Source organism: Anabas testudineus, chromosome 3 (genome assembly GCF_900324465.2).
Source record: "Anabas testudineus chromosome 3, fAnaTes1.2, whole genome shotgun sequence".
In the NCBI taxonomy this organism is placed as follows: Eukaryota; Metazoa; Chordata; class Actinopteri; order Anabantiformes; family Anabantidae; genus Anabas; species Anabas testudineus.
Window position 1 is genome coordinate 22,633,005 of NC_046612.1, and position 61,079 is coordinate 22,694,083.

Consider the following 61,079-nt stretch of genomic DNA (forward strand, 5'->3'; position numbering starts at 1 on the left):
ATTTAGTGTAGTTCAGATTTGTAGGCTTGGTTATATAACCGCACCAGCTGCATAGCCCGTCAGAGGCATCAAATACCTAACTTTATTAGATATTACTGTGTTTGGCATGTCTAAGCATTTCACAGTCCGTCTTACTGGTGCTGGATGAATGTGCTTTAGCTGTGTGTGATGGATTTTCACCGTAGCGTGATCATTAAATATAAAGAAGGCAAAAGTTCTGTAGGTCGTCAGTACTTTCGCGGTGTCCTTTATTTTGAAAGTGGGCACCGGAAGCTGTAGTTAAACTTCCCTCTCTGTCAGACTAGTCGGGGACTAGCTAAGGAATCACTAGCAAAAATGGGCGATAAAGGTTTATCGGACGAGGCAGTGGTCGCAGCTTGTAAAGATGGAGATCCAGTAACTAAGGTAAGAAGACTGGAGTCTCTCTTAAAGGTGAACTAAACTTCTACAGACACTGTCAGCCAACACACATAACTACTAAATGCACCTAACCAGCTATGTTCATTGCGCCCATTATCGGACAGCGGCTTCCCCCCGGTGACTTATGGTGATTATTAAACTAGATTACAGAGGTTTAGGAGCAGTGTACACACTTCTAGTAACACAAATAAGTGTGTTTATTACAGAGAGTTGTAAGCTAGCTCATAGCCTTAATTTTAGAAACCCATTTCCAAGGAAAGCGTGGACCTACTTTACCAGTGTCTGTGACAAGTCTGCGCCCTCAGGACCAACACGGTCGGTGTCTGGTTATCGAGGCGCGGCCCAAAGCAGCAGGTCTGCAAAAAGCTAAAGTGAGCAGTTTCACGAACACGTTTAATTGGAGCTAATTTGCATAATAGCTTAAAAAGGTGACATATAAATAACTTGCATCGTTTTTTCCTTTTTTACTATACATTCTGTTGAGTTCACTTCAGATCTGTTATTAAAAGCACAGTACCAGCAACATCCCTCCAGCTGGGCTGCCTGTAATTTACACATGGGTATAAACAACACATAACTACTGAAGCACAGGCCAGCATCACCACATCTCTCAGTGTGTCCGCACACTGGAGATCCTGCAGGCCATTGTTTAAAACTGATTGAAGTAGCTTCAGTGGATATTTGCAAGTCCAGGTTTAAAATAGTGAAGTGTTTCCACATGTTGAGCTTTAAACTTGAACTTGCAGCATGACCTACTGTACAACTCCTGTTTGCTTGCAGTGGTCAGCATAATCATAGATTTGGTAAATATATACTTTTATAAGTAGTGAATTTAGCCATGAGTTGTCAAAGCTGACTTTGATTGCTGTGTTAATAAGTGAAAACCTGATATTGCTTGTGCCAAGTTTTTGGAGGAGGAGCATGGGAAAGGGAACAGTAGCTAGAGAAAAAACTCAGCTGTGAAATACACTCACACAATAAGAGTGTGATCTTCTTACAAAACTACAAAAAGTAAGGGTGAAGGTGAAAACCAAGGCATCCTTCCACTAAATTTGTGATGTGTTAGCGGTGGCACATTTTACTAATCAAACCATTAGTGAAATCCAACATGGGTCACCATCAGACTCTTCTGACCCTTGCATGTGCAAGGAAGATCAGGAAGCTAATCTCACAAATGTATCTGCAAATTACATGCAAGACGTATTTGTGAAATATGATGCACCTTCTTGTAAGTAGTACTTTATGAAAATGGTCCCTCTCTACTGGCATGCCATGTAAATATAGACAAGGAAGTTAATGTAACGTGCAAACCTGATTTGTTCAGTATGGTAATGCTCACTGATATGTAGTTCAAACAAATACTGTGACAATTAGCACTCATTTGCACAAAAGTGCAGTTTGACTGAAATACAAAGTGCAACAGTAAAAGTAATAGAATAGTAATAGAATTCAGAAGCATTCAGTCGAGCTCAGGAGAGGTCTCTACCCTGCACACAGATGTGCTCTGGAGGCTTCTTTAAGCCTTCTCACTTAAGAATGATCTTATTTTGATCTTAATGACTCAACATCTTGACCTTTTATCTCCATTATTAGTGAATAAATTGAACATGTCACGACATGCTAATTTCAGTTTTGGTAGCAGTCAGGATTTACCATGCATACCTGCAGTAGGTAGTAGGACAAGTTGAATTTATTTTCCCCGCTCCATATTAAAGAAACACGAACATATCATCCTGTAAATGTTCGGAATGTAGCTAGCAAGTGTATTGTGTACCTAAAGCTCTGTTATTGTGTTTCTGTGTTTTCTCGGTGCTGCTTTAGGATTTCATGATGCAGCAGACTATGCTGCGTGTCAAAGATCCAGTTAAATCCTTGGATTTCTACACCAGAATCCTCGGCATGACGTAAGTATTAATGTGGGCTTGCACACTAGTGTCAGCAAATCAGCCAAATCCTAAATATTTAACAACAGATTTGGCTCTGTGTGTGTGTGTGTTATCATAGACACTTAGACATAACCTATACATAAACTAGACCTGGTAAATAAATGTTTTTTCTCTGTTGCGTGACATTTCACAGCCTCCTGCAAAAGTTTGACTTCCCCTCCATGCGTTTCTCACTCTTCTTCTTGGGCTACGAGGACAAGAAAGAGATTCCTGCAGATGTGAAGGAGAAGACAGCGTGGACCTTTTCCAGAAGAGCCACCATCGAGTTGACACAGTAAGAGTCTACATCCACAGCTGCATCATTTGGAAATCAGCTTACTATTCACTATTTTCAGTAACAGTTAGTGTTGTAATTAAGTAATGATGTAAGGCCTCATCACCTGTACAGTTAGTAACTAACATCTTGTCTTTATTTCCTCTGTTACATCACTGCTCTTGTTCCATTTGTCTGTCAGCAACTGGGGATCTGAGACAGATGAAAGTCAGTCGTATCACAATGGAAACTCTGATCCACGTGGATTTGGTAAGATTGTTTTTTTGTTGCACAAATACGCTGGTAAAGTGTCACGAAAAAAAAGATCTATCTAAGTCCTGACAGATGCTACATTGCTACATTTATGTTTCTTCTCCCAACTAAAAAAGTATTCTTGCATAAAGACATGCTGTACGTAAAACAGCATGGCCATGAACAGTGACACCGTTTTCATCATTTTGGCTTGCTAATCACTACGATGGATTTGAGATGTGACTAAAGTGAAGACTGTCAGCTTTTATTTACCATTTACATTTAGTCATTTGTCAGATGATTTTATCCAAAGCAATTGACAAGTGGTACAAAGGTCTGCTGTCTCCATTTATAAACAGTTTGTTTAACTGTGGATCAATGAATATGATGAATTTAGTGACATCAGTCATCACTTACTTTTTCTGCCATCACTTTTTACATCTAATTGGTTTGTTCAATAAAGACCTGTTTTATCATCTTGGAAATATTGAGTTTGTTGATTTTGGTGACTTTGGTGAGGATCAGATCACATGTTATGACAGAAAACCAGCACCTTCTCTTGCCACTGTAGCTTTAAACACTTTAGAAGTAAACCGTCACATCATCAGTAAATACACAATGATTTCCTGTTTCTCTGATGGATTTGTTTTGCTCTTTGAGCTTAATGAAAGAGGTTATGACATTTTCTGAACTGTTTGTGTGTTTGTGTGCCCTCTATGGTCAGGTTATGTCTTTAGACCAAACCCTTAAACTAGTCTACACTACACTGACCATGCATGGGATAACTCAGGTTAAATCAAGTCTCTGTCTGGCTCTATTTGACAGGACACATTGGAATTGCAGTTCCTGATGTCTATGCTGCCTGTAAAATGTTTGAGGAGCAAGGAGTCAAATTTGTCAAAAAGCCAGATGATGGTAAGATGTGTTGGATGGATAAATCCTGACACTCCTTGTTGTTTGTTTTTAACTATTTCTACAAACCACATATATATATATATATAAAAAACTATGATATAACTAAGGTTAGGACACAGGCTAAACTTAAGAAATGTTTTCCATTTGTCCATTTTTTTCTATCCAGTATACCCTATACTCTTTATTTTCTCTCTCAGGTAAAATGAAAGGCTTGGCTTTCATTCAGGACCCTGACGGCTACTGGATTGAGATCCTGAGCCCTAACAACATGGTGTCCATTACCTCATAAAACCTGACAACATGCTACCTGCTGCAGTCCACACACCCCGACCTGCTCTGGCTTCACTCAGAGAGCAGAACATTGGAGTGTAGAGAAGAACTTAGCAATTTGCTGGCAAGCAGAGTGAAAATGAAGCAGGATCACTTGCACAATGCCAATTAGTGTCCCCTGGCATGGGCTGGACAGTTGATGAGCAAATAGATTTGAGTTATTGATTAGTTGCTATTAATAGTAACTACTTTGTATAACTGTTGAGTTTGTCTGCCGTCATCAGTTTGTATGTGTTTTAAAAAAAGGTAATGCTGAAATAAAGCAGTATTACTGTGTAATAAATGTGAATGAGAGAAAGCAAAAAGTTTCTGGTGTTTTTGCCAAAAAAAGGCCAAAGAAAAACAATTAACTACAAAACCATTAACATTATAGCTGAAACAATACAGTGACCTGGTTCACAGAATTCATCCAGCATTAATGATAGCACAGTTGGACTGTGGGGGTGCAATCCTGCTACCAAAACACACACACAAAAAGCATTTGAGGTCTTAAGGTGATGGGCAATTTTGATACAACTGGAGTGTTTTAAAGGTTTTGTCATGTGGAGTCACAGTGACAGTTTGTTGACCTGGACAGTGCAGGTGTCAAATGTTGGTGGTGTCCAGCTTTGGCAGAGGTTGTTTTTGCAAATGTACAGGTTGATCCTACAAGAGGTCAGATGAGACCATTTATTTATGTTCTTCAAACTGGTGATTTGGATTTGCCGGGTTACCAGTGTGATTCAGTTTCTACATTGTCAAAGGGATTTGTGTTTTGACTAATTATTGTTAACAACCATAAAGTTTTTGACAGTTGCAGTCAAACTGCCTCAGGGTGAGGAATTGCTACCAAATCCTGTACCTGTGGTCTTTGCACTACTTCTCAGCAGTGTTTGCCCACAGTTTTTGGAGCCATATTTGCATATGCGTTACATTACAACAAATCGTAGTATACTAACTGCACTGAGGAGCTGTAGTTATGCACAGCATTGCTTTACACTAAATGCTATAGTCAGCATTCTCACAAGCTGATACAACTCATCCTTTTGATCTTCTACAGTACTTGTGTGCAGCCACTGTGGCTTTGTGTCCATAAAGTAAACAAGAAGTTCTGGATTTTAATCCCAGCAGTGCACGCGTGTTCAATCATCATTGCAGGAACACAAAATCACATGAATCACTTATAATTATTTTTCTATATAAAATACAACATTCCATGTTTTTTTCCCCAACAGCAGGTCCAGGGGCCTGTTGGTGCTGCCTTCTCAGGAAAATGCAAATCACTTTACACAGAAGAAAAAGGCTTTAGATAAAAATTGATCAGAAACCATTTCAAAAAGATGATCAAATCATGAACTGTAAATAAATCCATATCCTGTGCTATTTCATCAAACTCATGCACTTAATGTAAATAGTAATAAACAGTGAATGTAAAAGGAGAAAACAAACTCTTTAAATTTGTCCCTATCCTTGTTCTTCTTTGCATCAGTGAATACATTTGACTTGTTAGTATAAACACCATTAATTTATCATTAGTTTGTGTTGGGTGGGTGCTGGGTGGTTGTTGTTTTTATGCACTGCTCTGATTGGTCAGTTGAGCTAGATATCAAGTGCATCAGAGCTGCAGTAGGTGATGTGGGAAGAACCTGCTTCCAGTTGTCCTGAATACACAGTCGTCTGTCATCTCTGTCTTTGAAGAAGAAGCAGCTCATCTATACACAAAAATCATTACGTGGATCATTTATGTAAGTGTTTCCATAGACATAGGCCTAGAAATGTTACCTAGAAACAGTCAGGGCAACAAGTTCGGTTTACTTTACTGAGGGTTACAGCATCAGCCCGGCTTTATCTAACACTGCTTGCTGCAGGTTGATACCAGATCTAAGTTTAATTCAAAGCAAAACAACTAAGAATACAACATTTCAAAAATTGCATTGTCATTTCTTGGTTAATTCATCTTACGTTTAATCTCTAAACTTAATCACAGGATGAATTTGATATGATGTATTGTTTTTAAGCTTGTGATGCTGTAAGTGTTAAAGAGTCGCTGCCATTTCAGGAGTAATGTTACATTTTCAACTCTTCTTTACAGCGCTTCCTAAGAAAACATGCAGAGACGCATTTCCAGTCTTGACCTCTTCTTCTTCCTCTCCCATGTCTCCTTCGTCCTCCTTTCTCCTGCGTCTTTGGCTAATACAAGCCTGAAGATTTCAAGGGTAGTCTATGTCTCAGAGCTGAAGACCTGGACAGCTGCTCGTAACTACTGCAGAGAAAACTACAGAGACCTGGTCACCTTCAGAAACAGCTGGGAATCTAGCAAGCTTGATATGTATGTAGGCTGGATTGGTATGTTTAAGGAGTTAAATGATGAATGGAAATGGATCACAGATTCTGGTAAGTATGGAAATAAGGAAAACATTTACTGTAATCAAGTCCCCCAGAGAGGTGGACAGACTTTTTTTTTGGTAGAGTATAGGTATCATATCATTTCAATGTCTCTTTCCCTGTTCTGCAGATGATCTAATTAAGGTTCAGTGGTGTACCTTAAAGAATGGATCATACTTCGAAATGGACAAGTGCACTCACAATCACCCATTCCTGTGTATTGATGATAGTTTGATTCTGGCCCAGGAGTTGAAGACATGGGAGGAGGCACTGCAGTACTGTAGAGAACTGCATGCTGTGGGGCGGACTCCAGGAAATTCCATGCTCATGTCCGACCTTGCCAGCCTGCTAGAAACCGATATCATCATGTTGAACACAGAGGAGACAGGGCTGAACACATCTACTAAGGAGGTTTGAACATTTTCTCAACTGGTTGTGTGTTTCTGTGCCTTCTGTGGTCCGGTTATGTCACAGTGTCTCCTGCAAAATAACTGTTTCACATTTGAGAAATCCATGTGTCTGTAGAGTAGATGTGAAGCTAGTCCAGTGTTTCATTCACATAATACGAGTCAAAGTTTGATGTTAAAGACATTCTGACAGCTAGAGCTATCTTAAGTGGCAAGAAACCTGGGAGAAAAAGAAAAGCACTGTCACTGGTCAAAATATAATTAAATATCATGACTAATATAACAGATTAAGCAAATTTAAAGTGTGTAAAGGTGCAAAACTAACACAACAAATTGAGGCTATTTACATTGTGTGAATCAATGTTGTCAGGGTTTCTACCACTGATACAGCACAGCGTCTTGTTCTGACACATCCATTTCTCTAGGGATCACACAAATAAAAAGATATCTATTCGTTAAGCACTGAAGGTGCTGGTGTGTTGATTTTGTCAACAGATCCAGGCAAGCTTTTCCCCCCCAATTTCAAACAAATCACATCATATTTCTTTGAATCATATGCCAGGATGCTGCATGACATTAAAACACAACACCAGTAAGTGCACAGTGTTTTGCCTATGAACCATGTGCACTATACAGTATGTTCAGTTGTGTGTGCAAAAGATGCAAAATTGTATGTTACAAATTAGTTTTTTCAACTGTGTATTATACCAATCACTCCTGTAGATGTGGGTCGGACTGCGTTTCCTTGCTTATGAGTGGATGTGGATGAGTGGAGAGGAGGTGAACAGTGTCCATCTTCCTCAATGTCCTGCCCAGGACCAACACTGCGGAGCTATAGATCCAAATAACACAAAGTGGGAGATAATGAACTGCTCGGAGAGAAGAAACTTCATCTGCACCATTAAACAGTGAAAACAGTGCTGAGAGAAAAATGCATTATTATGATTGGTAAGGGACATCTCAGAAAATAAAAATGATGGGAGTAAATATAGTAGTAGTAAATATTTTACGTGGATGAAAATAAAAGAGTAGAAATGGCCAATTCCACCTGAAGTACACCTGGACAGTTTCATTTCAAATCCACTGTAGTGGTGTAATACGTATATATCTGCTGCCTGTCCACTCACTTCTCTTGCTATGTGACGGTTTCAGGCAGATAAAAACTGAAGTCTGGTATGAATCATAGATGCTTAGTGAATCGAAATTTAAAACCTGTACTTGAGCTGGGATTGAATTCAAAATAAAAGCTGTATTTTTTCACACCATCATTATTTCAGTCCATCATTCCCCTTTATATTGCTGAGAATTAAATCCATCTCAGTGTAAAAAGCTTAAATGACGACAACTGTTTCAACTATGGGGATGTTTCTTTCTCTTTTCTTTCTGTCTGAGGTATCACTCCATATCCAAACTGAGAGAAAACAGCAGTGAGTGCACAAGCTCTGACACTGAAGTACGGCATGGCTAAGAATATATCATCTGGGTTTTAAATGAATAAACTTTAAGTCCTTCATTTGCTGCTCCATCTATGTTGGCGCTAAGTGGGATGATTTAGGTGCAGGCTTCATTTGTTTTCACATATAATAACTCTCTTTTCATCACATGAAAGTATTGTTTTCAGTACTTTTTTGCATTAGCATCTTACAGTATTATAAAAGGCCGTTGTTTTATGTTACAGTGATGAAATCCACACTTTCACTGTAAAGGAACTGATGCTTCCACCACCCGCTATCAGCTCTATAATAGACACAGTAGAATGATCCACTCATACACTGATAAACTATAACCTCGTAAAATGTTCAGAGCTGCTGTTTAACATTGCATTGGATTGTACAGGTGTAAAGTCCCCAGTGAGTATATATGTTTTCTTTTTAGCAATTTTAGCCTCACGTTCCTCCACATGTGCCCTCATTCCTGCCCCCTTATCTGCAGCATCTCTGAGTTCTTTTTTAACCTAAAGAAGGGCTGACCAATTCCTCCTGCCACTCTATATGATGTTATGCCAGCTGCTGCTCAGCCTTCTTCAGAGCAGCCACAAGGTGGTTGCTGGACTTTTTTTACTTGTCTCGTCAGATTGAGCCACGTGGAGCAGTCTGGACTTTTCAATCTCTCCTCCTGCTGCTGGAGACAATTATTCTTTAGAGTGACTTCACTTTCCTTTAGTGCAGCCGTCAGGTTGACAATTTCCATTTTTCCAGCAGCATCAAACATGTATCTCTCTATTTTCTCCCTCTCCAACATTCCCAGGAGGGAGAGCTTCTCCTCCTGCCACTAGAAATGCTCACTTGTCAGTTGATGCTTTGTCTCCGTCACTCAGTCACCAGTTTCTATTTCTCATTGTCCAGTTGAGCCAGATAGGAGGCTCTGGATTTTTCTAGCTTTTCCTTCAGGGAGCTGTTCAGTCTCCAGCTGATGTTGTGTGTTTTGGGGTGTAGCTGTGACTTTCCTGGTCTTTGCTTGGTGTTCTTGAAGCCGGGTCTTTATCTGTAGACTTCTTGTTGTTTCAGTAGAGCTTCTTCCATCTTGCTTAGCCTCTGCTGCAGCCTCTCAGTTTCAGTCCACTAACACAGAAGATCTTCCTCCTAATATTCAACCTTTGTATGGGCCTCAAGCTCTGCAGCTGCTGTTTCAGGCATTGACTTGATGTTTCAAGATTGTTTTCAGCTTCAATGTGCAGCTGCCACTTGCACAGACTTTGTCTTTCACTGTGTTTATCGTAAGCGTCCTCCAGCAGGGATTTCAGGATTGTTATGATTACAGTGTGTGCAGAATGTGATTTGATATTTTCTTGCTGAAATTAACAAGGCTTTTGTTGAAAATGGGACATCGTCTGGATCTCATCGTATGTTCCAAGACCTCTACATATGGTTTAGCAGCAGTGGGGCCTCCACAGATTGCAGGCTATCGTTGCTGCTCTGCTCCACATGAGGGCAGCATAGGACCAACACACAGATACACATACTATTTTAGCACCTGTTACATAAAATACACTAAGTTCAATTCAACTTTAATGTCACTGTTCAAATAAATTCAGCCATGATAAACTGTCTAAAGCTAAACTATTCATTCATTTGGTTTAACTGTAGGGGGAAAAGCCTGTTTAATGGGAAAGTCTACATAACAACGACATGTCACCCTGCATCATGATGGGAGGTGGCACAAAATACCAGGAATAAGCTGCTGTGCTACATCACATATTTCAGGGGACAGGTTAAACTGCCGTAAACAACGGTAGACTACAGTAAAGTGTAAAAAAGTTTTGGTTCTTTCAAAACAAAATGAGAAAAAAAGTCTAGATTGTGGCTTAATTTATTAGTGATTGTTATTAACCCATTAGATTTAAAAGGACGCTCCAGCTGACTGAAGTCTGACTTGATACTTTAGATGAATCCTCTGCCCCCCGGCCTTTGACCTCCAGAGCAGATGGAAATTATGCTAATCAGTGTGATTTTTGGTTCTACTGGATTTTTTATCTGTTAAAGGGAGTTTTTCCTCTGCACTGTCTTCTAATGCTGCTAAAGTAATGTTGTTGGGGTTTCTATATAATACTGTATACAGTTGTATTTTGTAAGGTCTAAAACCTTAAACACTGTAAAGAACCTTAAGATGACGTCTGGTGTGATTTGGCATTGTACAAATAAAATTCAATTGAATTGAATTGTCTGGATGTGTGGAGAATGAAGGCCTGTATAGATGTTAGATGGGCAGGGTTGTACTTGCAGAGATATGTGAATGAAAACACTTTTCAGACTTTGACTTTACACCTGAGATCAATTTTCAGCAATAGCAGTTCTACTTTGCCCAACAAATGCTTTCTTAAAAGTACAATACAAACCTGAAAATAAAAGCAAAATGCACAAGACTGATTAAAGGACCTGGACCTGAATTCATCTTCACATCCACAAAAAGAGGATAGGAAACTTGTCCCAGTCCTGAATGTGTCCCCTAAATGTGATGACCCTGCAGTCTAAAGTAAATCTACAGTGTTTACGCTGAGTGTGCTCTTAGTATCTCAGTACGTCAGCTTGTTTTCTAGTCAAGGTTAACTCTACTCCAGCAGAGTTGAACGTGACATTATACAGAATTCAAAAAACTCAAAAACCTCCACATGTCCCATGAAAAAGAAATGCTCGGCTTCTGACATGTTTATACATTCAACTGTTCCTATACTGTAAATTCTCATTTTGGAATTTTGTGGAATAGGCAAGTATTTTTAATTAGGTTAACCTAAATATCTAAGTTTATTTATTTTGAAGCTCATTTAAATTAAGTTTAGTAGTTTATTAAGTTCAGTGTCTTACATTATAATATATAATACATAATACATACATATCATGGTTGTTTATTTTTACACCAGTATAAAACTATATGAACCATGATAAAGGTTGGTGTGGAATTCAGTCCCTACAGTACACTCCAGTTTTAATGGAAATAGTTCATTATGTTAGCTGCAGTGGTTGTTTTACTCAGTTAGAAGTCATTTCTTTATTTTTCAGAGGCTGTGTAAATTAATAAAACAATGAGTACTGTAAATATTAGATCACTCAATATTGACATATGCACAACAGCTTCTTCAAATGAGCAGTTATTTACTATTTCTGTCTGTACAGTATGAACAGAGATCTTCTGATTTGAGACAGTCATTACAAGATTAATTCAGTGAAATAAGTTTGCATCAATATCATAATGTGTGTGTTTTTTATATATATAAAACAGTACCAATGACTCAGACAAAGATGTCAATTCACGAGTAAAGGTTTTTCAAAAGATTGCAAACAAAATCCTATATTGACTAGTACACATACATAAATGTATGAAATCACCTCAGTCAAAGAAGTGGTGATAAAGTGGCACCAAACCGGTTTCTCCTGAATTCAAAAGAAAAACAGGACACAGCTGGAGTCTGCAGTCTTTCTTTTACTATTCTTAGGACTTGTTTAAGCAACAAGTCCATTTTCTGAGTCCTGGAAATAGATAGAACAGAATAGAATCAGTCTGGTGCAGTTATATGTTTTGGTTGTGGAAATGGATCAATCACAGTAAAAAACCTCAAGACAAGCACCACAATTACTGTGGACTGACGTGAAAACGAGTCAGCTGGGAGAGTCATGGTCTGTTTGGACGGTAGCCTGGAGTCTGGCATCTGCATAAACCAATAGCCAGCTCCAATCAGCTGCTCCATCACTTTGCACACTGCTGTAGGCTGAAAAGAGTGTGCAGCTGAGGGATTAAAGCTATAAATAACCAATGATATGTCTCTTTCCTCCTCTGCATCTAAAAACCAAATCTTGGTTTAATGAGACTTTTGGAAAATTTCTCTCCTTCACGTGAGCTTATGCTCTCATGTGGTTAACAGAGACCGTCCTATTTTCATGAACACGATCACAAGAAATTCCTTGAAATATGTGTCAGTGATTTTTTCTTATCGCCAAACCTTTAGAAATAAAGTGGATATATGCAGTGTTGATAAAAATCATTCACCCTCTTTGAAGTCAGTTTGATTTACCTTTTTTCCTGACAGAAAATAAGTGATTGCATGTTCGAACACTTTAAAGTGACTCACCTAAGCTAAGAGTTATCTTTGACCAGGATATCTCCTTTACATCATACATAAAAGAAATCTTTTGAACCGCCTTCTTCCACCTGAGCAATATTGCAAAAATTAAGAGCATCCTGTCTCAAAGTGAAGCTGGAAAACTAGTCCGTGCATTTGTAACTTCCAGACTGGAACGTTGTAATTCACTATTAATAGGACGTCACAAGAACTCCCTAAAAGCCTCCATTTAATCCAAAATGCTGCAGAGTTCTGACTGGAATTAGCAAAAGAGGTCATATTTCTCTTAAATTAGCTCCTCTCAGGTTCACTTGTGGCTCAGCTTATAGTTAGAGATGGTTCAGGTGACTCTGGACCATCTCTTAGTTATGCTGCTATAGATTAGTCTGCTGGGAGACTTCTACTGATACACTGAGCTCTTCTTCTCCTCTGTTCTATCTATACAAATACCACTGTTGCATGTCATTTTCTTTGTCTTTTCTCTCTCCTGTAGTTGTGCTTCCTCCTCTCTGTCTCCCTCTCTCAGTACTTTTCTGCAGGTATACTCTGCCCAGTGTTTTTGCTGCTTGTTACTCTCTTCTCTTTCCACTCACCTCAACTGGTCGAGGCAGATGGCCGCCCTCCCTGAGCTTGGTTCTGCTGGAGGTTTCTTTCTCTAAAGGGAGTTTTTCCCCTCCACTGTGCTCCTCAAGTGGGGTTGTTTATTATGTATTTCTGTATACAGAATATATAATAATTATACTTTGTAAGTTCTTAAATATTACACTGTAAAGTGCCTGAGATTACTTTTGTTGTGATTTGTATTTAAATCTATGTAAATAAACTGAATTGAATTGAATGGAACCATCACTGGTGCAGGCAACTGGTTTTAGAAGTCACATAGTTAAATGCAGTTAACTTGAGTGCAGTAAGTATGTATGAAGTTTAGTATGAATGCAGGTACTGTATATCTGGAAGGTTCAATTACTGGTAAAATCACTGAGTGAACAAGCAAAACTCTGCATCAGGTACAGTGGCTGTATCTAGTTATGTTCACCCTCACAGCAGATGGCAAAAGCCATTTTCTGTGAAGATTCTCCATGATTTGCATGTCTGAGCTCTGCAGCTAATGCATTCAGATGTTAGACTGGAGAAAATTGTGCAGGTGTTCCTCCTACTTTAACATGGGAAAGGACAAAAGAAAAGGACACTGTGTGTCACAAGAGGAAATTATATATACCACACACACAAAGAAGTCATCAACAGCTTCCTGAATCTTGGATTGCATCCATTTATTTTGCACACGTATGCTCTATATTTAATCCACTCACTTGCAAATATCATCACAGAGACGCAATGAACGATGCCAATAGGGGCTGCGCAGCCTCATGACATTTACTGTGATACGTTCATTCAACTGACGCTCCTGAGACGGAGGGAGGAGGAGGAGGAGGAGGAGGAGGGGATACAAAATACATCTATAACCTCCGAGGGGACTGAAATAAAACTGCTGTGGAGACTTGGACACTCTTCAGTCGGACTTAGGGACCATTGAGAAGCTAATGATCAGTCCAGCAGGGAGATGGAGCTGCAGGGGAGTCATGGACAAGAGGAGCTCACTTTTTATCTTTTACCTGAGAAATACATGACTCCACAACACCACGGAAAATAAAGAGTAAGTCGTTGATGCATTTATATTTGACAGTTACTCTATTGGCTTCACTGTGTCCACAGTGAACATTCATCTGTAGCATTACTCAGGTTCTTGTGTTGTATAAAACATTTTTAGTGTTTGCTTTTTGTTTTTAGATCCCGAAACCAAAGACAATCCAAACTGATAGCATAAACTCATTTATTTCAATTCCCCATTGGCTGCAAGTCAACTATTGATTTTCATGTTTATAATATCAGGCAAATTAAAAGCCATTATATCTGTATTTATTGTAATTTACACAGAATGTGAGAGACTTTGTTTTTGTAAGATAAAACAATATTATCATTGAGTTGTCATTAACTTCATTAGTTACAGTATCAGTGTTGCTGTTGGTCCTTCACAGCAGACTGCTCTCTGCTCTCTGACAGCTGCTTTTTTACTCAGTGAACCAATATATAGTCTTCTTATGTAAGTCCATGCAGTTTAATGTTTTGCACTCACTTCATGCATGAGGCTCATTTTTTCATGCAGATGTATTTTGTCTCCCTGTTGGCACCACATGTAGTCCATGTAGCTGAACAACATGCTGACTCTTGGCCAGGGTTGATAAAATGAACACCTCCTCCTGCTGTGACCCTCCAGTCATCATGTATCAGCAGAGTTCAGGATCTGACCACAACGGCAGCTGTGACTGGCTGACTCCTCGCTGCAACTGGACATCAGCGGACAGAGCACCGGAGCTGCCTACCTTTTCTACGGCAGCCAAAGTCAGAGTGATCGTTACCTTCATCCTATGTGGCATTTCCACTTTCTGCAATTTAGCTGTGCTGTGGGCTGCCAATGGCCACAAGCGCAATTCCCACGTCAGGGTGCTGATAATCAACTTGACTGCAGCCGATCTCTTGGTTACCTTCATCGTGATGCCTGTGGACGCCGTGTGGAACATCACAGTTCAGTGGCTGGCAGGTGACCTGGCCTGCAGATTCTTTATGTTCCTCAAGCTACAAGCCATGTACTCCTGTGCCTTTGTCACAGTGGTGATTAGCCTGGACAGGCAGTCGGCGATCCTCAACCCTCTGGCCATTAACATGGCCCGGAAAAGGAACAGGGTCATGCTGATGGTCGCTTGGACCATGAGTGCCTTGTTCTCAGTCCCTCAGGTAAGGCTAGGTGACATGAGTTTGACTCTGTGTTTGGATCAGTCAAACATAAATGAAGTGAACTGACTAAAGTGATTCAGAGAGACAGGCAGGTTTATAGGATAGGCTGTGAAGTCTCTCTGTCTTTTTGGTGAAGCTTCCAACCTCTCCCTCTTACAGACTGTAGGCAACAGTTCTGGATCTGAATTTTATTATCTTTGTCTAAAAGATACAACTAAACTGCTAACTATACACGCTAGTGGAAATGATTTACTCAAAATAAATGGATTAATCATTATCTCTGTGTACATATGACTGTACGTTAATAACATATTGAAGACTTCTTGAGGCTGTTATGCAGAAAAACCTGCTGCATGATTAAGAAGGTCCACAAAGTCTCTGTGTCCAGCTCTATCACTGTCTAAGAAAGAATGACAATCCTATTCTGGGAGTACAGGTGCTGTTGTTCATACTGTGAGAAGAAGCGTGGAGATGCTGTACAGTCCAAGTGACTCAACAAACAGAACAGGGACATCAGATAACTCTGTAAAAGACTGGACTACATTATGTTAGTTTTAGCTCAAATTCTTTTACAATATCCACCCTGCAACCTTTCAAAATCAAAAAGCATTAAGTGCTTGGCTGTAGGGTTACGCAAACTGTCAATTTGTCTGAGATGGATTGTAAATGCAGGTCTCAGAAAACAAAGTGTAATGTCAAGTAATATTTAATTATCTGTCAAGCACCAGTTGCTGCACATATTTATTTTTACCATGTAACAGGAAGAGCATATAAATATGTTATTTATTTATTTACATCTGCAGATTTTCATTTTCCATAATGTCACCATCACCTATCCGGCCAACTTTACTCAATGTACCACAAGAGGAAGCTTTTCCACTCACTGGCAGGAAACGGCCTACAACATGTTTACCTTCTCCTGCCTCTTCCTCCTGCCACTGGTCATAATGATTGTCTGCTACTCCAGGATCTTCATCCAGATCTCCAAGCGCATGACAAAATCAAGCTGTAAGTCGAGTGCTGGTGTTTGGTCACTCAGAACGTAGACAAGTGGCTCAGAATAGCACCAATATCTGATGAATGTATTACAAACTAAGAGCAGAGTACTATAAGTAACTAATGACATTGCATATTTACATCTAAGCTCTTCATTACTATCTTTCTCCTTTAGTGTCCTCTGATGAGCCACATCTACGTTGCTCGAACAACAACATCCCAAAAGCGCGAATGAGGACTCTGAAGATGAGCGTCTTCATAGTGATCTGCTTTATAGTCTGCTGGACTCCATACTACCTGTTGGGTTTGTGGTACTGGTTCTTCCCAGACCACTTGGAAGGGAAAGTCTCTCACTCTCTCACCCACATCCTGTTCATCTTCGGGCTGTTCAACGCCTGCCTGGACCCCATCATCTACGGGCTGTTCACCATTCGCTTCCGCAAAGAGCTTAAGAGCAGTTACCACAAAGCTGCAGTGATGTCACACAAGGAAACCAACATTGTCTTAAGTCTTGAGACTTTGAAATATACTGCTTTGCCCTTTAATAGAGGGACCAGTGGCGAAAAGGACGGAGACTGTGAACAAGCTGAGACAAAATCTACGAACGACAGGTGTCTGACTGTGTTGATTCAAGGAGACGGATGACATATACTTGCCATTTCAGTGCTGAGAGTAACACATGATTTCAGGGTTATATAACACCCTAAGAGATGCAGTTAAACATGTTTGGAGCAGGTTTGTGTGTTGTGTAGCTGGCTCCCATTATAATGACAATTTGTGTGTCTTTCAGGTTACACAACAGTGCTGCCTGTGCTCTGTATGTGGTTACAAACTGCCTCCAGGACTACTGAGGTTACTAGGGTTGCAAAGAACTAGAGGTGTTAAAATAATGTGGGTAGCCCAGCAATTATGTGTTCTGAAATATGCGAGCCATGAAAGCGATAAGTCGCCATCTATGACACTGTTCGTGTAATTAATAAAACTGTGAATTCTTGAAGTGTGATGTACAGCATCTAACTGCATCAGCAGATACTCTGACTTGACACTGGCTCTGATCAGTTGAAGTGACAGTGAAGCAGCGTCCACAAAACCAGCTAATTATTTACACCTGTGCTTTTCATCCTGTGACAAAAAAAAACAAAACAAAAAAACAAACGCTTTCTGTGAAAAAGCTTTAAATAGTTCTACTGCCGTGCTGAGCTTCTTCAGAGCTCATTCATTATTAGAATCAACAGAGGCGTGTAGTCATTTTTTAAAAATAAGTCTTTGTATAAAACTATTCAGGTTAGTAATAAACCTCATTTTCAGAAAATTTAATCTGTGATCTGTTCATTTGCTTGAATCTTTATTTATGTGACTACAGTGTAGTACAATGAACAGCGATTTTGTTGTTTTCATTATCAACTTAATTCTACTGTGTATATAAAAGTGAGTTAAGAGTTTGATGCCTGAAACACACTCAATAAAACATTTTAAAGAAAAGTGTGTGTTTACCACGGGACCTTTAATTATCCAATTTAATCATTTAGAAACTAAGGATACTAATTGTTTCTGTTTCGCAAGTGGAATATTTTCGGATGCCTCCGGGACGCTGGACAGGACACGTTAGAGCAACTATGTCTCTCAGCTGGCCTTGGGAATACCTCGGTATACCCTGCCCCAGCGACCCGGCCCCAGATGAGCGGAAGAAGATGGATGGATAGAATATTTCTCCATTCTTGCTGGAGACAACACTTCAACAGTCTGTGGTCGCTGTTTTCTGATTCTCCTCTTTATGATGTGCCATATGTTTTCAATAGGGGTCAGATCTGAACTGCAGACAGGTCAATCAAACACACACATATTCCTGCTAAAATAACTGCTGACATCCTGGGAAAAGACACTGTCTTGATATCAGCATGTGTCTCCTTAAAGTCCCAATTTAGACACCAAGTATGTCGTGTACACAGGTCCATTCACTCCCATAACATTACAGTAATGAAAAAGTTGCATCTGTCTTACAAGACAAAGGAAAGCAGGAAATTCACAGCTAATGAGCAGCAAGGAGTGGGCATTGACACTGTAGATGGCAGAAATCCAGCATGTTACACACCACATAACTGATGGGAAACAAGTATTTCATTCATTAGATTTGAAACGTTTGTCCAGAAACATGTTTGTGTTTCATCACATCACGTTTGTCAGTCAGTGACGTTCTTATCATTTGCTGTTGTGCTGCTGGATGTAAGAGAGTTGGTCGTAGCTCCACCACAGTTGCAGGGAGTCACAGGTACGACTTACTGGATGTGTTGAACAGGATGAAGTGTATGTCTCAAGTGAGTGACTGACTGTAAAGGGACATGCAAGCTCAGGACGTTTTTACATAGATGCCATCACCCAAACAGTGTTACTGAATCCTCTGGAGACCCTAAAGCTACATCTTTGTTACCAGAGCAGTCAGCACATCTGGTCAAGGACAATGATGTCACTCTATTAAATAACAGAGCAGCCCCTGGCCTGATCATAAAACAAAAGAATATTACAGCTTTAGTCACCCACAGCATTAGACTGCAGAAACAACAGGAGACTGTTATTTAAATGTTCACCTGTCAGGATCCATTTCTGTGATACCGGAGTGCTTTCATCTAATCCTTTTGTCAGCCAAAGCTGAAAGATACTGTGCTTGGTGACAAATTACCGTTGCAGTAAAACAAGCTTACTTTACTTCATTTGTGTTGGACTTCGCCCACATTATGGTCTCATGTCTTCTTAGCTGGATAATGGCAACTTATTCACTGCTCACTGATCCTTCCCAGGCCTGTCCGCTCCCATCACATCTCCTCTAGCGAGAGGGCAGCGTATCATCTGATGAGCGCATCATCACCCTTCATCGCTTATCTCAGTCCTACCACCCACAAGACAGATGGACACACCTGTAGCTTTGTGAAGGACAGCTGCTGAAGCCAAGACACTTCTATATTCTGTGTTTGCCTGAATGCACTTCCTATGTGGGAAACAATCCACAGCGATGTGCACAGCGTACTGTACAGCCATTTAAGAACAGAGCAGCGTCATCCAGCATATATTTCCTTGTCTGGCCATGTAGAAACTATGCTTTTCTCAGAGTTTGTGTCAAGTCATGCTGTTTCAAAGCTCTGAATCAGCCAGCTGCTCTGGTTGGACCCTCAGGTAAAATCTCCACTGCTCGTTCACTTTTCTCGTGTTACGTCAGCTGGGTCAGATGATGTGTCTGACTGGGTGCCCTGCAGTAAAGCTGGCCTGGCCTTAATGACTTTTGTTGCCAGCAGGGGTCATGTTTAACTAAACATTTAGGCTGAGGAGTTTGTTTCTCCACATGAATTCAAATCTTGGCTGTCAGTGCTGCTAGTGTCTGGTTACCCTGTGGTACTAGAATTGAAGTGACAGCACGAGTACAGTACTGATGACCAAGTTTAATGTGTGTGCTGTGTGATGCAGGTGTTGTTAAAAAAGCATTCAAGTTTGTTTGCAGTGCAGTAAGTTGAATTAACTCTGTGGTGTTCATTAAGCCCATATTTTGTGGCAGGAGGTCAGGGGAATGCCTCGTTTTTCAGTATGCTTTACATAAGTGTAAAGTCTCCACCTCTTCTTTCTATCCGCACATTTTTACACGGTTTTGGGAAAGAACTTATCGCTGTACATTACTATTCAGTAGTAGCAGAAGCAACCCATTTAAATCTTGTTTGAATTGTCTCAGCTAAAGTGCCTTCCTTTTTCCCCCTAAAGGTAAATCTCACATTGACATCTCTTTGCTTTTTAAAGGTCGGTTCCAGCTAATAAGGATTTGTTGACCCCTGTACAGGCTAATGTGATTTTCTTTGTAAAAACTGGTGCAGATAAAGTGCAGTGATAGTAAAAGGGCACCTTATCCAACCCTCATCATCAGCCTGCTGAAAGCAAAAATCATTAGTAACTGGCTCTGCCGTGTCAAAACAGCTTAATGTTTTTTAAATACCTTTTTTGGTGAGACATGGTTCACATATGTGTATTCTTCATGTTCGGAGCAAACTCAAAACATTAGAGTGTTTTTTTTTTTTCAGTCGAAGTAGCTCTAGTTTACACCTTCAAACTAATTTTCTTGACTTATGCTAACACCTGACTCCAATTAGCTTTTTTGAGGTCATTATTCAAAGGATTCACATAATTTCTCCACCCGCACGCTGAGGTTTTTATGGTTGTTCTCAGAAAATAAATGATAGATCAGAATTCTTTTTGTGCTATTATTTGAGGCACATTATATTTGTTAATACTCTTGACTTAAATGAAGATCCGACGACATTTTATGAAACCATGAAATTCCAAAAGGTTCAGTGATGGTATTCCTCAACACATATACAATTGAAGATATATACAATATATACAGTTTTAACAGATTTATTTCAGGGATGTTGGAGCAGAGCGACTTGGGGATAGAGGGGTGTTTCTGAAAACTCTTTTGAAGTGTATGATACAGTACATTATATGTTGAGAGGTGAGAGGTGTTGTTTTCTTTACCAGTTTCTCAGTGATTTGGGACCTGACCTGTCATTTGAATGAAATGAAATGAAATGACACAAAATGACGTAGAGCCAAAGCAGAAGCAAATAGTGATACAGGAAAAAAAGAAAACAAAATCATTGTAGACATAACCCATGAATTATAAATATGGCACTAAAATGGGAAAGCTGCTACAGTGCATACTCTGTATTAGAGTAACAGAATAGCTTTGGTGCCATCTTGTGGCTTGAAGTCCACATGCAGCTTTAAAGGTTTTAATACATCTTTATCATACAGTAAAGTCTTTGGAATTTACATACAGTATAAGCGTGTCATAACATATGGTCAGATCATAACTAGGAACACGCAATTCACTGTCACTTGTTGTTGGCGATGTTCAAATAAAGCAATCAAATGCTCAGAGCAGTGTCAAAGAGCACCTTGAGTCTCCACAGCACTGCTGGGGAAGTCTAGTTTGGGAAGAAGTCTCAGAAAGCATCAAGATTTGGTGCTGCTTTGTTGCCTCAGGGCCTGGACAGCTTTCCATTGCTGAGGGGTTAATGAGCTCCAAGGTCAAGGTTTGTGGGGGTAGGTTATGGTGGCTGCACAGAGAAGTTTGGTGATGACCCTAAACACTGAAGTAAATCTGCCTTTTGTAATATCCCAGTCTGAGGCCAGACCATAATGGAGATGCTCTCAGGAGAGCCGTTCACTCCAGATGTCCTAAAAACATGTTGAAGATTTGTAAGGATGAATTGTCCAAAGATTCTTCCTGAACATTGTTCTGGTCCGTTCAGGCTCGTGTGCATCATGTAGCAGTAGTTTGAATGTTTAATGGATGTGTTCAGTAAAGACATGAACATGTTTAACTGTTTGTTTGTTATTAAGAGAAACGAAATGTGTCTATAATTCAATTCAGTTTATTTATATAGCACCTAATCAAATAAAAATCACCTCAAGGCTCTTTACCCAGTAAGGTCCAGACCTTACAAAATGATATACTGTAAAACAATGAGGGTCAATAAAACCCTAACCAATCCCCCTGAGCAAGGACTAGGGAGCAGTGGAGAGGAAAAATATCCTATAACCCTATCCCATAACATCTTCCTCTTCTGTTAGAGTTGGTTGAGGACTGAGAGAGGAGAGAACGGTCCTGAAAACTGTAAGTTCTCATATTTGTTATTACTGTCAGTGAAAGTCATTTTGCTGTGCTTTGTGTTGCATATGGTAACTTTAAGTTGAGCTTGACATTTCTATTCTTTGTAACTAGTAGTTTACCTTTAGAGTACATTATGTCATGTTCTTAGTGGAATAAAGCATCATTTGAGGATGCACCATCACCACTTTTATTGATAATACTTGAAGTGCATTTAAAAGTTAACCGTGTGCATTCAGTTGCGTTTAATTTCAAATGTTGGACTTCTTGCATTGTTAAACTGTGCTTTTTGTCCTCATACTTACGTTTTCATTTCTGACATTGATCGTAGTGACCACCAGAGAGCGCTATAGAACAGCCTTTAATATGTTAGTGGGATCCAGAGATGCTCTAGTAAGGATGGATGGGACCTGCAAGATCCTTAGATCCTCCTCTTATGGAGCATGTTATCATTTGTAGTCTTTTGTCAAAACCACAAGTTTCAACTCTGTGAGGTTTTATTAGTTATACAGATATGACAACTGCCCCCTACAATATAATGTCTGAACAGATGTTTCCTGAAAAAGCTCTTGGCCACTAAAAAGCTCTTTTCAGTCAATCTTGCTGCTGGTTATTGATCTTATTGTACTGGTGTCACAGTACCGCAAATAACTGCTGCTTTACAGATCTTCTCTGCTTTCTGCCTGCTGTGTGTTGGGTGAGGGTCTTCTATATGCCTTGCAGAGCCTGCAGGAACTGTCCTCGCTTAATGGCAGAGAGAGTTGGCAGGCAGACAGTCAGCTGAGGTGAGAGATACCACAGGAACACAAAAACAGATGGAATGAACATGGAAAGGCTGCCCTCCACTTCACCCACTCACTCACATCACACCCCCACTGGGCTATAGGGTCCAAGCACCTGTTTCACTGTGGAGCTAAAAAAAAAACAAAAAAACAACAACAACAACAACAAAAATAAAAACGGATCAGCAGCTCTTCAGATGCTACTCTGACAAACTGTGAGCGTTCCTGCTCATTTGGAGTCATGCACATGAGGAGAACCAGTGCCATCTTTACGAGCTCTTGTGGCCTGCGAGTAGCCGCCTAGGTTTGCATGTCTGTGCTAATTATTGTAAAGCATATCAAGGTAAACACACATCATTTATTACACAGATTTATGCCAACAACATAGACTATAACTTCAGTAGCCTAATCAATTGTCCTCCAGATATACATAAGCATAATGTGAATTGAATCATTTACAATCTGTGAATGACTTTGTGTTATCTACTAACCTACGACTTATTATTTTAGACTGTAGGTATTTGCAATAGCTTTTCCTGTAATGTTGCTGCAGTGCTCCTGTGTTTGCACTTATTTTAGCATGCCGCTGCTAAAATGCTGAGAAAGCTCAAAAATGCAAAAATTATTAATTTTTTTTTCTGTTGGTCTCTTGAAATCAAAGTTGAAATTGTCCCTCATAAGGGTTTTGTTTCGTATTCAGAATAAATTCTGACATCATTTACTTCTTCTGCTGATTTATTTGTTTCTTGGAGGTTAAATACATAACTGCCTTCTTATTTCAGTGGACCTTGTGATTAGGAGGCAAATAATGTCTTCGGTTGGCTTGCAGTGCATCAGCAGACACCATGGTTGATCTTAAATCCCCCTGGGTACTCAGAGTGACTCCATGAGAAATGGGCGCTTTTCCTGCTGAGTCCACAGTTTTTCTGATAGATTGTGCTGCTTCAGATGCTATTGAATTGGTCCGAATAGACTGTCTGAATGGTCTGAGGAATATTGTGAGCCAAGAACTGCCGGGTGAGTGGTAAGTGACCTTGGCACTCAGTGCTCTTTTATTTCCCTGTTATGATGGAGGGTTTTCTCCCTGTGTTTTTACTGCCGTCTCTGTGGCACTGCGCTGTTATTCTCATTTCTTCTGCATGACAAACTTTCAGAGCGGATTAACTTTTCATTCAGATTCCTGACACAAACCAGACAATCCATTTTTGTATCTTACTATTTTTGATGAAATGATGGCAGTTTGGTATTAGCAGTCAGATTTTATACCAGTTCAAATGTGTTTCAATACATTTTCAAACAACCAGTAACAGCTACTGTTCACTTTGCTGACACTAAACTAAGGATTACAGTGCAGCCGATTACACACACATTACACATGAGTGCCTTTTTGGAGTGGCTGCTGCTCTAATTCAATCACATCCATACTGGTTTCCCAGGAGGCATTAACTTTAAATAGCACAAAGGAGAGATGGATTGCGTCTACTCGACTAGTAGGAAGACGGCTTGCACTGCACCAGTGGCACCAGTAGTGTGATTTTTCTGTAAAGGGAAGTTAAGGAAACAGAAACAATACATTTGTTAGAAAAAAAGAAAGAATAGGCATGTAGTCAAAATGCAAGACATCACCTCACAATAAAAGACAATCATGTCACATCGTATCACCTCCTGTCTGCCTCTCTGCAACTCATGGTAGTAAAACAATGCCAAAATGAAATTAGCAACAGCAACAACAGCAACAATAATAATAACATAAATAGAAATAGTAACAGAAACAGTGTAGTAATCTATAGCAGAGGGAAAACTTAAACAGACCCGAGACGTTAGGTAGCTGACCTCTCTGTTTATCTTTCCCTTAATGCCGCCCGTACTACACCATTCATCCATTTCTCTCACTCTCTCTGATCATATTGACAAAGTCAAATGGAGAAGGTTGGCTTCTACTAAGCTCTCATTACAGGCATGACTACAAAGTCTCCCAGTGCATCACAGGGTCCTTCGGCTGCTTTCAGCTCTGACTCATAACACGGTAACTGAGCATTTTCATCAAGATCCCAGCTCCACAGTGATTTTGTTCTGTACACTCGGTCTACTGCACTGACAAGGAGTTCACAAGGAGATTAGAGTGTGACCTTCCTGATTTGGGGTATTTATTGTGAATTACACTGTATGGCTAACAGGACTTCCAGACATGTTACTGTTCACTGACTTATCAGAGTTCTTCTTCAATGTTCAAGCTTCATGACTGATTTTTATATGTACAACCAGTTTAACAGTAGCATCTGTTTGTGTTGTTGTATTATTTTTCTGTGCAATTTAGCAGGAAGAAATAAGCAGTGTCATTATGTCCGCTGGATTTGTCTTTGCGTGATCCTTCAGTGAGTCTACTGGTGAAATCTAACTTCTTTGAGGCAATGATTAAGCTGAAAGAGTGAACAGAGAAGATGATGATGTAGTGAAACACGTTTAGGGAGAGGAGGGAGGAATAGAGAGGCAGAGAGATCCCACATCTCTCTCTCTCTCTCTGCTCTGGTTTATGGATGGGAGGAGCATGATAACACACCGCCTGCAGGGCACAGACCTGCGGATTGAATCCGGGCTCAGAAACCAAAACCAGTCGGCGTCAATGACATGTAGCCTGACATCCCGGATGTGGGGAGACGGCGTCCTGTAGTTCTACTCTGGCTACTGGAAACCGTCATACACACATGCGTAGCTGACGTATTTAAATATGATGGAGCCGATACGCGCTGACTGAACAGGCGGTGAGGAGAGCTCCCTGACGGACTGTGCGTAATGCTGAGTGGACAGCAGTATTTCTCGCTGTATATTGCAATCTAGACGGGCTATTGACTCGCGGGGATTCGCACTTGTTCTGCAGTGCAGCTCGCCACCATAACCAGATGCTCTCCGCCGGACTGAACCCGTTCACTTTAATGCCGTCCAACCCGACCGGAGCCTGAGCCGAATGATGCAGGTTAAAAACCAGATCTGCACAGAGGGGAGCAGCAGCGACGACCCGGAGCAGGATGACAACCAGAAGAAGACTTCGTGCTTTTCTAACATTAAGATTTTCCTGGTGTCGGAATGTGCGCTGATGTTGGCACAGGGCACCGTGGGCGCCTACCTGGTGAGTCTCCGTGGACACGGACCATGGACACAGTGTTGTTGGTCATGTCTCCGCAGCTAGAACTCAGGTAACATTGGGTTAGCGCAGCGCCCTTCAAAGCCGGCACAGGCAGACAGTGAGTAACGATGCAGTGCTTCATCTGCTGCGGCTACTAATCGATTTATTCTGATCACATTAGAATAATCCCATCCTCCAGTAACCACGGGAACGCGGTGCATTCACTGATTGATGAGTTGCTGCGTAATGTCCATCAGGCCTTTGCACCATCTGCACGACACAAAGCGCGTCACAGCGGCCGTGGGCTCCACGTGTTGTCGGGGAATTTGAAATGCATCTATTGATGGTGTGTTGGAGAGCAGCTTACGAAACACTGCCAACGCCGGGGAGGTCCACCCAACGTAGCAGCTCTGCTCACAACACAGGAGGCCTTTGACACTGGAGGGCACAGGCCTGGGACATGACGCGATGGAAGATAGAAGCGATAACATCTTATGTTGCGTCTCCAGAAACGACTGTCAAGGCACAATTGAATCAAAATAACGTGCTATATAATGTAGGGGTGAAGGTCAGCTGATGAGATAGATTCATTTAGTTTAGGAGCAGAATAAAATATAATATTTAAAAGAGAGGTGAGAGGTGGAATCCGTTTTGAGGTGCAGTGGGAGTAATAACTGTGTATGATGTGGCCGAAGCCTTTACCATAAGAGCTGATATTTTATTGATGAGGTGATAAGTGCCTGCATTAGAACTGGCCCCACCACTTACTGTCAGAAGATAAATATGAGAGGCTCCACTGAAGATTACCTGGCTGATAAAAGCCAGTCAGTTGACATATAGCCTGTTATGAAACGTTGATGCATACAAATGTTTAAGAAACCAAACTTGATCAGATTTACACTTTTAAGTGTTTTGCACCAGTACACATCACATTAAAGACACATGCTATTAGGAGTAAGCTTTAATAACTGAAGGTCACTGTGAGCACAGCAGCACCTGTTTAACAACCTTGAGTTCGTCTGGATTTTCTTTTTTCCCTGTGCTGTTCAGTAATTTATATTGTCAGTAGATCGTATTCTGTTGTGTTGTGTTTGGAAGGTTAGATTAGACATAAATGAGTCAATCATAATTATAAAAGTGGAAAAGCCTCTCTTCAGTGTTATGCCATTCAGGTCATCTGCTGTGGATGCTGTTACATCAGAACTGTGTCCCCCGAGCGTGAGCCTTGTAATCATTTGAAGTGAACAGTGGACACCAGCTGAATGTTCGACAGCAAAATTGTAACTAATCATTTAGCTGGAACATTTTGTTGCTCATTCCCATGTGTCCTGTAAGGTGGCAAAACTAGGTTAGTGTTCCACAGTCGTATTAATAGAAAGAAATTAACCCCACATCTGTGGGGGTTAATTTTCAACTGGAGCTGGAGGAAATTAATTAATTATTCATATTAATTAATTTCAGTGGAGTTTGACAGGACAAAGCAGATAAGCAGTACAAAAAGATTATTTGTACGTGGTCCATCTGATTTCAGCTGCATAGTCCTGGTTAAATCATAAGAACCGGTTTAACAGACGTTCAAAATAACTTCTGACCAACCTTTTGATATCGATCCCGTTGATGAGCCAGTTCATCACTTACATGTGTAAGAGCACAGCTGGTTGCATAATTAGAACAGCTGCGTGAGGTTTCTTGCCCGAAGCCATACACATGTCCCTTTTCTCTCAGGCTGCCATCACACTTACCTCAGGGCTGCCTTGAGAGGAGGATGATGGGGGTGACGATGCTGGAAGCAGCTCCACTTCCAGAGCATCTCAGCTTCTGTGTGTCATCAAACTGTTGTTGTTGTTGTTGTTGGTTCGAACTTTAAAGAAGTGGCAGATGGCTGAAAAACACCTGAACATCAAGTGAAAAAAATAACTGTATTAGAAAGTTAGGTTTCCTACACGGCTGTAGTTGTAAGGTGCTTCGTAACAGTTGTACTGTCTCTGTTTCTCCTGCCAGGTAAGTGTTTTGACCACCTTGGAGAGACGCTTCAACCTCCAGAGTGCCGATGTTGGCGTCATCGCCAGCAGTTTTGAAATTGGCAACCTGGCCCTCATCCTGTTTGTCAGCTACTTTGGCGCCAAGGCCCACAGACCCCGCCTGATTGGCTGCGGCGGGATCGTCATGGCACTGGGGGCACTGCTGTCAGCCCTGCCGGAGTTCCTGACTCATCAGTACGAGTACGAGGCCGGCGACTCGTGGCACACCGAGGATGGCAGGGATGTCTGCTCCAACATCACCAGGTCAGAAAATCGAGACTCTGGCTTTAAATGTGGCAACAGGGCCAACACCAACATGATGTACCTGCTGCTGATCGGAGCCCAGGTTCTGCTGGGCATTGGAGCAACACCTGTGCAGCCTCTCGGAGTGTCCTACATCGATGACCATGTACACAAGAAGGACTCGTCATTGTATATAGGTAAGTCACACTGAGCAACAGCTGAACGCAGCTGAAATATCAGACTAGACTCAGTGAGCTTACTCTGGTGTCATATCTACCTTGATATACAGTACGTTCCTTTCTGACTAAAAGCTTACTCAGAGGCCACAAAAACCACAGAAACAATCATGACATGATAAATGTGTTGTAGGTAGGTGGTTTCCGTGCTATTAAATATTTAACATTACAGAGGAAGGAAACATCGGAACAAACAACATCAAACCAATGCAGTATTCAGAGATGGAATGAGGAACAAACAGCACCTTCATCTTAATGGCTATTGACAACTTGAATCGATAAAGACGAGCAGTTTTAATAACAAAAAACAGGATCTGTGATCTTTGAACTGAACAACCAGCAACAGTGGGATTCCTTCACGCTCTTGCATTCAACTGACTTGCAATTCCAGCTAGCTGGAAATAATAAGAAACAAAGGCCAATTGCGCAATAAAACCTGTACAGTTATAAAATCCATCAAAGTCAAAATGAGACAATTATGTTGCCATAACTGAAGCATGACAGAGGTATTAATCTTTTATGTGTGCACTACAGTAAATGATCAACACTGAACACGAAAGGCTTGTTTCGGAACTTTAAGAGTACAGTATTACGTTAAACCAAACCTTACTGCTGAAGTAATCATCAGCAAAACTTTCATGTAACAAAGTAGTTAAAGGAGAAAGTAGTGGTTGGAAGGTTTGGCTGCAGAATTCTTTTAGCATAAATGTAGATTAACATGCCAATACAAAGTAATGTATAATTAAAGTCTGCATTCTCTTAGCTAAGTGCTTTCACCGGAATCACTTGGTAGGCAGCATATCCGGCGAGGTGATGCCTTTGAGGACTCACGGCTACTCGGCTCTCGTAAAACAAACTATGTTGTGTGTCCCAAAAGAACCAGTCAAGCACAGCAATATGCCTTTGTAAACTGAAGTGGCCATTTTGCGCAGTAGAATTGCTACATTGGAAACTAATAATACTGATCCACAAGTTCTGCTTAGCCTGTCCCAGTCTATGCTTTTCTCTAGCCCTATGACGTGTAATAATGTGTCATCCACTGTCAGTGTTTGTGTGAGCACGAGCGTGTGTGTTCTTGTGCCACTGTCATGTGTAGCGAATCGCAGCTTTGGTGCCATTTCATAGTTGCATAGTTCTCTGTTGAGGTCAAGATGTGGAATAGGTGTAATAAATACACATGAATCTAGCCTGTTGTCATTATGATACACAGAAACAAGCCACATTATGAATCTGACTCTTTTCCTGTCCCGTTGTTCACATACTGTAAAAAGAAAATACAACTGGCCAACTCCAAGAAAAGACTGATTTATTTCTTGACCATAAAGGAAACTGTTAAGGTGAATGACCGTACTGTATGTAAAACAGTTCCAACATTCACATTTGAAAAAATAGAACAGGTGCAGTGACATATTTCTGTGATTTCACAGTATTGACTTGTCCTACCCAGATAATGAGTTTGCACAGTGAGCGGAAATATCCCTGGCTCTCAAACATGTTAGTCATGTGTGATGGGATGTATGACTATGTATGATAAATACTTGCATGGTGTCATATATAGTACACCACAATGTCTCTAGTGGCTAATTCCAGCCATAGCAGTCAGAAGTAACAATAAAAGGGAGTCATAGCACTACGTCTTTATTTTCTTGTAGTTATACGACCCAACGTGTCTGAGCTCACCATTACTCACAGATCACAAGATGAGATATTTCCTGCCTTGTTGTGGATGAGAGGGAAGTCGTGGGTGTGATCCTTCCATTTCTCACATAGGTGCCTTTGAGCAAGGGACTTCATTTCCATCTTCAACCAGCGTCAGAGGGCTGTGGTTATACTAACAGCAGAAACCAAGAGGTCGACATAACACACATTACGGCCTGTCTGCCAGAGTTGCTAAGGCAACAGTGCAGCGACACGCACCGAGGCTCTGTGCCATTCCTGTTCTTCTCACCTCTCAACGACCTGCTAGTAACAGTGCTGCATGTGGGGGGTGGTGCAGAGAGTGAGATGAGGTGGAAAAAAAAGAGTAATAAAAGAGACGGAAATAATAATAATGTGTAGGCTGCTTAATATTCAAGTGTGAAAAGTTCCACTAAAAATCTAAAATATACAACCTATATTGTAAATGTATATACATCAAACAGTTCATCACACAGTTTCACCCATAATTACACAAGAACATGGAGGCTCGTCATTCTATAGCTGCAGTCCATAACAAACAAGAATAACAAAAATAATCATGTGCTTGGGTTGGTGATACAGATTAAAAGTGATGTCATGATAATTTCCAAAATGTTTGAATGAACTGTATTTACAACATGTTCCTTGTTAATTTGGGTTAATTTGCCACACAAGCTGCAGCAGGGCCTTTCCTGCAGCCTCCTTCCGTTGTTTGAATCACGTTTGATTGGGTTAACTGGACTAGTCCAAACCCTCCCACTCTATTCCCTTTGATGAAGTCCTTTGTGGGGATGGAGATTGTTTTGGATCATTGTCTTGCTGCATGATGAAGCTGCTCCCAATTAGTTTCAATGCATTTCTCTGTAAACTAGCTTGAGCTTGCATGGTTTGGATCATGAGCAGATACTTTCCTCCACTTGGATCTTTCCATCACTTTAGTAGAGATGATGAATGATGCTAAATTATTATAGGTATTACAGATCATGTGTACTAACAAAAAACACAATCACATTATAAGAAAAAAAAAAGATCAGTTGCACCTCCTCGCAGACTCCTCTGCTAGTCTATGTCTTGTTGCGTTGTCTCTGCTCGTGTTTCAGTGCAGACCTCTTGCAGGGTGAGAAGGCCTGCGGTTTTTCTCTGTGCGTGCTTTGATCTGTACGTTCTCTGCCAACAGCACTCTGAGTGGATGAGAGGAGAGAGGAAGAGATGGACGTAGGGTGCAGGAGAGGAAGGAGGGCAAATAAGGCTAGCACTGCATCCAGGAACCCACCCTACCCAATGCTTGGCTAGAGGCCAACTCATATCAAATGCCTAATGGAAGACATTGCAGTTAATTTCTATTTTAATTTAGAAAACCCAAGGCATTGTGCTGCTCTATACTAAAAAATAAAGCACTTCATTATAATATAAAATTATAATTATATAATATAATAACAAATCCACAAATTTAACTTCTCTACATCAAGTTAACAGTCACAGTTCACTTGTTATTCTGTGTTCAGGAAGGTTCTAGGTTTGGATCAAGTGCCAAGTAGAGCTATGTACATATGTACACACAGTTCAAAAGCATAATGCAAAGCAAAGAGCCTACAGCACCACATACTGTATATCAAGCTGCCATAAGTGCTAACATCAGCATATTTATAATGATTACGCTAACATGCAGATGTTTACCAGGTTTAATATTTATCATGCTCACAGTCTTTGTTTAGCATAATATGAATCCTGAGGCAAACATGAATCACAGTCTTTCAGGGAAAACGTCATTGAGACATTTCACCCAAAACAACAAATGTGAACCAGAAATGGCAAACTGTGATTTCAGTTGGACTAGTGCCGACAGTCAGAACTGCCTGTAAGTACGTATCTGAGTGTGTGTGTTTGTCTGTCAGTGTTAGTCCAGTGATGGACTGGATCTGTCAGTGTAGTCAGTCAACCAAGGACATCTCTGAAGTACATTTCTTAAAGAAGTACTACCATTTTGTATTACCACAGGTGAGCTGGTAGTGTTTAGGAAATATGTATACATTGTATTTTAGACTGAAATCTTGAATCCGATTTGATGTCATGCTCTGCGTCCTGGTCCGGTACACTGTGCTTTTTCCAGCCCATAGAGAGCTCCTCCCTTCATAGCATCCCCCAGCCTCCTTCCTCCGACACTTGCAGATAGCCTATTATTCTTTTCTCCCCCAGCCCCTTTTCTCATCTCTGTTTTTACACAATCCAGGCATGTTGATTGCCATGGTTACCTCCTACAGCGGGACTGCTGGGTCATCTGTCGGTAGCATGGTAATTGAATGGAGCCTGTTCTGTGCCGTGTACGTACATGTTACGTGCTGCCTGCTGCTTTTCTGTTTCTCCCCTTTCTCGTTTTCATGGCAGAGGCGTTGTTTGACGAGCCCGACCTGTGAACACACACTTGCTTTGTAAGAAAAACCCTTTGAATAATGCAACGTGACAGAGAAGCAGTTAGGAGTTGTTTAGCAAAGATCTAACTAGATGATTAAATATTAAAACAGCAGCTCTCTGCAGACTCACTAACAAACCAGATGATCGAAAGAGAGACTGCTGTGCTGTGGCCACATCTTCACCCTGCGTAGATCAATACTGCCTGAATGAGATATTGAGGTCGCAGGCGATTGAGAGCAAACCAGGAAACACTTAATAGTTGTCATGGCATCCCCCAGCATGCAACTGTCCTATATCTGTTATTTCTCAAACCTTAGCGTAAACTTTTAATTAGTGCGCTTCAACTTTGTGTCTGTGTGCGTTCCTGAATGTGTGTATGTGTTCAATCAATGTGAGCAGCAGATCAAATAGCAGGCTGGTAAAACTAAACAGATGATTTTTTTCCATTAGCTGACCATCTGCCTTCAGGCTGCTGAGAGGAAACCACACAAAAAAGAGAGAGAGAGAGAATAGATTTAAACAGTGTAGTAATGCAGCACTGCAGCATAAACAATAAAGAGTGAGATCTGATGATGAGTGTAGAGCCATGCAAGCAGCTCTGCAAGGCTGCAGTGCTTTGAGCTCAATGCTGAACTCATGTTAACACGAGCATAAAGAAACCTTGCCAGTGTTTAACAGGTATAATGTTTACAGCGCTCACCATCGAGTGTGTTGAGTGTTCGTGTTTGTACTGGTGATGCTTATAAGGATCACCAGTGTCACTTTCTTTAAGCCAATCAGAAGCTGCGGGGATGAACGGATAGTTTGAAAACAAGCAGTGCAGTGGCTCTCGCTGACCAGGGTTGGCCATCCCTGTGTGATTTCACAAACTGGCCCACCTCAGTTCAAGCTTCTCATTAGCAGTTATCATACACATTACCTCAGGCTGAGGTCGCTAATGTTTAAGACCTGTTCCATCACAGCACTGAACCCTACAGTAAGAAACCAAAGTATTAGAGCAGCCTATGGAGCCCAGGTTTCTCTCTCCCTTCATCATATCTTAGCCTCCATTTGTCAGTATCATGCATGTAATGAAGCTCTGTAAGGCAGCAAGTTGACAGTCCACTGCACCAAAATGTTTTTACTCCGCTGGAGTTATTTCTCTTTCACTGTAGGGCAGCAGAGGAAGGAACGGACGCTGACTCAGCACACTCTGTCCGTTCAGACCGGCCCAGGTTGTTTTATATGTGCACCTTTTAGGAGCACCTTTGCCAAGATACAGAGTGCCAGTGATTAAACTGTGCTATAATGTGAGTCTGAGTGAGAAATGATTCAAGTGCAGGCACTGTGACCAGAGAGCCCTGCATTACACAGGATGACCTTGCCTCTGCTGCATTAATTATCGCTACAGACAACGGGAAGGTGCTATTATCCAGTTAGGCTTAAGTGTGCAATTATTTATTAATTAAAGCAGAAAATACACCAGGCTATCAGTTTGTATATTAATTTATATCGTAATTCTGTATAAAGTATAAATCACTTTGATCCTACTGGTTTTGATAAATGTGTGAAAAATTTGCCACCTTACATTTCTTTTTTTTTAAACTTTACAATTTACCCCTCATATTCTCTCCATAAATTACATATCTGTAGTTTATAAGTACTTTATGTGCATTAGTTGTATCATCAATGTATATTTTAAATTGTAATCTTGAGTATAATACATTTAATAGTCACAGTCATTTAGAAACTTGTGTCAGATTTAGGGCAGATTTAAGTTGCTACTATATGTTAAATGGTATTTAACTCACAATCGCATAGTAAGAGAGAGCCATCAAATCCTCTACAAGCTCTCAGCTTAAGTGAAGTGTCTCCACTTCCCATTTTCAAATGTCTGGGTCAGACAGACAAAGACCAAGCTCCCGGAGTCTGGTGGTATGTCATCGCTAAAGCTCCAAGTTTCCCCAAATGATCTGTACTTTAGTAAGTGTCACAGCTAGTTAGTTAGTTTTCTTTGTATCTGATTCTACTGTTTGTCCCCGAAACTGTTTCAGTTGCTGCTCAAAGACACTTAAAGCATCAGCAGCTTTCATCTATGGCCACACTGAGGCAGAACTGCAGTCACTGTAAAGTCGATAGGATCACAAAGATTTACAATCTGCCTCTAATGAGCAATCAAATGCTAAACTAGTTCAGTGAAAATGAATCTTAGAGGCATTGATTTTTATAGTCAATGCATTTAAAAATATGTGCACCTCATACTTCCAGCATTGCTATATTTGTCAAATTACAATGAAGAAGCATAATTAAATTCAATGTTCTTAACCTCATGAGCTTTTGTGGGATATATTTGTTTATTTTAAGATAATAATTTGTCATTCATACTTCGGTTTTGTGAAATGTATTATCCATTTACATAATTAGAATTACTGCTAAAATGTTTTTTTTGTTTGTTTTTTGTTTGTTTTGTTTTGTTTTGTTTTACTTATTTTGAATATGAACGCAGTCCTACTGGTCTTGTGTTTTGGACAGTGCTGATATTTTCTATAACCACTCAAGCAGAATGAGCTTCATACAAATCTTGCAAAAGCAAACGTCTCTGCACTGGTCTCAGAAGCCTTTGCAAGCACTTGTCTATAACATACAGTATTCAATTACAGTATACTATAGTTATAAACACTGTTAAAAACTTTTACTGTGTGGCCCAACATCAAGTACAGCATACAGTACATTCTTTCATTGTAAGGCTTCCGTTGTCCCTCCACAGACGTGGCCTCAGTTGTACCAACTGTCACTGAGTCCGGACAACAGACCGGCCTCAGTCCAGGGTGTAGCAGCTGTTGCTATATGATTATAAGCTTTGTGTCTTTTCACGCAGAATAATAAAGCTTTATTTATTTTATTTCTTCCTTGCTGCACTTACTGCTGCAGTTGTCATCAGCTGTTTAAATTTGAAGGCCACTCCAGGCTTTTCTTTCTCTTCTCTTTGTTGTGCAGGGGGGCACAGTAAAGCTGCCCACAGTGAAGTCTAGAGAATGTGGAGCCGTGGTGAAGTGTAGGCCAGATTGGCCGGGACCCAATGTTTTCCTCTGGTTCACTGCCATATTTCTGTGTGTGTGTGTGCATTTGTCAGCCTGCCTGCATACATACATTATAGATTAGTTGCCTTGTCCTGCATGTGTCTGTGATTTGACCCCTAATGGAAATGAGAGCAGGAAACAGGAGGTTGTCCTTTAGTTGGTGGTTGAGTTGAAATCATAGACCTCATTTGTCACCTGACTTCAATCCTACTGACATCAGTGACCGCTGATGTGGACATAAAGCATAGTGGACCGCCTTCAGCTTTGATTACAGCACTCATTCACTGTGGCATCGTTTCAATAAGCTTCTCCAATGACACAACATTTATTCCCGTCAAAAGTTGCATACATTTTTCAAGATCTTGTATTTATGATGGGAGGGCTGAACTGCTGCACAAAGTCTCCTCCAGCATCCCAAAGATCCTCAATAGGGTTAAGGTCTGGACTCTGTGGTGGCCAATCCATGTGTGGAAATGATGTGTCATACTCCCTGAACCACTCTTTCACAATTTAAGCCTGATGAATCGATCATTGATTAAATAACCTGGTCATTCAGTATATTCAGGTAGTCAGCTGACCTCATTCTTTAGACGCATAATGTTTCTGAACCTGGACCTGACCAACTGCAGCAACCCCACATCATAGCACTGCCTCCACAGGCTTGTACAGTAGGCACTAGGCATGATGGGTCCATCACTTCACTCACCTCTCTTCACTCTGGAACAGGTTAAATCTGGACTTATATGATCTTCTTCCATTGGACAGTTCTTAACGAGTTCAGTTTTATTAGTTTCATCAGTCTCCTTAGATGTTTTCTTTGCTTGATTCATGACAATAATTTGACGCTTCTGAAACAGATTAACATATTTTCCACAAGCACAAGATGTCTTTCTACTTGTTGTTTAAGAAATGAGAAGCTACTTACTGCATCAGTTAGGGTTTAATAACTAATAATTTTTATTTTATTTTATTTTTATTTTTATTTTTATTTTTATTTTTATTTTTATTTTTATTTTTATTTTTATTTTTATTTTTATTTTTATTTTTATTTTTAGAGCTCTGTACTGGATAGGGGTTTTTATATTGATTATTTTATTTTTTTATATACTATAAAAAGCTACCATCTGATTGTCAGATGCTTTATTTTGTTTTGTTTTATTTGTCGTGATAACCACACCACTAATCACTACATTCCACACACAAAAAAACATGATTGGCTTTCTTATTCTGTCATAAGGGAGCAACCTCCTTTGCTGTTGCTCTGTTATTTAGAATTGAGGCTGCTGGAGCTTACTGCTATGTGACATTCACTGACACACATACACACAGTCCTGCATAGTCTGCTGCCTCCTGGAAACCTCAGCCTCTGGAGCAAAGCAGGGCAGCTTTGCATGGGACAGAAACTCATCCAGATCAGTGGTTCCCTACTATAGAGCCTCAGCACTCTTACTCAAAGAATTCATTTCCTGCTTGATTGTTTCTGATTGGGTAATCAGGTCTTAAATCAGTGAGGCTTTGCAACCTACGACAGTGACAGTAGATCTACTGTGACAGTAGATCTACTGTCACTGCTATAGAAGTATCATTGCATGGATTCAATAGAGTATAATTTGTTAGAGGTGAATTTACCAGCAGAAGATGCTGTTTAAAGGAAAGCATCATGTTTGCACATTATAACAGCCTGGTAACACTGCAGTCTTATACGTTGCTGCCCTCTGCTGAAAGTCAAGGTGAAATGCATGTATGTATTTATTCTGCAGCACATTTGTTTGTTGCTGGCTGTAAGTGTTCCCATTGCTGCACACCAAAGTTATTTAATTTAAATACTAAATGCTGCTAACATTGCAATATTGCATTTTAGCCATTGTTTACCTTCAGGTTAAGTGACTGTGTGTTCTTCTCTCTTTCTTGGTCCTGCAGGTATTTTATTCTCAACATTAGTGTTCGGCCCGGCCTGTGGCTTCATCTTAGGTTCTATCTGTACCAAAGTCTATGTAGATGCTGTCTTCATCGACACCAGTGAGTTGGAATTAACTATTACTAGTACAATTTACTGCTGCTGGAACTGTGGGTCCTTATATTGATCTGTGAAATCTAATCTTACAACATCAATCTATTTCCATTTGTTGTGGCAAATTCCTCCACGTGCCCTTCAGGTAAACTGGACATCACCCCAGATGACCCTCGCTGGATCGGGGCGTGGTGGGGCGGCTTCCTCCTCTGCGGTGCCTTACTCTTCCTGTCAGCCCTCTTCATGTTCGGCTTCCCCCAGGCGCTGGACGAGCAGGACATGGACGGTGGGGCGGAGAGTGAGCAGGCCATGCTGCCTTCCTCCCTGACCCTGGACTTCCAGGAGACTAAACCCAACGGGGTCATTCACAGCTTTGACATAAACAGTGGACTCTCAGTCTGTCAGCATCTGAGAGGTAAGAGGCAGTTACAGGGACGAGGGCTGTGAAACTCTCCATATGTGTTTTTCTACCACTCTCTCTGTTTCCTTCTCCATTGACTCAGTAATCCCTCGGGTAACCAGGCACCTACTCTCCAATCCGGTATTTAGCTGCATCACACTGGCAGCCTGCATGGAGATCGCTGTGGTTGCTGGTTTTGCTGCCTTTCTAGGCAAATACTTAGAGCAGCAGTTCAACCTGACCACCTCCTCAGCCAATCAGCTGCTAGGTAGGCGTATTGCTTATACCCCCCAATTTTTTATGATGGTAAAGTTTTGTCAATAAGCTATCATGAGGCTGTGCAAACCAAGAAAAAGCCTCATTTGTGGGTTCCTTGTCATTCCTAGGTATGACGGCCATACCCTGTGCCTGTCTGGGTATCTTCCTCGGAGGGCTGCTGGTTAAGAAGCTGAATCTGTCTGCTCTGGGTGCTGTCCGAATGGCCATGCTGGTCAACCTGGTGTCCACTGCCTGCTACGTCTCTTTTCTCTTCTTGGGCTGTGACACTGGACCTGTTGCTGGGGTTACTGTGGCCTATGCCAATGAGTAAGAGCGACGTGAACAAGGAGTATTTTCAAATGCATGTTCATTACGTAATTGACAACTGCCAGAAATATTTGCCTTTGGTTCACTGATTACACAGTTTCTTTACTGTTTAGTGGTTTAATATTCAGTTCGTAAAGTGCCCTCTGTAATTAAATCCTAATCCTTTCTAAAAAAAAAATACAAATGTTGCATAACTGAAAAGAAATGTAAGAAGTCTGATTAGAAAAGTTTATTGTGACTGTTCTTATTTGATGTGATCATTACACTTTATTCATTATTATGAATTTATTCTTTGACATTCTCTATAGGACATTGCAGACCTGGCAGCGACCAGAGTCAGCGTGCATCAGTAACTGTAACTGCTACACAGCATCAGTGAGTCCTGTCTGTGGCTCCAATGGGGTTACCTACCTCTCTGCCTGCTTCGCTGGCTGCACCAGACCAGTGAGTGGACATGATAACACTGTCTGAAACCAGCTGTATAATGATCACTGCGGTCACTGGACACATTTGCACAGTGCAGCTGTCTTTCCTTGGACATTAAAGTAACTTCTGATCTCTCTCTGTTGTTTGTGTCAGAACCTGACCGGCTGTTCGTGTATATCCAGCACCAGTGAAGAGGCAGTGGCTTTACCAGGAAAGTGTCCCACTCCAGGCTGTCAGCAGGCCTTTCTCACCTTCCTGTGTGTTATCTGTGTGTGCAGCATGATCGGAGCTATGGCACAGACTCCTTCCGTCATCATCCTTATCAGGTAGGAGACCAGTGTTGCTCAGTACCCAAGTACAAGCACATCTACTTAAGTACTGTACAGGTACAATTTCAATGTACTTTACAAAAGTATTCCACTCTATGCTACTTTTACTTTTGCTCCTCTATGTTTCAGATGAAAATATTGTACTATATAGTATTGTAAAACTTTTTACTCCACCACATGTACATTGTACATGTACATTTCCTTCAAAGAAAAGAATTAAAAGAACCAACACCTCCATAGCAATGCACACTACTATTAAAATGTTTAGGGAACTTAGAAATGTCCTTGAAAACATCTCAGCTGTTCAAAAAGGTTTTCTATTGATCAGATTAAATTACATAATCAATTAAATAACTTCCATCACTTTGCATCTGGATGAGACCTGCTGTTCTACACTAATCCACTAGAGGGTGCTGTTGACATTTACAGTGATCCAGGGCATAATAGCTGGAGTCACTTCAGCCATGTGGAGAATGAGTTGTCATATACTAAAACAGGGTAACATTATATTATTTATAGTGACAAGGAGCATTATGGGGTGTATTCTATAAAGAGAACATAGAATACACAACTTACTACTTCAACCTACCGTACATTAAGTTGTCCTGACACGATTTTTCATGCAGTGCAGGATCATTACTGACATTTTTGTTTAGAATATGGTTCAGCTTTCTCCTCACAGATTTCAGAAACGACTTGAGTGAGAATAATTATATTAAAACCAGTACATCTTAATGGCACAATGACAAAACCAAATGAAGGTTGCAGAGGTCTTTGAGCTTGTTTGAACCCACATTTTAAGAAGTCAAATCTAAATCTGAATCCTAACCCCTAGCCTTTAGTGCCTTGCTTGTATTATTATCCACACGTGACCACTTGTTCAGATGAGCTATTCAACTTCTTAGTAATGGTTTTCATCCCTGATACTTTCCTGTTTCAGAACCGTGAGTCCTGAGCTCAAATCTTATGCTCTTGGGGTTCTCTTCCTGCTCCTGAGACTGATTGGTAAGACACTTAACACATTTACAGTATATTTTAAACTTTCATTTCTGTTTTGTATTTAAACTCACAAACAGAAATAGTTGGTCCTTCTTTCAGACTGCTACACACTTCGTAATCAGTCCTGTTGTCGTGTGTGCTATCCACTGTTGCCCCGCAGTTTTGTGCCGTGATTTAAACGTCACAGCAATTTTTCACCCCAGTTGAAATCAACTTCATCAGTTTGTCTGTGTGGATATAAAGCAAACCACTATTCAAACTGGTAGGCTTTTTGACCTTTTGACTTGCTGTCTGTCCACAATCGCCTCCTGCTCCAGGCTTCATCCCTCCCCCTCTGATCTTCGGCATGGGCATCGACTCCACCTGTCTCTTCTGGAGCTCAGTGTGCGGCGAGAAGGGCGCCTGTATGCTTTACGACAACGTGGCCTACAGGCATCTGTATGTCAGCATCGCCATCGTCCTCAAGTCGTCAGCCTTCCTCCTGTACACCACCACATGGCAGTGTTTGAGAAAGAACTACAAGAAATACATCAAGAACAGTGAGGGATATCTCACACCCACTGAACTCTTTGCCTCTAATGTGACTCTGGACAATTTGGGCAAAGAGATCACGCAGAATCCAACCAACAGGACAAAGTTCATATACAACCTGGAGGACCACGAGATGTGTGACAACATGGAGTCTGTTTTATAGAGGAGGTCTGCACTGGGACTGCGCGCAGGAGCGGTTAATGTGCAGCTGATCTAATGTGTCTTGGTGTTGTATTGGTTTAGAAGAATATCCTCAGTTAGGGGCTTTTCTTCTTCCCAACCAAAAACATCAGACCCAATGAAAAACAAGCAGATGTTCTATGTGTTCTAAATTGTCATATTAAGTTTAGATGTACTTAGAGCTGTGTGAGAAGCAGAAATCAGCTTTATCAGACAGCTTATTTTCTGTGAGAAGTGTTTCTCAGGGCTGATGTCAGATAGAAAGAATTATATTTAACATGGTTATTACGCATTAGATGATGATTATTTTTCATCTCATGTTTAGAGCACTGCTTTACATGTGAAGAACATACAGCGTTAGACCAACGGAACTTTTTCCATTTGGAAAGTTTGAAGCTACTAGGCAACCCAACAGGAGACTGTGTGCTAAAAGAAACACCCTAACTAACACTCCAAGTTAACACTCAACTTCCAGAAAGGTCATAACTCCAGGTGGCCCTTTATCTATAAAATGAAACGATATCTAGCCGTCTACCCCAAAAGCAAACCAGTAGCTTCTAATCCACTGTACAACAGCTGCACCTTTATTAATCTAACCTCAGTGAGCCAGACCTAAATCTGGGAAGTAGGAGAAAATGGATGGAAAATGTAGTTTTGATGTAGTTTATCTTTTACAGTGACCCTGCAGTATAAAATGTATAAAAATATTCACATTTTTGTGCTAAAGGTAGAATTAACTTTTACTCAATAGGTGAATACACCAGTTTGAGTTGAAGCTTTAAAAGATAATAACTTTTAGCGTAGTCAGTCTGTTCTTGTTCTGTGTTGTTTTTTTTGTTTGTTTTTTTTTGAGACATTCCCTAAAGGCAGCAGGGTGTTGAGTCAGACTGTGCATTACTGTGGAGGTTCAGGTTCTGACACCGATTTTTCTACTTCATATAATTCTGTTGATGTTAATTGTTTTCACCTTGATGTTTAAAGAAATTCACTTCCAACTTCCAAAACACTATTTACAAGAAAAATACTTGAGGGAGGGAGGATATAGGAGTTAAGTGACCTACTCATAAACACGTGACTTGATTCAGTAACTGAACCCGTGACATTTCAGTTCTATGACTATCTCTCTAACCACTGATCTGACAGTACGACCATTATAATTCTGCTAGGAGCACTCATGTCATTGGCAAATGGAGACAAATACAGGAGAAATACAGTCTGACTCAAAGGTGTAAATCTACTCCTGGGGACGCAGCCTGCAGCTCTAATGCATGGAAAAATGTAGCAACACGATAAATAACAAGCAGGGAGCATTGCAAATAAGACTCACTGGGGTACATGTATGCAGTACATCCAACATAGGTGGAGACAGTGGGGGAGGAGGCCTTCACCAGCAGCACTGGTATCTGCAGCAAAGCTCACATGCGCACAGACCGAGAGTGTGAACTCATTTAGGTGGAATGCCAAATCTACGCAGTGAGACGTGATGATTGTGGTGGGCAAGCTGTCAGCAGACACAGCATAGCATGACGCACAGTGTCCAGGCAGAATTAGTTCATTTAAAAGCATGCTGATAGTGCATGCAGAGACAAAGAAGTATCCAGCGTGTCACTTAGCTGCACAGAGTCTGTGGCCATGCTAATGGTTAAATACACATTTAACTTGAATGGCCTCCAACGTCTATATTTGATGATGGAAAAACTCTATAATGCATACTGCATTGTGATATTGACATAAAAAAAACCTCAGATGACTCATAATCACTCACACTGCAGTGATTGTCTAAATGCAGATTTATTTTTTCAAACAGCTGCTTTGTTTTGTCAAAGAATTCTATGGGATTCAGATTTCTGACATATCCAGTTTATAGAGAGTATATTGTTTTTCCTCTGGCTTACGTTGTAAGTATTTAATATGTTTTGCATCAAAAATATGGACATTTGTCCAGCTACTCACCATTGCAATAGGTTTCACTTCTTAAATGTTTAATTCCTTTGAGGTTTGAGAGTTAGAGCTAAAAGGATACTACAGCATTTTGGAAAATGCATTTATTCACTCTCTCTTCACCAAGAGTCAACTCAGTGCCACTGTTATGTCTCTTTGTTAAATATGAAGCTGGAACCAGCAGCGAGTTAACTAAGCTCAACGTGGTTAAACTGATTAGATATGTAAGTTAGTGGGTTAGTGTTAGACGTGCTCTTGGTGGGATTTACTGGCTGCTGGTTGCTGCTTCATGTTTACCGAACACACATGAGAAAGTTATTTATGTTCTCATGACTATTTAGTATAAAAGCTAATAAGTATGGAAACTGTTCCTTTAGATATGTTCTAAAGTATGTATTACAAACTTCTTTTTTTCTAATGGTGGAGATTATTTCAGAGGTATGCGGCTCGTATTATGCGTTTCGTTCAGCAGCTGACTGAACCACCAAGATCCATAAGATCTAAACTATACACAGTATTGATGCTACTTCAGCATCATTGATATTAAAGAACACATTTATCAAATGGGGAAAACCGCAGTTAGAGAATCAACTCTTGATAGGTGTATGTCTGCTTGGTTTCTATGTGAACTAAGAGAGTATGAATACTGATTTTTAGCACCGCATTGAGCGAGGCTCTGTCTTCGATATCTGTAAAATCCAATGTGTCATCGTGCTGACTTCTCTCTGTACATAATAGTGTCATACAAGTGCCATAGAAGTGTTCTGTAACGTCCTGCGGAGAACTTGGTCTCAAAGAGCTGGAGCTCAGAACAAATCTTTTAGCTGTATTAGCCTTTCTGTGACACCCCTTCACTTAGTTTCACCATATCATATGAAAGTGTCCCAAAAACATATTACCTATAAAATATTGTATATTGGACTAGAAAACAGAATTATTTAGGATGTAATAACTGTTAATATGTAGACCTTTTCTACTAGTGAAGGTATTGTCTAATTTAGATGAATCTCTCCTTCCATTAGTTGCAAAGCTGAACTGTTTGTTGCTTTGGTCCAAATAAAAACAAGACTTTGCCTGAAAAAAAAAGAAAAAAGTGGCACCAATGTTGAGCTACAGCCTGACATTGTACAGTAGATGAGGTTGACTATTGGAGGTCAACCAAACACCGACATCAGTCCTGCACCTGTGCCTGGCTATTAAGCTCTACTCGGAGACTTTCTAACGAGAGCCTGCGTTATGTGCCATAGCAACCTGTGCACTGTAACACTCACCACTTGTGAAGAAGAAGCCGACATATTCTAGGTCCATCCGAAGCGCTGGCAAGTGTAACAGCACTTACTTGACCTTGTGCTCACCTGCGGCAATAGGACTGTTTCTTTTGGCACCTAAATGTGCTTGAGATGTTTTGCCTTGTGATGAGAAAGTAACTGCAGAGCATTAATGTTTTTGTTTTTTTTTATATCCATTTTTTCCTCCTTATTCTCTGTTGATGAACTTGCCTTGTGGTAACAGCAGCTTGACATTTCTAATGGAGCATTAGCGACAGATGTATTGACATGTGAAGAGTTTACTGCCAAAATACAACATTTACGATCAAAAAAAGTTCTAATCTCAGACGATTCAAGAGACATCTTGCTAACAACAGACGACAATAGACAGTTATACTGTAAATATCTATTTTTTTTACCGATTGCTTGTTTGTTTGATCAACATTTATATCTGGATCATCACGTTTTGTAGATGATGGATGTGATTTTGGTAGGAAACTCTTCATATGCGGATAGAAAATGTTTTGGTTTGAGCCTTTCGGCTGCATGATGCCTTTAATTACACTGAAACTATGTTAGTGGTGGTTGTAGAGTGACATGCTTCTGTTGTGGGTGGTATTCAGGATGTGAATTTCATGGCTCTTTGCAAGGGACCTTTGAAAGAAGAAAGGGCATTGAAATAAGAGAAAATATCACCTATATTTTCAAAGCTTCACTAAATATTTTTTTAAATAACTCTAATGCTTCTTTGGTTTTGTTTTCTTTTTTTTTATTTATTTAAATATTTTTTTATTTAAAAGCTTTGTTCTGTATATTTCTTGAAAAATATGACATGATTGTATGTTTATTGTAAATACATTAAATACTATTTTTGTTTTTAACATGACCTCCTCTGCCTAATTGTTAATAAGAAACCTACAATGATTCATTGACACTAAGGTGGTTTTCACACCATTCAGACATGTTTTGGTAATTATCCCAGAAACACATCAATTTAGACACTGTGATACTTTGATATTTTTAAAAATATATAAGTAAGTTAGGAGATCAACAAAGTATGTACAAATCATTCTGTGGGTGACATGAATGTCAAATTTCATGACAATGCCTCCGATTTGAGACAGACTCAAAACCACAAAGGTCAAACTCATGACAGCTCTGGAAGAAAAGGTGAGAATATAACTAAAGTCTTTTGGATTCTACCTCTGGGGAACATCTGTACCCAATTTCATGACAATCTCTCCAGCAGCTGTATAAATACAGTAGTTCAGTCTTTACCAAAGACTTTACCAAAGACTGAACCCTGCTGTCATTCATGCAGGCTAAAGACAAACACAGCTACAAGTGACCAGTACTTAACCAGAGTCAGATGAATTTATGTGTTGTTGGTGAAAACTGAACACGAGATGAAAATACATTTCAAACTGTGTCTATTTCATCAAATCTTTTTCTTCTATCCTGCAAAACTAAGCAGGCTTGGCCTCTGGCCTTAAAGAGTCAAAAGATAAAAATTGTTAAGAACCACTGCATTGGATCATAATATAAAACATATAAGAGAGTTCGTGTCTACTTTATTTCTTTTTTTTTTACACACAGACATCAGCTCTATGACACGTAGAGCCATGCTTGATAAAGAGCTTGCTCAGATAAGGTGAGAGGTCACATTTTCTTGCCCCGTCTAAATGCACTGACAGAAGAAGATAAATCCTGACATCAGTTTAATCGAAATGTGCTTGTGCTTTGCCATGATCTAATTTCCTGTCATCCCAGCCCTGTGGTTATCCACTGGCCTCCCTGCCGCGCTACAATAGCTAGCGGAGATAATAGCCGGGGTTATGGATTGACCGGTGAATCACCTTGTACTGCCGCTCTGAGGGAGCAATGTACGTTTTTGGGGCCAAGTTGCAGCAGTGTTTCTATGCATGAGCTGGGGCTGAGAGCTCTCTTGTTTCTCGAGTGCAGACAGGGTCTTGCCGGGGCCACGGAGCAGTGAAATGGAAAGCATGCCATTCCCTGTTCCGCTTGATGCCGAGTGACTGTGAGAGGTTGTGTCATGTTCCTTGGCTATTGACTCAATGACTTGGGACTTCACGACAAAAGCCTGAACCCGTGCGGGCTTTCTGCGTGCTGACAGAGAAATGTGTCTTCCACTTGTCTTCACATTGACCCGAGGACTCTGTTGGACTGACGTGTCCACATCCCCAAAGTCTCACCTCCTGAACCCAGCTCTAACCTTTCCACGACCTCGTCTGTCTCTCACGCTCTGCTAGCCCGGGGTCTGCCTGCTATCGAAACAATTCACTGACACAAACAATTTCTGATATAGCTATGGATTACCTGTCTGCGGCAACCTATTCAGTTTCCGCTACATGGATGACATGGCGGAGAAATCAGCCTTATGTGCATCACATTATTCACTGACACACTGGGTTGAAAAGTCAAGGCACCGAGTAAAAACAGGCCATTAGCTGGTGCTGAAATGACAGCAAAAACGGCTTCATGGCTGCCTCTGCCCCCAGGTTGATCCAGGAAACAAAATCACCATATGCCCTTCATTTGTTGGGAAGAATTATGAGATCTGGTCTTTCAACACTGTGAATAAATGATGATATATTCCTCTTTATGTTGTATGCAAAGGGATCACTCTGCATATTTTACTAATGCCTTGTCTTGTGACATGGCTCCGACAGCTGACCTGATTCATTGCAAGATTCCCCACATTGTTAAAAAACAATCTCTGACTCAGTGACAACGGGCCAATTATCCCTTTCATGCAGAAAAGGTCCATGTACAAAAGAGGCTGTGAATTGCAAATCCAGTCACAGTCTGTCCTTGCTCTCCTCTGATCTAATAATGTGATCCATCATTTCAGCAGCAACAGCTCTACACGCCCCAGGCATGGAAAAGAATCCCACAGAGGATTAGTATCAAGATTTTTGCATATCCATATGTGTAATCTAAGAGGCTGCATGATCACAATAAGATGTTTTTTTTTTCTGTGTTGCCTCATTCCTTTGCATTTGCTTCAATAACGCCTGCAAAGGTATTTGTTGATAATATGTTTTTAGTCTAAATTGTTATTGGCTAACCTTTCAAACATACACTTGACATCCATAACCAGCGCAGATGTCTTCAAACCCTGTAAAACTCAGAGTTTCCTGTTCAGAAGTGACACTGTTGGTTGAGGAATGGTCCTGTTGCAGAATCATCCATTACCCTGATGAGCCTGCACCCCCCTAAGCTATGACAGCACAGCCACACGATGAGCGAGACAGCCGACTGCCACTGTTTGTTCCGCTAAAGCATTCATCACACTAATTACCCATGGTGCCAAGCAGCTCCTGTAGCCCGGTGAAGCTGTGGCTGCTCGTTTGGAGCTGGGTTGAGGTAGGGAAACCTCAGATGAGTCTAAATAAGAGGCTGTCCTCTTTTTCTGGCTCTTCTGCACATAATTAACTCGGCACTCCAGCAACTTGACAAATTGGAATGATGAATCTGGCCTCTATGAATAGATACAAATACATGATCAATCAACGTGCCGGACAGTGTTCTCAGTCTGAGGAAATTTGCCGCTGTGAAGGACAAAAGAAGCGTCTTTGCTTTGAATGACATTTGCTCCTCTGGTGGAAAAGTGAGAGGGAGGGTTTGTTTCTTTGTTGTGTTTGTGCTGCGAAAATGTAGAGAAAGTCAGTGCGAAGTGGGCGGTGCAGACAAAATTGGACACAAAATCTCACCATTTCATGTTTTAAATGCCAAATTAAAACCATTATACTGTCTCTAGTTTTCCATGCATAATGCCTGTTTTAGAGCACTGCACACACAGGCTGTTTCCCAAATGCAGACACGTCCACAGTGACAGTCTCTCTGAATTACAGTCATTTATGCCACCTGACCTTGAAAAGCACCAAGAAAGACTCGTGTTTTTTGAGTTTCCGTGTCATTCATGCAGGCGTCCAACTGTCCTTGTTGCTCCCGGCCTTAACAAAGCCGTCTGAACTGATGTTACGTCCAGCGCACGATGACATCCCAGCAGCTCTTCCCCGAAGTGGTTACAGATCAGCAGATCAAGGGCAAGGAAACAACTTGTGTTCCACTGTATAGACAGCACCTGACTGAAAGATCAAGGGTCCCTACAAATTATCTATACCAGGTCTGTCCTACTTTCAGAAACGAACAAAACAAACAGAAAAATAAGTAAATTAAGAAAAACAACAAGTTGTATACCCGTGTGTTATTGTTAAAGCTATGGAGAGAAGGATGCTGTATAAATAGTTTGACATCATGGAGAACATCTCATATTCTCTCCATGATCAAATCGTGGATCACTTACAGTAAGAGGCTTTCTGAGCTCTGCTATGACGAAGAAAACTACAGAAAGTTATTCTGGCCACTCCAGCTGTCACTCTGTACTATACATCTCCTCTGTACCAGGAGAGGGATCTCTTCTGACAGACAGGTTTTACCTTGTAACATGTCACACAGCTCTATTGCATTATGTGTCAAATCTGTTATAAATGCACATTTATATGTAAGTATAATTGATATAATTATATATATTATATATTATATTATATATAATAATAGTATAGTTATAAATAATATGATTTGCACGTAAATATAAATATAAATCCACTTGATTTGTACAGTCTCTCTATTTGTAAGGGCTGATGATGCTTCATTAGTGACAGAGAGCATCAATCAAAACTGTGAATTGTTCTTCAGTTTTAAGTTGGATGTATTTTGATCAATTGCTCAACTATGTAGGTTAATCTTGTGCCACATAATGAGGTCCTAGTCCGAGTGAGGTCAAAGGTTAAGTAGGACTTTGTACAACACCTAATGAGGATCCCAACATTTCACCAGTATTGCTCACAGCTGGGAAGGTTGTTGGTATTGTGTTATCACTGAACACTGACCTACAGCACGTGTCTCTCAAGCATGGAATTCAACTCGTGGAGAAAGCTGCAGGGGTCAGAGGTCAGGGGTCTGAAGTTAAGGACAGGTGAGAGACTGACCAGCGGTCACAGGTGGAGTGGTGGCTGAGGTACACTAATCTAACTGATAAACTATTGCTGCGCTCTGCCCAAGATTTGACCCTGCTTAGTGCCTAAGAGATTCCAGCTTTGTTTAAATGGCTGCCAAGGGTAACGAGTAGACCGTCTCCCAGGTCTGGTGACTGCCAGGTGGTGGAATATTTAATAAATGATGCACACGTTCTCACTTTCTTGCTCTTGTTTCTAGTTCTTCTGTAATTCTTATTAGAAATCACATTTTGGGTACACATACCTTGTGTGTTCAGACTGCGTACTTAACACAACCTTTTTTTACAGCAGACATGTGGACTTACTTGTTAACCTGTGCTTTTCTTGCTGTGACAATCCCAAATGTCCTGTGTGCCTTCTGTCTGTTGCTGTCTAGTGTAGTAAATGTTTCAATTTAAACACATCCCTGCGACATTAACCTAGGTTTCAGAATTAGTATTCATCTTGGAGCAAGCCTCTATAAAGCCTTATTCGATTGTACTTACGTTTCCACTTTTTGAGGGGGCCAGTGATGACCAGGTATAATTCACTATCATTGTGTTTAGCTGTAGAGTACCCTGCTGTTCAGTCCTATTCTCAGATGACCCCGGCCTGATTGTTGTGTTGCACTCAGGTCATATGCAATGGCTTGTCTCCCATACATACAACACAATATAATTGTACATCAAATAACAAACACCACTTTCAATGACCATTACACGTGTTAATTACAACCGTGTGTTTACCCATTCTTGTCATGGCCTCCAAGCTGGGTCATGACACTCCCAGGTCTGCCCACTCACTAAAGCTTTACCAAAACGCTAGCAGGAGACATTGAGCAGGGTATGTGCAACAGGCTGCAGTGCACTTTTAGATCACAACCATTAATCTCATTAATGTAATGAGCTTCCACCACGCCCATCTAAATTGCAAGAATAGTACTGCAGATTCCTAGAAGGTTGTGTTGTAACACTGTCGCTGCAGCATTTTCCAAGCGAGCTATACTTTTAGTTTAATTTGAATATATTGTAAACAATTTTACCATTTTCAGAATTACAAAAAGTACATTTCAGCAAAGTGACGTCATTCTATGGATCCCTGTGTGCGTGTGGATGTGCACAGAGCCTCTCTCACCCCGAGTAGACCTCGTGCATTTGTGCTGCATTTGTCCTAATATCGAACACTTGGTGGATTTAACAGATAACCATATGGTGCCTCTGGTTGTCAGATGAGGTAAAGAGCTTAGCGAGGAGCTGTAATTCAATGATATATGCTTACGGAGCCACCTTGAAACCTAAAAGAATGCTGCAGATCTCCGAACAGCGAGGCAGTGATGTCTCCCACTGTGCTGTAAACAGTCACATCCTGGTGGTTTTGCTCAAGCAGCGGGTTTCTCATGGCCAAGCTCTCTCCCTCTTTGTCTCCAATTAGCTCACTTTCAGCTCCCCACTGGTGATAATTCTTAAAGGGCACCAGATCACCAAAGACAGGGGGAGATTTATCATCTTTAAACTCCCAAATCTGTTAACTGGACTTGTCACAAGATGGGAATGGGCAAGGGGGAGTTCAGTGAATTAAACTGTGGAGGCATGCATCATCCCTATCCAGCGTGGTAAACACTTTAGCCTTGACCTTCCACTGTTGATTGGTCTTGGACATCAGCCATGTGATTTGTTAGCAGCAAGAGCAAAGCTTGTTTTGTGTGCGAGCAGTCGCCGGATGACTGCAACACTGGCCGTCTGGACAAACATGACAGCACGCTTGGCCTCAGGACTGATCAAGCATGAGTCAAGAGTGAAATGGTCAGGAAGACATTTTTACACGGCAGTGGTTTGCTATTAAAGACCCTCACAACCATCAAGATCATTCAGTCCAATAATGCAAAATATGGACAGAAACTGTTATTCGTTACACTGTTGAAATACAACAGGAGGTAATAGTAGTATATATGACAGATGGGACAAGATAAGAAGACGGCTTATATCGCTTTATATAAGCGAAAATTCAAATTTTAAATTTGTGAATGATTAATTTCTAGGTGCAGTCATGCATTGCCAGTGCTGTAGTGTTATACTAAAACACATAAAGTCCAAGTTGTTCTGATTGGGATCAGTTTAATGTTTAATGTATGGACTGTTGATGGAAGTGAGAGTGGCAAAGGTGACTCTACGTTAGTGGTAGTGTTTGTCCCGCAGCAAACAGGAGAGAAAGACAAAGATAGTCAGTACTGTCTGTGTGTGTGCGTGTGTGTGTGTGTGTGTGTGTGTGTTTCATGTTAAATTGAGCTGTCTGTCTGAAACTTCAAGACTTTAAGCAGCCTTCTTGGCCCTCCTCCCTAAACCCTTTGCCACCTTATAGTTTTTTCTAGCTTCCACTGAAGGGTGAGTCAGATTAATGTGTAGTATTTCTAATATAACAATGTATTTAAATCAGTTCAGTTATTTTGAATCACACATATTTTAAATGTGGGTTTTTAAATTAATTGTTTATATTACGTCATTATAATTTTAAACAGCGAATTGAAAAACAAAGACAAAATTTAATTTTTCTTCAATGCTTAACTCACATGCTGTTTACAGCGACTTCACAATGGGTCTTTATGAAGCAAGATAGTGATCACAAAAGCATTACAAAGTGAACATAAGTCACATTTATTAAAGATGAAATAAAACAAATATTATTTATTATTTAATAATTATAGTTAAATACATCTCCCATGGTGTCTTATAAGGCAGATTTCTGTGTAATTTACTGATGACACTAGGTGGCATCAAATTGCTGCAGTCAGGATGCTTGTATTCCTGTAGAGCACTTCATGTGAGACTAATGAAATCAAACAAAAAGTGAGTTTAAGTCATATTTCATATTGAGTATTTACACCAAGTCCTGGAGTCAAGTAGCAGGTGTAACACACACACACACACACACACACACACACACAAAGGCACAAGAGGTAAGACCAGAAGAGATTACGGGGAAGGTACGAGCTCACACCGTCATCAGCAGTGTGCGCCAACAGTAGTAATCCAGCTGGAGGTGTCCGCTGCTGCTCCCAGACCAGCTTCTCCTGGCGTTAACCCCACCCAAAACGCATACGTCACCGAATCCCAGCCCGTGACGTGCGGACGCACCACTCTCCTCCTCCGTCCCGGAGCAAAGCATCATCAAAATCATCATCCATCAAGCCGCCTCTCTCTCTCTCTCTCTCTCTATCTCTCTCTCTCTCTCTCCCTCTCTCCTTCTCCGTTGTCTTTTTAATGTAACTTGCTACTGGTCGGGAGAGCAGGGAGCGTCTGGAAAGCCTGGTCCGGTGACTCCATCTCTGGTGAAGGATCTGATCGCGCGGTATTCTCTTTAAAGCTGGACACAGGACAGAAAGGAGCAGACTGTATAGACATATACATTTTGGGATAACGTTGCTTGCCCTTGTGGATTTGAGCTCGGTGTTGTGTGTATTTATGTTTCCCTCTGTGGATGTTATAGTGCATTTGATCGGTCTGAATGAAGCTTGCTTTTTGGATTTCCGCCGCGCCGAAGCTGTTTCTGGGTGACTGCCCATTTGTGAGGTCGCGCGTTATAATTTTATTTCCGTTTTCTTATGAGCTCTATTTATACTTGAGGCGCAACTTGTATTTCATTATTTAAAAAAAAAAAAAAAAAAAAGATGCTGCAGTTTCCTTAGATGTGTGTTAGTGATTCAAATAGTTTGCGTTAATTATTGCGTAAAATAGCAAAGTTGGGCGCGCAAAGTTTTGGAGACAGGCGATATGGCTATGGTGGCGTGGAGAAACACGGAGGGCGCCGGGGACACTCAAGGCACCCTCTCCTCCCCGGTGTCCCAGGTCGCACCTCTGTCTCTGCCCGGGGAGCTGTCGGGACACATGAACCCCTGCGTCCTCTCTGGAAATACCCCCGGCAGCAGGAGCACCCCAGGGCGCACCGCAGCCCAATCCGTCCGGCACCACCACCACCACCACCAACAACAACAACAACAACATCAACAACACCTCCTCCTCCTCGTCGTCCTCGTCCATGGACAAACAGCAGAGCCAGCAGATCGAGTGCATCGTGTGCGGGGATAAATCCAGCGGGAAGCACTATGGACAGTTCACATGTGAAGGATGTAAGAGCTTCTTTAAACGCAGCGTCAGGAGGAACCTGACCTACACCTGCAGGGCCAACAGGAACTGTCCCGTAGACCAGCACCACCGCAACCAGTGCCAGTACTGTCGCCTCAAGAAATGCCTCAAAGTCGGCATGAGGAGGGAAGGTACGGGCTGGACTCACCCTGTTGTCGCTATCGGTATTATCACAGAGCACCGTTCATCTGCACTCATCCTAATGCCCCCTGAACACGCCCGTCCTACAAACCCACAGCTCGTCTAGTCAGGATCATTTGTTTTGGCCACTGGACCAGGTTTTTCACGTGTTGTCTTTGTCTCCTCCGTCAGACTGGAGACATATTTCTCCGCCTATTCCTATTTCTGCCGTGCAGGCTTTTATTATTCGATTCATCTGTGGTGCCTGTAGTCACACGGTGTGTATGCTGCTGTGTGGGCTGTGATGGTGGAGATTAGTGATCCAGTTAGCATCCTGTAGCATGTTCACTGCATTATTGTTGTGTAGCTCTGTGGGTTATAGACGGACATAGTGCAGCCACTGCTACAGCCTGAAGCTGCTTTTAAATGTCACACATTTAAAGTACACAGCAATGCTTTCAACTAAAATTAAACAGTGTAGTTTAATGTCGTTTTTTTTTTTTTTCGTTGAAATTCTAGTGTGTGTGTGTGTGTGTGTGTGTATTCATTATGCATGCTGGTCGTCCAGGCCCCACGTAGCCTCCACTAGCATAATATAATCACTTCCACAATAGCTGAATGACAAGTACAGGCCTACTACTCATAAATACAGTTTTATTGTACATTTTAATTCACTTTAATCCGGCTTGAATCTCCAAAAATAGTGTAGATAAAATAAATAAAAAAATACAAGGCTAACAAGCTGCTGTCAAAGCAGAATGTAGCTACCAGTGGAGGAAACGAGTCTGAAACTATCTGAAACAAATGAACACAATTTAAAGTCACAAAAAGACAGTGAGGAACCAGCAGGTCTCTGCAGGTCGTGGCCTAGAAAGATAGATTTCCGAGCACCTGTCTGTCTGCGGCATTTCGTCCAGGAGCGGACCGACAGCTGCTCGTCCGCTGTTCTCACACTGCGCACGAACTACAGGACGTTTCATCTGCACATTTCATCTGCACATTTCATCTGCACATTTCATCTGCACATTTCATCTGCACATTTCATCTGCACATTTCATCTGCACATTTCATCTGCACAACTTCTCCACTTTTCCTCGTTTCCTTGTTGATTTCACCGCCTCCTCGCTTGCTTTTGACATTTTCTGCTCTTTTCCCCTGCAGCTGTCCAAAGAGGCAGGATTCCCACCCAGTCGTACCACGGCCAGTTCGCCCTGACGAACGGAGACCCTCTCCAGTGTCACTCCTACCTGTCGGGGTACATCTCCCTGCTGCTGCGGGCCGAGCCCTACCCCACCTCCAGGTTTGGCTCCCAGTGCCTGCAGAACAACAACATCATGGGCATAGAGAACATCTGTGAGCTGGCCGCCCGGATGCTTTTCAGCGCCGTGGAGTGGGCGCGCAACATCCCTTTCTTCCCGGACCTGCAGGTCCCGGACCAGGTCGCCCTGCTGCGCCTCACCTGGAGCGAACTGTTCGTCCTGAACGCCGCCCAGTGCTCCATGCCCGTCCACGTCGCACCGCTGCTCGCCGCCGCCGGCCTCCACGCCTCCCCGATGTCTGCGGACCGGGTGGTGGCCTTCATGGACCACATCCGGGTCTTCCAAGAGCAGGTGGAGAAGCTGAAGGTGCTACACGTGGACTCAGCAGAGTACAGCTGCATCAAGGCCATCGTGCTGTTCACCACAGGTAAAGGCTCTGCCTACAGACACGCAGTGTGCACAGTGGTGAGATGGAGCAGGACGAATGAATCCAGTCAAATATCAGCCAGTGTGAAAACAGAAATCAGTCTATAGACAATACTGTAGACTGCACATGTGTGAGAATAAAAACAGGATTTTTTAAATAGGAAATTCACTTAAAATAGTATTTTAGAAGCAAAAAGAGTCATCAGTTAAATCCATCCTATTGTCAGAAAACTAATCTAAAAACTAATATTTTTGTGATTATGATGCTGTAATAATAAAAATCTAAAAAAAAAAAACAGATAGTTTTTTTATTTTCTAGAAAAAAACACAAAGACCTTAATTATTTAAATGTACATTTTTATGAGAAGAAATAAAACTGAAATGTCCCCACCTACCCTTTTACAGTTAAAATTAACCTTGTGGTCTCTTGTTATTGTTAAAAACACACATGATCCTACACATTTCACTCTGATCTTTGACCTCCAGGATCAACACAAAGACCAAACCAAACCAAAGATCAATTTAGTTTGTATTGTGTCCTCTTTTTTAAAAGTCATTGCTTCTTACAAATTATATTTTCTTTACCGCCTAGTTTTTCAGTATTAGGATATGTATCAAAATTGTACAATTATGCTGTATTATTGTAGGTTTAAAAAGCTGTGAGCGAGTTTAAAAACAACGTAGAATCTCTGCAGTTGCTAAAATATAACGCGCTTTTCTTAAAATATGCAAATTAACACAATGATAACAGGGTCTAATGTTTTGTTTCCATTTCCATTATTTTCCGTCTTTGCATTAAATTGACTAAAACTGAACTAAATCTCCTATTGACCGGGTTGTTATTATTATTAGTATTTTTTATTTTAAACCTCAATTAGAAATCAGTTTGATTAGCTTTGCAGCTAGCGGGCTCTACATTTTGCATGTATTCACTTCTCAGAAAGGGATTTTTTATCATTCTAATTTTAATTCTATTGCTTTAATTTTGAATTATGCAAATATAAATGCAAACACCTTTATTCAGCCTATTCTTGTTATATTTATTTGGATTTAGCTTAGAATAAATCTTCCATCAAACCTATTTCTTGTTATTTCAGAGTCTCTTAATAACAGTCACAGTGTTTGATGGCTGGGTTGTGATCAGGATCAAAACGACGAGTAAGAGCAAAGTAAAAAATAAAAAAATAAAAATAAATATAAAAGCTCTTCCATGCAGGTCTATTTTAGTCCCCATGAGCGCATCAGAACACGTGTCCTCAAACTGGGACACAGTAACCGCTCTTTAACCCCAGCCACCATCCGGCCTGCAGTTCTACAGTACAAACTAAGGGGTCTTGTGTGTCTAGAAATACCACACGTGCAGTGTGTGAAGAGGAATCTGGCTTTGACAAAGTGATACTGATTCCTTCTTTCTATGTTTTGATTGTTTTAAAGATTTGCTAGGAGCAGCAGTAATTCTTCCATTCATGGTGGTGTTAAACTGAGGCAATAGCAATCGAATCACTTCTGTGCTGCTTTCTTTCTTCATGCTGTTGCGTTCTCACCACAGCAGCACCAATGCAGAGATTTGACCTTATACCTTTTAACACTTTAGTACCTCTATTGTGAATTAAGATTAACCAACCTTACTGACTGTTTTACTTATATCTGCCTCACTGCTGTATTTCACTCAGGCTCAGTCAGATTATCTGTATCCTCCCATACTTGCACAGTATCATCAGTCCTGCCCGTCCCTTTAATGTTCCGATCAGTGTTGCAGATTCCACTGACAAAACAGTGACATTTCTGATTAATGTTGCTTTTCTGACTTATCATAGTCATATTTAACCCAGTATTTTCTCCTAACACTACATCTCCCACTGATTTCATTTGGTCTTTTCCATGCTGCTGTGTGATCTAGTCCCTCTTTGCTAACCTAGTCAGTGAAATACTTTAAATGATACCATTCTAAATTTGTTCTCAGTTTTTCTGATGTCTGGTTGAACCACTGGTCTTGACCGCTTCTCCTCCTGCTTCTTGTTTGTCTCGCTGTCGTCCCCTTTGTCTGTAGATGCTTGTGGTCTGTCGGACGTGGCCCATGTGGAGGGTCTGCAGGAGAAATCCCAGTGTGCTTTAGAGGAGTACGTGAGGAGTCAGTATCCTAACCAGCCTAACAGGTTTGGGAAGCTGCTGCTCCGCTTGCCTTCCCTTCGCACCGTCTCTTCTTCTGTCATAGAGCAGCTGTTCTTCGTCCGTCTGGTGGGGAAAACGCCCATAGAAACTCTGATAAGGGACATGCTGCTCTCCGGGAGCAGCTTCAACTGGCCTTACATGTCTATTCAATAGTGGAGAAAGCTGCAGTGGTTCTACTAAGGTCAGGAAAGGTCCCACCCTTCAGATCGTTTCAGCTACTGCAGCTTAAAATCTCTGATGCTTTGGACAAGAAAAGATCTGCCAGTGGAACGAGACAGGGTCATTTACAAGTTAAAACGTATTTGGTTTCACGATTTTCAGACTGATCAGCCTCACTCTGAACTAAATTGTCAACATTGGGACGATCTGACCCCACTGGCAGAATGTTTTTGACTTGTTCAAAGAGGAACAATAATTCACGAGATGAAATGTTGTAATGGACTTTATTCTTTCTTTCTTTTTTCTTTTTTTTCTTTTTGCAGTGTGGTGACTGGTCACTCCCAGTCTTTGGTTTTTGAAATAACAAACAATATTTATTGGACCCTGTGTGTATATTTATCGTGCTTGTAAATTATGTTTTGGCTCCTTTTTTAAAAAAAAAAAAACGTTTTATGTATTTTTGCCCCGGCTAGTGAGGAAACTGCAGGGATTGTCTTGTGTCCATCTGTTTTCTCTTTTGTTCCTTCAAATGTTTCATACCTTCCAGACACGGCACTTTGGACTAAAGGAACATTTCAGAAAGATTTAACACAAGTGTGTGGAAGCTCAAGTGCGTCATCTGACTGGAACCTATTTGCTCTAATGTGTACAAACAAAAATTTCGAGGCTCATTGACAAACAAAGAATGCAACAAAAAATAGCAAAAAATATTTAGAAGCCGCGCGTCCGATGATCAGGTTGGGGCAAGTAATGCATTACTTGTTAATCGCAGCGTAGGTAGTATCATTACTTTTGTACATTAATATTTGTTTCAATATCTGTTTTTATTATTTCTGCTTGTCACAGAGTTGCATTTTTACCTTTTATTACCACCCAAAACAAATGTTTGTTTTTTTTTCTATGAATAATCAGAAATAGTGTTTATTTTAAATTTAGTGAGTGAATGGTGAAGAAATTTTCTAGCACGTCTCATGAGAAATTATACTGATGATGAGGCTACAACAACAAAACGATCAGGGTAAGCAGCATGGTTGATAGGTGCACATCAGTCTGATATTTTTCTATTTAGATAAAAACTCATTTTATACTTTTTTTTATTTTTTTTTGGTGACTGGCTACACGTTACAGAGAAAAGTAATGACACTACACTGGCTGGTTAACGACTGATGCATTACCACACACTTGTTATTCGTTTATGTTTCGAGGTCTTTTACACTGATTGTCTCAGAGAGATTTTTTAAGAGCACTGGGCTTTATGTACAGTTCCCGTTTCTTAATGTGAAAGATGAACTGTACACCCAGGTCAAGTAACAAATTTATTTCATTCGAATTCATGCATTTATGAGCCCAGGCTGCTTCATGGCACAATAGACCACTGCAGGGTATTACTGAACTGAAAGTGTGTGTGTGTGTGTGTGTGTGTGTGTGTGTGTGTGTGTGTGTGTGTGTGTGTGTGTGTGTGTGTGTGAGTGAGCGTGTGTGTATTTGTGTTTACTTCTTTTTGACAACCACTCTAATGTACTGTGAAAGCATATTGGTTAACATATTGGTACCGTATTAAATTATAACTCAAGATTTATAAATAAAGTGTATTTGGTTTATTTTGCCATTTCACTTCGATGTTGTTTATGACCGGCGCTCTCCAAAAAAAAAAAAAAAAGGAAAAAAAAAGAAGTGTTTATAGGTTTGGGTGAGCGAACACATGAGTTTGTGTACTGGAAACTGAATAAGTAAGTAAATGAAAGCCAAGCAGAGCTTTCTGCTGGTCTGGAGCCTGTTCCTGACAGTAATATTGTCTCTAAGCAGCCATTTTAATCAAACTAATTGCTTCCCATTGACAGACTTTGTGTGTGTGTCAGTATTTATTTGAACTGACCGTGTTTGAAGACCTCCTGCAGGGAAATATTTAACTTTTCTGCATTACTTGCTACATTGGGCTTGATCAGACAGTTAACCAACTGAAGCATTTAAAGCTTTAAAAAGCTCAGGAAACAAAACACAGTCAGTCAACCCTACATGCAAGATTTATTTATCTAGCTCTGGTTTGGGATTTTGTATCAGAGTGTGACGTCTCAGTTCTGAAATAATTACCAGACCAAATTAATAATTTGCATATTATTATTTGAGAAAGTTGTTTTTTAATGACACCACAAGTAAAACACAGAAAATAAATGTTCTTTTTGGAAATAGATTTTGGTTCATACACAGATTGGAAGTACAGAGTTACTGTAGATTATATGTTATACCCTATGTCAGAATGAGAGCATTAAATTTCCCCCGAAAGTCTGTTTTTACCCATCTTAATAACTTAATGCTTGTTAACTTAACTCAACTTAAAGATTGCATTAATAAAACGTGGTAAAACTCTGCATAAGAGAAGAGAGGGAATGAAAAGGGAGTTATAATTGTGTCTGTGGTGGCAGATTAAGGGGAACAGAGAGGACTAAAGCAGCTTCTTTGAGTCTTAGTGGACAGAGAGCTAATGAGGGGCCCCTCGGTGCTCTGTCACTATAGTTTACCCTGAGGAGGATGAAGCTGGGCGCTCGACGGCCCCTGGGTGTTCCGGGCCAAAGGGCCAACATAAAACAATGGAGCATTTTCCCACACGTACAGGTCCAAACGAAGGAAACGCCAAGGAACATGTGTGCTGCTCCGGCAGAGGACAATCTGTGCACGCTGAGACCCGCGATCGGGAGAAATATCTGTGAAGTGCTGCTCTAATAGATTTTCACTCACGTCAGTTTTCTAAGATTGGTCCAAATCACAAGCAGCAGAGCAGAGAGAGTCTGTGACGAAGCGGCGTCAGTCATTAGGCAGCCTGGGGCGCTCTCAGCCAATCAGCGTCCAGGAGCAAAAGTGTGGAGCCAATCAGATCACGCAGAAGATTTTTCTTTCATTTAAAATATTAATATTTATTAATATTTATCATGTCAAGTGAGGACTAACTCTTCAGGCTATAGGGCCAAGTTCGAGCTTTATTATAACATGTACAAGTGTTCCGAGTGTCATACTACAGTGATGGTAAAGAACATCTGTCAAATAAAAGTGATATTAAAAAGTAAATAACTTCTTTTAATGTGTTTAGTGAATCCGTATTTTTATTGGAATATATGAAAACAGTTACTGACTTTGGTACATGATGTGGACGCCTCTGAAAATTACTTTAAAGGTGTAAGTAAGTAACTCTGAGTTTAAAAACAAATAACTTTATTTTACAGACGGTAAAACACAACATTATGTGAGCGTTGTCTACGAAGCAACCAGTCTAAAGTTACAGTTATTATTATTTATTATTATTATTATTATTATGTTGATTTCTCACCGTGTGCGTGTGTGTGTATCCATCCCGCCTGTTTCCCTGTTGTCATCTGTTTGCAAGGAAATCACTGGAAATAGGCCAAGTGGCTGTTTTTTTTCTACCATTTCATTTTTCTGATGTTTTTGCTTTTACAGCAGAGTGGTGGATTAAAATCATTCATTCAGTGTAATTATGAAAATTACAATTTAATGTTAATAAATGAAATAGTGTCTGATTCCCGGGACGTGGCTGCTCTACAGTAGTTTGTGATGTGAAATAACTGCTGACTGCAGCTTTGGAAATCGCTTCAATGACCTCTTTAAACCCGTAATTATCACTCTCAAATCTGTAATGATGCGGAATTGGTTCATAATCCTCCTC

At 40.8% G+C, this 61,079-nt stretch overlaps 5 protein-coding genes across 5 annotated transcripts; all 5 read left to right on the plus strand.

Annotated features, from left to right (window-relative positions):
• Positions 1-336: 336 nt before the first annotated feature.
• Positions 337-4,405, plus strand: glo1 (glyoxalase 1). Its single transcript, XM_026377656.1, has 6 exons — positions 337-405; positions 2,242-2,324; positions 2,500-2,640; positions 2,822-2,889; positions 3,697-3,786; positions 3,984-4,405. The coding sequence occupies exons 1-6, from the start codon at positions 337-339 to the stop codon at positions 4,073-4,075; spliced, it is 543 nt and encodes a 180-aa protein (XP_026233441.1). The 3' UTR covers positions 4,076-4,405.
• A 1,688-nt stretch (positions 4,406-6,093) lies between these two features.
• LOC113174813 lies at positions 6,094-7,916 on the plus strand. Its single transcript, XM_026378956.2, has 3 exons — positions 6,094-6,489; positions 6,611-6,891; positions 7,611-7,916. Exons 1-3 carry the CDS (start codon positions 6,204-6,206, stop codon positions 7,797-7,799), a joined length of 756 nt encoding a protein of 251 aa, XP_026234741.1. The 5' UTR covers positions 6,094-6,203; the 3' UTR covers positions 7,800-7,916.
• A 6,119-nt stretch (positions 7,917-14,035) lies between these two features.
• LOC113174634 (putative gonadotropin-releasing hormone II receptor) lies at positions 14,036-16,875 on the plus strand. The gene is made up of 4 exons (XM_026378713.1): positions 14,036-14,095; positions 14,640-15,234; positions 16,038-16,242; positions 16,406-16,875. The coding sequence occupies exons 2-4, from the start codon at positions 14,686-14,688 to the stop codon at positions 16,873-16,875; spliced, it is 1,224 nt and encodes a 407-aa protein (XP_026234498.1). The 5' UTR covers positions 14,036-14,095; positions 14,640-14,685.
• An 8,755-nt stretch (positions 16,876-25,630) lies between these two features.
• On the plus strand, positions 25,631-40,878 carry LOC113174683 (solute carrier organic anion transporter family member 3A1-like). The gene is made up of 10 exons (XM_026378770.1): positions 25,631-25,789; positions 27,788-28,247; positions 37,355-37,453; positions 37,591-37,860; positions 37,949-38,113; positions 38,232-38,430; positions 38,739-38,874; positions 39,010-39,182; positions 40,126-40,190; positions 40,502-40,878. Exons 1-10 carry the CDS (start codon positions 25,631-25,633, stop codon positions 40,876-40,878), a joined length of 2,103 nt encoding a protein of 700 aa, XP_026234555.1.
• Positions 40,879-52,892: 12,014 nt separating this feature from the next.
• Positions 52,893-57,752, plus strand: LOC113174503 (COUP transcription factor 2-like). Its single transcript, XM_026378557.1, is given in 4 exon segments — positions 52,893-53,011; positions 53,013-53,395; positions 54,546-55,070; positions 57,120-57,752. Coding segments are annotated over 4 exon segments (1,302 nt in total). The 3' UTR covers positions 57,395-57,752.
• The last annotated feature ends 3,327 nt before the right edge of the window (positions 57,753-61,079 follow it).

Coding starts and splice junctions, on each gene's coding strand:
- glo1 (XM_026377656.1), top strand. CDS start 337: ATGGGCGATAAAGGTTTATCGGACGAGGCAGTGGTCGCAGCTTGTAAA. Junction 406..2,241: donor ATGGAGATCCAGTAACTAAG/GTAAGAAGACTG, acceptor GTGCTGCTTTAG/GATTTCATGATGCAGCAGAC. Junction 2,890..3,696: donor CTCTGATCCACGTGGATTTG/GTAAGATTGTTT, acceptor TCTATTTGACAG/GACACATTGGAATTGCAGTT.
- LOC113174813 (XM_026378956.2), top strand. CDS start 6,204: ATGCAGAGACGCATTTCCAGTCTTGACCTCTTCTTCTTCCTCTCCCAT. Junction 6,490..6,610: donor GAAATGGATCACAGATTCTG/GTAAGTATGGAA, acceptor CCTGTTCTGCAG/ATGATCTAATTAAGGTTCAG. Junction 6,892..7,610: donor TGAACACATCTACTAAGGAG/GTTTGAACATTT, acceptor TCACTCCTGTAG/ATGTGGGTCGGACTGCGTTT.
- LOC113174634 (XM_026378713.1), top strand. CDS start 14,686: ATGAACACCTCCTCCTGCTGTGACCCTCCAGTCATCATGTATCAGCAG. Junction 15,235..16,037: donor CCTTGTTCTCAGTCCCTCAG/GTAAGGCTAGGT, acceptor TTACATCTGCAG/ATTTTCATTTTCCATAATGT. Junction 16,243..16,405: donor GCGCATGACAAAATCAAGCT/GTAAGTCGAGTG, acceptor TTTCTCCTTTAG/TGTCCTCTGATGAGCCACAT.
- LOC113174683 (XM_026378770.1), top strand. CDS start 25,631: ATGCAGGTTAAAAACCAGATCTGCACAGAGGGGAGCAGCAGCGACGAC. Junction 37,861..37,948: donor AGTCTGTCAGCATCTGAGAG/GTAAGAGGCAGT, acceptor CCATTGACTCAG/TAATCCCTCGGGTAACCAGG. Junction 39,183..40,125: donor TCCGTCATCATCCTTATCAG/GTAGGAGACCAG, acceptor TTCCTGTTTCAG/AACCGTGAGTCCTGAGCTCA.